The sequence below is a fragment of the Enhydra lutris genome, unplaced genomic scaffold, assembly GCF_002288905.1.
Source record: "Enhydra lutris kenyoni isolate GAN:26980312 unplaced genomic scaffold, ASM228890v2 scaffoldscaffold24, whole genome shotgun sequence".
In the NCBI taxonomy this organism is placed as follows: domain Eukaryota; kingdom Metazoa; phylum Chordata; class Mammalia; order Carnivora; family Mustelidae; genus Enhydra; species Enhydra lutris.
The window spans coordinates 1850038-1907021 of record NW_019154108.1 but is presented as its reverse complement, the minus strand read 5'-3'; the positions used below and the strand labels follow the sequence as shown (position 1 = coordinate 1907021).

Here is a 56984-nt window from a genome sequence, read left to right as displayed (position 1 = left end):
TAAACGAGAAACAAATAGTTCAACTTGCAGAGATCACATCCTGCAAGACAGAGTCTCCCTTGGTTTACAGATGTCCTAGAGATCTACAAAGAAGTTACCTTATCAATAGCACAATTTCCAGAGGCCAATAACTCAGTTCCTCAAGCCCTAAATAAAGTTAAATTTCTTCTAAACCCAAATCTCACTAACAAAGACGCTTAATAGCAGAAATGTGATTGGCTTGCCAAAAGACAACATTGATCAAGCCGCAAGGCCTCCTGTATCCCGGCACCATGTAGGCCCTCTTTAGCATATGAAAGTTCCATTGAAACCTCCCTTCCCCTCCCCTTCCCCCAACCTCAAGGTACATAACCTGCCATCCCTCACATCCCGGGGCAGCAGCTCTTCCTGCCCACGGGTCCTGTCCCTGTGCTTTAATAAACCACCAGTTTGCATCAAAGATGTCTCAAGAATTCTTTCTTGGTCATCAGCTCCGGACCTCAGCCCACTGAACCTCACCTAGGTTCTAGAACTTTATCAGTACCGTATTGAATAAAAGTGGAAAGAGCAGGATGTGATCTTACCCATGACCTTAAAGGGAATGCTTACAGTGTTTCACCACCAAGTATAACCCATGCTATAGGTTTACTCTGCAAACACCACTTATCACATGGAAGTTCCCGTCATTCTAATTTTTTAAATGAACGAATGCTGAATTTCATTCAGTTTTTCGTGTATGAGGATGATATTTTAATCTGTTAATATGGAGAACTATATTTTCTAATGTTAGACCAATTTTGCATTCCTGGAGTAAATCCCAATTGGTCATGGAGGATTCTGGAACCTCTATTATTTCCATAGCTCACGTAGGGAAAACCGAACTCAGAGAAGTTGAGGCATTTGCCCAAGGCGATGTGGCCCATGTTTTTTGTGTTTTGTTTTTTGTTTTTTTAAAGCAGATTACAAAAACTTTGAAGTTCTGAACAATTTAAACTGGAAGAAATGGGTTGAGACTAGAAGGTGTTTAGAGGTTACCAGCAGACTGCTCCATTCAGAAAGAGCCACTGTCCCTTGGGTAAGGCACGTCGAACTAAGCTTCCTGGCAGCACAGCTCTCTGGGACCCGAAAGTTCCATTCATGGCCACACAGGATCCCCATCACCTCCTTTTTTTAGAGATTTATTTATTTATTTATTTAAGAGAGAAAGAGAGGGGGAGGGAGAGAGAGTACACGGGCAGGGGGAGGGGCAGAGGGAGACAGACTCCCCACTGAGCAGGGAGCCCAACACAGGGCTCAATTCCAGGACCCTAAGACCATGACCTGAGCTGAAATCAAGAATCAGGTGCTTAACCGACTGAGCCACCCTGGCCCACCCCCATCGCCTCTTAAGCAAATCCTCAGGGAGGCGATTAAAACTCTGGGTAAGGGAATTCCCTCCTATTAGAAGCCAGGATCATAGAATTATTTGAAGATTAAAAAAATCAACCTTGAGGGCACCTGGGCGGCTTAGTCAGTTAAACATCTGCCTTTGGTTCAGTCAACAAAAGACAAAAGACAACCTACAGGATGGAAGAAGATATTTGCAAATGACTTATCAGATAAAGGACTAGTATCCAAGATCTATAAAGAACTTATCAAACTCAACAACCAAAAAACAAGTAAACCAGTCAAGAAATGTGCAGAAGACATGAACAGGTGTCCCACCCTCTAGTTTTTTTAAATAAAAGGTCAGTTATGGTAAGCAAACAAAAACAAATAACAGGGTTTTCATTGGTATGGGATATTTTAAGTCAGTTATGCTACATTATGAAATAGAATATTATGCAGCCCTTATAAAGGTTGATGTAGAACTATATTAACATGAAAAGATGTCTTTAGTATACGGTTTAGTTTTGAAAACTAATATAGAAAAATAAAGCTTAAATGTATTTCTGCCGAAGATTTATTTGTGAATATATGAATTTTAAAATGCTGAAAGTTGACCAACATGTTAACAGTGGTTGTCTTTGTGAAGAAGATGGATGGCTTTTACTTCTTTTTGCCTTGGATCTCTTATAAGAGAACATAGTACTTTTATGTTTTAACTTTAGCAAAAGACTATTTTCTTGTGGAAATTTGTTTTTATTAAATACGTTGACAGAAGAGCTACAAAATTTTAGTTTTATTGTCTTAACAAAGAGTGAAACAACAAACTAGCCATCAAAAGAGAACACTTATTAGGTGCAGGTTGAGTACAAAAACCAGTCACCCAAATCACAGGCTCAAGTTACGTCTTTTCCTGTCTCTTAATTGTTAAAAGGAAAGCAAATCCCTGAGCGGCTATTACACTTTTTGGTAAGACAATTCCCTTTTATCAGCAGCCAGAATCACGGAATTAAATGAGGATTAAAACTTTGGATTTGATTTGATTACTTCCAGCCAAGTCACCTTACACAGCTGTTATTTTTCCGATTCTTTATTTTATTCTGATCTATTGTTTCATGTCGTAGCTGGAATTCACATGTGTTTCAATAAAGTACCCATTTTGATAATGAAAATATTTACAAGAAAAGGAAGTAATTTGTAGATACAGACATCAGTTCTGAAACAGTTCAAAATTACCCACACGCTTGCGGGACTCGGGCCCCGAGAGGAGCACTGACAGCTACCCTTGCTGTGCTCAGGCCTGGAGAAATCTCCACCTCGGGGAGGCAGCCACCAGGTCAGATCGCACAAGCAACCTTCTCGGGCCCACCTGCAGGACAGAGACCTGCTCGGGAAACCATTCCAAAAATACACCTGCTAATCTACCTGGAAAAAAAAAAAATCTCGTATTTCTTCAGTTCTATCGTACTTTTGTTTAAACAGAAAGCTGTGTAGTGGGTAAGCCAGTGTGCGTCTGGAGGGGACTGGCTCAGATGCAGGGAGTCTGATGTGACTTGCATTGATTTTTAGCGAGTCCATAGAGAGTCAGAGGACACGGAGACAACTGAGGCATGGTTCCTGCACTGGAGAACTTTACTGCCACTGAGGGAGACCGAGGTCCAGGCTCAACCAACAGAGGCAGTGGCTTAGGGCGCCCAGGGAACCCAGGAGACAAAGGGACAGAGCCTGGGGCTGCCTATCCATGCCTTCTCTCACGAGACAGTCTCCTGCCTGCAGAGAATAGTTTCTCTTCCACACAGCAGCCCTTCAAGGACTCTAAGAGTCCCCACCCCAAACCCTTTGCTACGTTCTCCTTTCAGAATGAAGTAGATGAGGTCAGCCTGGGTGGCTCAGTGGGTTAAGCCTCTGCCTTCAGCTCAGGTCATGATCTCAGAGTCCTGGGATCTAGCATCGCATTGGGCTCTCTGCTCAGCAGGGAGCCTGTTTCTCTCTCTCTCTCTCTACCCCTCTCATTCTACCCCTCCCCTCTGCTTGTGCTCTCTCTCTCTCTCTCAAATAAATAAATAAAATCAGAAAGAAAGAAGTAGATGGTGTTTGCCTTTTCTGATATTCATCCTGACCCTTCTAGGGCTTAAACCAGGCCAACTGAGAAAGAGTATGGGCTACTCTCCGGTGTCCCAGCCTGTCCTCCCGCTGTCCCTTGGCCTCCTCTCCCTTTCAAAGACCCTCCTCTCTTACTCTTTGCCTTGATATTGTCTGTGGCCTCAGGATTTTGACTCTCAGACCTCCTTAAGATCCAGACCTGCCTAATTCCTCCCAAGACCTCCCTCATTTGGTTCCTCGAGATTCTGCCCTAATCTTTAACTGGCCCAGACCCTGCCAGCATAGTTCCATAGAACTCCGACTCTTCCTGCCAGTATGGCGAGGGTCTCAAAGGAGGTCGTACATTTTGACTCTGAATTTAGGAATTTAGGGGAAAACATCAAAAAAAAAAAAAAAAGGACAAAAACAGTTTTATGTTCACCAGACTCATAAGAAATTTATGATAATTGAAAACAATAATAAAAAAAAAGTATATGTGCAGTGTGTGTGCATGTGTGTGTGTGTGTTTTGGGAGGAATGGTAGAATGCATTTCTCCCCACAATACCTCTCTCTGCTTAATCTGAAACTGCTCAATTTCTTCCTTCCTTCCTTCCTTCCTTTCTTTCTTTCTTTTTCTTTTTTTTTTTCCTTGAGAGAGAGAGAGTGGGTATGAGCAGGGCAGAGGAGCAGAGGGAGAAGGGGAGAGAGAATCCCTACAGGCCCCACCCTCAGTGCTCAGCACTCAGTGTGGAGCCTGACTCGGGACTCAATCCCATGACCCCAAGATCATGACCTGAGCTGTAATTGAGAACTGGATACTTAACTGACTGAGCTACCCAGGCACCATGAAATCACTCAATTTCTAAAACCTAATAAATATTAGCATTTTCAGAAATCATAGGATTGGCTATCTAGGAAGGTTCACAGTTATATGGGATGTTGTGGGAAGCTGATGTCCTCTAGACTTGTGTTGTTGAGTCAGAAATCACAAGCGGCACCCCCTGTGTAGCCCAGCTTCTCAGCTACCTCGCTGTCTCGCTGCACGCTGGCCACCTCCTGGCCTGCGTTGGGGTGCATGGACTCGTGTCATCATCTCTCCTTTCTTTGCAGGTGGCTTCCATCTCCAACTAGGCCAACAGCTCCTACAGGCAGCATTCCGTGCAGATCAGCAAACTGACTTGCATATCTGTGTCAAGTCCAGGTTCTAGAACAATGCCCCACTCATAACAGCCAGTTAAGAGATTCTGCTGTTACATAGATGGACGCTTAACTGAGAGGTCTCACTGTATAATTCTCCTAGTTCTCAATGGAAAAAGAGTTAATTAACTGGAGGAGCACTTTTCTGAACTACAGGAGGGGTCTCTGAATGCCAAATTAGTATTGTAAATTCTGTATTTGGTTGTCCTGCCTCGAGAATGCTGTAGGTGTCAGTAACTGTGAGGTTGTTACTAGTTTCAATAGCAGTTTGGGTCATCAAACCAGCTTTGCTGGATAAAATTTTGTAATGAAAATGTGTTATGTATATTTCTCCCAGTTTGATATCTATTTGCTATTTCAGAGATGTATGCCCCCTCAGAATGAATGACTTCAGAGAGCAGACGTCATTGCCATTAGAGGTAACACTCCCCTGTGTGCATCAAAAGAAAGCAAATTATGTGATGCGAAGACCAACAGTTCTTTCATTTTTTATTGTACTTGATCTTGGGAAAGAGCAAAGCAGGATGACTAGGAACGTTGTGGGAAACTGTAAGAACTCTGAACTGCATAATCTTAGTCTTGATGATCGGACAAAGGGTCAGAAATCTGTCTGTTCCCCAGTGTTTCTAGCAGCAATGTCCACAATAGCCAAACTATGAAAAGAGCCCAGATGTCCACTGACAGGTGACTGGATAAAGAAGCTGTGGTATAGAGATATATATTGCAATGGACTATCACTCAGTCATTAAAAAGAATGAAGTATTGACATTTGCAATGATGTGTGTAGAACTAGAGGGTTTAGGCTAAGTGAAACAAATCAGTCTGAGAAACACAAATACCATATGATTTCACTCATATGAGGAATTTAAGAAACAAATGAACAAAGGGGAAGGGAAGGAAAAATAAAATACGATAAAAACAGAGAGAAAGGTAAACCATAGAGACTCTTAATCACAGGAACCTGGGCTGCTAGAGGGGAGGGGTGATGGGCATTAAGGAGGGCATGTGATGTGATGAGCACTGGGTGTTCTATGCGACTGATGAATCACTGAAGTCCACTGAAACTAACAATATATTATATGTTAATTACTTGAATTTAAACAAAAATTTTTTAAAATTAGCCTGTTCTATCTCCCACCCACTCTTGCCTTATTTCCTCTGGGTTGAACTGGAGCATTTTTATGTTTGCCTCATATTTCAGACTAAAAACACATTCCCCAGCAAACTGGCAACAACTTCCAACTGTGATCAAGGCAATTTTAACCCAGGCAGGCTCAGTAACAGCAGACCCTGACCTGAGACGTGACCTTGTGTCCTGACTCGGATGTGAGAAGTAGTTCGGTTCAGTCTCACTGTCGATCCACCTTTCGGTGCCAGAGCTCCTGAACATAGAATACCACAAGCCTGCCAAGAGACGGGGGTCAGAGGAACCTCTCCTTCCCTTGCCAGGAAGTGCTTTGTACTGAGTTTAATAGAACAAAAAACAACAAAAAAACAGAGTTTAGTGTAGTATTGTTTCACTCCTGGACTTGAATTTGAATCCTGTCCTTCTCGTTTGTCAGCTCCGTCATCTTGAGCAAGGCATTTAACCACCCCCAAGTCTCAATTTCCTTTTCAATAACGCCAATCATAATAATCTCTGAGTAGACAGACCCACTGCATGGCTGGGATCTGCCTCAAAAAGCCGCTGTGAGGATTAAGTGAGATACTGGTATTTAAATGCTTCTCATAAAGTCGTCCCAAGAATGAGTGCTCAGCAACTGTAGCTCACAAACCGAACAATGTCTCTGCCTCACTTCCTCGGTGACTTCGAAATAGTCTGCTCATGGTGTTCGTTTACAGACAGGTCACCGTTGGATTATGTTTCTAGTGTTCTAGTGTAGGTGACAACCTTTCTGTGGTTATCACAGCCTTCTGGTAGTCAAAGGGCCCCAGACACAATACGCTTTTGGAGGAGTAAAAAAATTTTAATGTGAAAAACCACTTCCTAACTCATCTGCTGAGCTTTGAGTAACTTCTGTGTGTACATATCCAACCATTGAGCTTGCACAGAAGAATCCCGCATCTTCCTCTCAGCCGAAGGGCCGTTGGCTCCCAGCACCTCTTCTAGCCACGCTCTGGGGCCCCCAGCAGGTGTTAGCAGTGCTCTGTGCAGTCTTGCGAGAGCGGGTCCGCTGGCTGGCTCCCCCCGCACTGTTGGAATGACCTGTCTATGGGTCTGTCTGTCCACCGGTCGTCGAGCTCCTGCAAGGCAGGGACCGTCTTGTTCCCGTAGTTGAGAGCCCAGCGCGTATCCTCATGGAAACGCAGAAGATGGATAAATGAACCCCGGGGTGGGGCTGCGAGGACATGAACACGGTCACGTGGACTCCGTCCCGAGAATCCAATTTCTATTTAAGGTTACGTGTGTGGACACGTTTATTGTCTGAGACCTTGGCCCAGATGATGGATTCCACTGCCTTTCCTTCCCTTTCAAAAACTGGAGAGCAAAGATAGAGAAAAGAAGTGCTTAATCACAACACCACAGACCAGTTTAATGGAGTTTCAACAGGAAGATTTAGAAGCTTGAGAACCTTGTGTGTGGTATCTTCGGGAAGCCGTCTGGGGAAGGTTCACATCTTGGTTCATGACTATGGGTCAGACGCTTCAGGCGAATAAGCCACAATAAGCTCCCTTGGTCTGGTGAGTTTTTTTCCTTCTCCCATTTCCCCCTTTCTGGGAAGTTTTTTTTTTTTTTTTTTTTTTTTTAAAGATTTTATTTATTTATTTGAGAGAGAGAGAGAATGAGAAAGAGAGAGAGAGGTCAGTGGGAGAAGCAGACTCCCTGCAGAGCAGGGAGCCCAATGCGGGACTCGATCCCGGGACTCCAGGATCATGACCCGAGCCGAAGGCAGTCGCCCAACCAACTAAGCCACCCAGGCGCCCCTCTGGGAAGTTTTGATATAAAGTCCATTCAAACCACGGGAAGAGTTAACTTTATCCTCCACTGTTCATCTTTATGTTGTATGTATAGCTCTACTTCCAGCTCCTTATATATTGGGGGTTTTTTAAATAATTTTTAAAATTTTTTTACAAACATATAATGTATTATTAGCCCCAGGGGTACGGGTCTGTGAATCGCCAGGTTTACATACTTCACAGCACTCACCATAGCACATACCCTCCCCAATGTCCATAACCCCACCCCCCTCTCCCTGCCCCCAGCCCCCCAGCAGCCCTCAGTTTGTTTTGTAACATTAAGAGTCTCTTATGATTTGTCTCTCTCTTGATCCCATCTTGTTTCATTTATTCTTTTCCTACATATTGGGGTTTTTTTTGGTTGTAACCACAGCAGAAATAGATTTTAAAGCATCACAAAGGTTTATGATATCTCACCAAACAAAACAAAACAAAAAAGCATTCTATCAAGTGTATGATGAGATTCTAATTCCATTTCAGTTCCACAGTAATAGGGGATATCTTTTTTCCTCTTCTTTGTGTTTTTCCGAATTTTCGTGTCTCTTTTTTTTTTTAAGATTTTATTTATTTATTTGACAGAGAGAGATCACAAGTAGACGGAGAGGCAGGCAGAGAGAGAGAGAGAGAGGGAAGCAGGCTTCTTGCTGAGCAGAGAGCCCGATGCGGGACTCGATTCCAGGACCCTGAGATCACGACCTGAGCCGAAGGCAGCAGCTTAACCCACTGAGCCACCCAGGCGCCCTTTTTTTTTTTTTTAAACAATGAACGTATTATATGAACAATAAGGGGGAAGAGCTATGTGTTCTTTTTTCCGAGTTCTAGCCTGTCATCCTACAGCCGGTTATGTGGAAACTTCCCTAGTGTTCTCCGAGGAGACGGACCAGCTATATTGGAGGAATTACCTGCCTTCTATTTCACATGATGACAGGTGGTACACAGGCCAACAGATAAAACGTGGCCTGAGACTGGGCACGGTGCAGGTGCTTCTTACCTGTCCAGCCTCCTTTACCACCTGCAGCCACTGTGGCTGTCCCGGGGCTCCCAGGCTGCTCTAGTCCGTGACTGGCCTAGAATGTTCTCCCCACCTGATGTGGTAATGCTTATTCAAAGTAAGTCCTCGCTCTGAAATCCCTGTCTCTGGGGAGACATCAAGCTTCCATCATATCCTTTCACTGCAACACATTTTTTTCTTTCTGCATTTATTCAGGTGATTTCTATTAATATCTAATGCCTCCTCCCTAAAAAAAAAAAAAAAAAAAAAAAAAAAAAAGAAGTGTGAGGTCTATTAGGGTTTTACTGAATCCCCAGTGCTAGCATGCTTTCTGGAGCCTTGAAGGAACGCCAGTATTTGTTGCATGTACGAATGCATCCATGTAAGAGGACATGTGGAAATCCACGTGGAGATGGGAAAACATTTTCACTACATCTGCCCAGAGTCATCAACCTGATTAATGAATCATAAGTATTTGCTGAGTGTCTGTGTGTCCTCTACTAGACACAGTAGGAGAGGAAGACTAACATAGGAGAGGAGCCCGTAAACTATGAAGAGATGAGAAAACATATGAAACACAGAAATCACACTACTAATTAAACTACTACTCTGGCATCATATTGTATTTTTAATGGCCACATAAATAGAAAAGACCTAAATTTTCTGTATAGACGATATCCATTCGAGCAAATGGTATTCATGTTTTCTGCCTGAACAGCCTTTCAACAAACTCAAGTGTTTTCCCACCATTCTTCTCCCCAGAAATCCTTCTCTACTTCCCTCAGACTCCCTAAAACTTAACATTATCCAACTTAAAACATATTAGCAATAGGGACCTATAGCCTACAGAGCACCTTCCCTCATACTCATCGGAGAAATTTTTTTAAAAGGAGGCAATGCTAAGAACATGGTCTGGAGAGTGAAAATAAGTCCAGAGGAAAAGGAGGCAAATCTCAGGGGAAAATAGCCCCCGTGCACACGTTCTGTGTGCGCAGGTGCGCTCCAATCCTTTCCTGTATAAACCCATTAGTGGTCCTATCACTTCCATGCATCGACTGTGATCCCTGCTTATTATGAAGCTAGCTGAAGGAACTGAGTCACAAGGAGGGTAGTAAGTTGCCCAAGACACACCACCAGTGGCTGGCAGAGCCCAGCAGTCTGGCTCCTGGGGCTGGACTCCCAGCCACTGCATCGTGACAGCTGCCCTGCCTCTCCCCTCTGAGTCCCAGGTTTCCCTCCCGTCATTCTTTCCTTGCCACCTCCTTCCCCAGGCTTTCTACCCTACATAATTAATGCCTTCCTCTTGGGCCCAAATTCCTCCATGCAAATGCAGCCCCAAGCTCCTTAAGTCATCGTTATCTTTGGACTTCCTTCCAGATCTTTCCATTTTTAATCTTATTCCATTTTTATTCTACCACGAGATGCCTTTTTATAAGCTGGGCCACTCATGGAGCAATGAAGAATGGCCTGTAGTACCGCACAAGTACGACCCCAGGAAAGCAAACGGGAGGTCGGGTTTCTGACTCGACACCAAGTGCGTGATCTGACGCCTCTGATAACAGCTCTGAGAGCAGCCACCCCGGCCCCCTTTGCTTGAGTTCTGACTGTGGGCCAGTTAGTGTTTCCAGCGCTCTCCCGTATTAACTCACTCAGCCGCACAACCACCTGTGAGGTGAGGCCTGGCACTGTCCTTCTGCTTCACCATTGGAGAAAAGAGGCACAGAGAGTTTAGGTCATTTGCCAAAAGGTGGGACAGACGTGCAGCCGACACGGGTCTCCGGGAACTCGCCACGGAGCCCCGGCCTTCAGCGCTGAGCCCACAGCCTCCTACTCCCACCCACGAAACTTCCAGTTTTACATCTTTTTCTTTCTGATACAAGAAGCAGAAGCTCTTTTCTAATAATGACCCATGTCTGTTATATTTCATTTCAAGACCATTCCCAGCAATCACCCTGCCCCCCATTGCCAGGATTTTCTCAGTGGCTTTTTCCTTTCCTACCTTATTATTTTGTGTTATTATTTTTGATCCCTTGTCTCAGAAGGCTCCTGGAATTGTTAACATTCACTGCGATTTCACAATAACTGGAAAATTTACACGGGGACGTTATGATTAAGACAGAGCATATTTTCCAAACGTATGACCTTAAATTGGGGATCGTATCATAATAAGAGGAAATTCGACTCCCAGGCGTGTGGGCACTATTCCTGCACTGCTCAGCCCCGGATGTCCAGGAATGATTCACACATGCCCCTGTCTCCAGACCAGCCCCCCCATGGAAGTAGGTAACCTCCTGCCCCCACCCCACCCCCGCTGACCACCGCTGCTAAGTATTATCAACGGCTCCTGTATTATCAACATCTAATTTCATGGGAAGGGCTGTGGTGAGTTTCTGGAACTTGAATAGGAAGTTGCTTTTCTAAACAGCTTGACACTGAGGGGAGGCAGCGAGACTATAAGAAGTCCGGGCAGGGCGGGCGGCCGAGAGGAAGCCCAGGCGCAGAGGAGATGGTAAGTTCATTTCTCTGTATCTGGGACGGGGGTGAGACGCGGCCTGGAGGCTGAGGCAGGTGGGTGGGGAAGGGCAGTAGTTATGGTGCTTTGGGGAGAACAGTCCATTAGAGTATGAGCATCTCCAAACCTGCTGTCCACTTTGGACCCTCTAGCATTCTTGGGGGTTGAGGCTGCTCTTTCCATGCTATGAGTGAAGCCGCCGAGCCTCACGGAAACCAGGAGTTTCAAGCACGGCCGCACTGCTAGGCTCGACAGTGCCGGGATCTGCACTTCTGTCCTCTGGTTCCACGCTGCTGTTTTTCCTCTTAGAGCTTCCAGAAACTCTCATGGCACAGATTTTGGTAAAGCCTTGATCACCTTCTCCAGGACTGCTCTTCTCTCTGGCTTGAAGGCAAGGCAGAGCAGGTGCCCTGGGACGACCTGAAATTGGATGTGTTCTCATCCCAGCCCTCCCAGTTCCCTCTCTGAGCCCTAGGAGTGTGCCGGGACTTACGTGGAGACTCCGAATGGTTTCCATTTCTGCCTTAAGTTTCCATGCTGTTAGTGACTCAGTTTCTCCATCTGTAAAATAGATAAAATTCCAGCACTCTATAGCGTCCTGGGGAAGTTTAAATAAGAGTGCACTGAAAAGCATTTAAATCTGAGGCTGGCACATGGTAACTGATTAGGAAATGCCAGCTAGTATTGTGAAAATGAAAATATGTGCAGTGGGGATTTTCTGTGCTGGGGATAATAGAGAAGGAGACTGTGAAGAAAGCAGGGATGGGTTTGAGTCTGTCCTGAGTTTGAACTCCAATGACATGAGAACGTGAATCGCCTTTGTCTCATCTCCTGCATATCACACATTCTCTGTGCTGGTCGACTTACACGAACAAGGAGTAAGTCATCTCCTCCTACTCAGTCTGGGATCCTCCTCTATTTCAGAAGTATGTGGACACATTGGATCGTGGGGTTCCTTGGGGTTCTAGCAAAAATACAACTCTTCATCCCAGATGAAAATGCAAACGTCCTCATAAACACAAGCTTTCTGGACAAGGACAGTGGGTTCCCCGACCCACACATGGGTCTTAGGTTAAGAGCCCTACTCTATTGCCTCCTGTGCTTCAGGCTTAGAAGCAACTCCCTTAGCGTCTTGAAACTGGGCTGGAACTCTGCAATCTAGAGCTGTTTTCCATATTCTAAAAGTAAGCCCTCTTCCTTTGGCCCTGGGCACATTTGGCTCTTGGGATTCAGGAACCTCAACCCTCTGTGTGTGAATTTGGCTTCAAGTTCAGAGTGACCTCAGTGAACCTCTAGGACCTGAGGAAGGAGGCTCAGGTTTATCTGGTGGAGGGTTCTCAATCGGAGGAATCGGGGTGTTCTCAATCAGAGGAGTTGGGGTGTTCTCAATTGGATAAGTCTTGGAGAGGGGAGATTGGGAACTCGCAGTTAAATTGTGCTGATGTTAGAGTTTTTGTGGGCTAAGGAACAGTTCTAGAGTCTCTTCCATTTATATACCTCAACCATCTGAGGTCTGTGGCTTTTAGTTCTTTCTCTTCTATTACCTCTTTTTCAAAATGTAGCTATGGGGTTCACCTTCTCCTGGGCTGGCCACCAGCTCTTAGAATAGGTAGCTTCAGAATTAAGTAAGTGGAAACTTAATCAAATCTCCAAAAGTCAAAATGACCTACTGCTTAATGGGCAAGACTGAGAAAAGACCCTGGAAATTAGGCTCATGGTGGTTTCATGAATGACATTTATTACATTATCTTCTAGGTGTCTCACTTCTTTGATTGAAAAGCAGACAGAAACTTTATACAGTCAAATACAAAATGATTCCTTCGTACTTGTAGGGATATAGCTCTGTCATGCTCTAATGGACTTTTAAAAATTAGGTATGCTACTTTATTTTTAATGCTAGTAATTCAACCTAAATAATGGTGATTGGTAGTCAAATTTAAAATACACGCTTGGATTCTTGGTGTTAATGTCCTGGGCTTCTTCCTGTTTTTATTTCTAATTTGCTGTTGGCCTAGAGACCTCTTTTTATTTTTTTCACTGTGCTTCATTTTCTACCTTTAAGCTGCTGGGGCTACTAACATCTGGGCTACGCCAGCACCACTGTGTAGCGTCGGAAACTTCAGGGAAGTATTTTGGCAGTTGTGATGCCTTGTGAAACCTGGACTTTGCCACCAGCAATGTGTATAGCTCTGCCCCCTCCACAACTTTCACATCTACCTCCCTGCTTTGCATTCCCATTGGCCCTGGCCCCAGCCAGACCCCCTTTCCCTCCCACTGGGACTAATACAGTAGCTTCCCCTTTGCGAGGCCCAGCCTCTCTGTGGCTAATTCATCAAATTCATTAAAACCACTATACTCTGGGGCGCCTGGGTGGCTCAGCGGGTTAAAGCCTCTGCTTTCAGCTCAGGTCATGCTCCCAGGGTCCTGGGATCGAGCCCTGCATCAGGATCTCTGCTCAGCGGGGAGCCTGCTTCCCTTCCTCTCTCTCTGCCTGCTTCTCTGCCTGCTTGTGATCTGTCAAATAAATAGGAAAAAAAATTAAAATAAAAAAAAATACACTATACTCAAGTCCCTCTGCTGAGGACGCTTCTCCATTCAGAGTCCTGGCAATTAGGTCCCTTCTGGGCTATTACATCAGACTCACGAGACCTGGCCCCAACCTGATGTGGTTTGGAGGGGGTTGGGGGGGGGGTTGGAGCCAGCAGCCAGGAAAGAATTCTTGAGATGTTTTCAGTGCAAAAAGAAGGTTTTTATTATAGCATGGGGACAGGACCCTTGGGCAGAAAGACCTGCACTGGGACTGTGAGGAGTGACTGCTGATAGAAGCTTTTCTGTCCTATGGAAGGAAGGGTGATGTTAGGGTTCCAGGAAATTGAGTCTACAGTTTTCTGAAGAACTTTTTTTATTGCAAATCATTAAAACACTTGCAAATGGATGGAGACCCCGATCCTGCTGACTGTGATCTTTATCAGTTAACCCTTTGTTTCCCCTTTCCTTTGACCTTGGGTGCCAGGAGTGCCTGAGGAATGTCGCACACAGCCCCCCTGGCAAAGAGGTGGGTTCCAGGGTGTTAGCTTGTGCTGTGCCCTCAGTTCCCTTTCCTCACCCTCATCAAAATTCCCTTTTCAATTAATCTCCAGGCTTTCCCAGTTTTCGACAGCAATCAGACGACATCATAGCCTCTATTAAAATCCACACCTCCCTCCCCAGGCCTCTGACTGCTCTTTGCATGTAGAACAAAATCTTACCCCCTTGTTTTAGTTCCCAAAGGCCCAGAATGATCTGTCACCAGCTTCCTGTCGTCCTCTCTTCCCACTGCTCATTCTGTTCCAGCTACGCGGATAATGCAGTGTACGCTCTGCACTTCGCTGCCACTCAAAGCCTTCACACCAGCTTTTCGTTCAATCTTTAATTCCATTCTTCCTGCTTCTCCCTGCCTGGCTTCTTCTGGCCCTTCTGCTTTCAGTTAAAAATGACCTCCTTAGGGGCTCCTGGGTGGCTCAGTGGTTAAGCATCTGCCCTCAGCTCCGCATCGAGCTCCCTGCTCAGCGAGAAGCCTGCTTCCCCCTCTCCCACTCCCCCTGCTTGTGTTCCCCTCTCTTGCTGTGTCTATCTCTGTCAAACAAATAAAATCCTTAAAAAAAAAAAAAGACCTCCTTAGAGAGATCTGCCCAAGGTAACCACCCAGTCCCTCTACCTCACTTTAATTCTCAACCTAGCGCTTACCACTAGCTTCCAGGTTTCACCTTTATCTGTTACGAACTGTTCTGTATTTATTGGCATGTCATTGTCCGTCTTCCTCAATACACTGTATATTCCACGAGGACAGGAATGATGTCCGTTTCTACCATTTTAGTGCCAGTGCCTCAAAGAGTACCTGACACATTGTAGGCCTTTGATAAATTAATAGCTACTGAAATAAGCAATGGGAAAGAACAGGGAATAACAGGGAGCACCTGTCTTAGTGGGGGCGGCAACTCTGGTGATAGAAAAGGCTCCTTTCAGGAGATTTTTGGATTTATAGCGCTAGGCACATGGAGAAGGAGAGGGTGCTCTGGGCAATTAGGAGAACAGAGGGCACATATAGTACATTCTGGAAACTACAAGATGTTTGTATAAATGCATAGTAGAATTGTGTGGATGGTGAGTAAACTGAAAGTTAATGGCAGGAGAGGAGACTAGACAAAAGGAAGAGGCCATGTTTTGAAGGGTCTTACCTGCGTCACCTTGAAGAGTTTGTATTTGTTGCTCAAGGAATGGGAACAACTGATGGACTTTAGGTAGTAAAGTGATACAATCAGGTTTGTGTGTTAGGAATATGATTCTGACTTCATTATAGAGAAAGAATTGAAGATGGGTAACTTGAAGATAATAACTTGAGGCAAGACCAGATAGAAGATGTGCAAGAAGGAAAGAATTATGTCTGCACTAGTACCTTAGCGGAAATGGGAAATCTGGAGAAAGCCCAGATATCTGGTCCGAAGGTAAGGTCAGTAGGATTTGATGACAGGTTGATGTGAAAGGTTTGGCAAAGGAGAGAGAGCCTTCATCTTCCCTCTATGGCCCAAAGGACTTCAGGGTCATGGGGTTCAGGTCAGGGAGACTGACTGCTAGTAAGAACCTATGTCTCTTTGAGTCATAGGAGCCCCTTTGAGTACTAAAGTCTTCCTGAGAGCCACACTCACTCCAGAGGGTTGGGTGGAAATTTGCTTTCTCATCCCCAACTTCTATTTATTTAGATTTTTTAAATATTTTATCTATTTATTTGACAGAGATCACAAGTAGGCAGAGAGGCAGGCAGAGAGAGAAGGGGAAGCAGGCTCCCCACTGAGCAGAGAGCCCGATGTGGGGCTCGATCCCAGGACCCTGAGATCATGACCCGAGCCGAAGGCAGAGGCCCAACACACTGAGCCACCCAGGCGCCCCTCTCGTCCCCAACTTCTAAGAGCTGCTGCTATTTGACGCCCTTCCTGGCTTTCCTGAAACACACCACCCACTCTGTCACAATCGCAGGTTTCCCCACTTCTCCACACATCCTTCTGTCTTACCTGTACAGTGTTAAGAGAGTGAGTCCTGCTCATTGTTCCCTTACACAGGATGTGAGCCATCATGCCCCTTGCTTCTCTCACACCCAAATAGAGTGAGACAAAGTACTAAGATCACTTTTTTTTTTTGCACAGCTTTCTTGGGCTCTTCTGCCTCATCATAATATACTTTTAAATTTGATACAACCACTGCTGTAGCCTTTCGATACTGAGTTATAATCATCACATATTCTTTTCAGTGTTTTCTTACTCAGCACCCACTTCTGTCTTACCTTCAGTCATTCCCCTGCCTTTGTTCTTCGATTTATTTGCTCAATTATTCATAAAATATTTATTAAGCACTAAGCGTCTGCTCTCTACTATCGCTGAGAGTCAGACCTAAGTCATCTTGGCCTTGAGAAGTGTCTGTCAGCAGCACCTTCTGACTGTGCACACACAGGCTTGCTTTGTGCTTGGACTGCCGATGTCACGCTCAGGAGGGAAGTCAGGGGTGGAGATGCTGCCTGTGGGCCATCTGGCACACGGATGACCAGAAGAAGACCTCAGGAAAGCAGAGGAGTGATAAGAGAATAGGGTCATGGAAGCAGGAACCTAGGGAAGTCTCTATCTCTACAAGGGCAAGCAGTGGGCTACATACATTCAGAGAAAGACGCATCAAAATTGCTCAAGATGTCAGATAAGAGGCAAGAGAAACAACGGAAGCATTTTCAATAAAAGGAAGTATTCAGTAGTATTTATTGGTGCAGAAAGGTCAAGGAAGATACGAAGGGAGAGTGTTCACTGGGTTTGGTAATTAGGGTTTCAGTGGTAAAGTTAGCAGGAGCAGTTTCAAGGGCTGGTGGTTGGAGGAGGCTGGAGAATAAAGGGAAAGTAGAAAGTCCAAGAACCTCAACCATAGAGGAAGGAGAGAGATCAGGATTGGGGCAAAAGGCAAACAGTCCCGGCAGGGGCGGGGGGGGCGGGTGGGCATTGTCGATTCTGCCTTTAAAAGTGCAAAGCTGTGGTCTACAATGTAGACAGGGGAATAGAATTCCTTCCCATGGCACCATTTCTGCCCACTTTGTACACCACCCTGCACGTTGGCAGCCATGGGACTCCTGCTGGCATCCAATACCTCTTCCTAAGCAAAGTGAGGACAAGGAAAAAAACACTTGGTCTGGCGCTTTGTCCCTGCCCCTCTCCTCATTCCATTTTTTCAGTTCTTAGGAAAAGTAAAATTAAAGAGAACTATAGTGTAAAGCAGCTTTAATAAAGGTTTGCAAAGGCACAGGATATGCTTCTAATGACCTAGTCACAGACTGTTTCCCAGTGACTTCCAGTTTGAAGCCGACAGCCAGAGAACATTACAGATTAGCAGACTCGTGTCCATTTCTCTTAGAGACATTTGCTCTTGTTTCAACACTTAACTGGCTCAGTAACACATGGAAACAGCCCTTAAATCTCCAGGATCTTAGAGCTGAAGATGACAGTGCAGACCAGGAACAGAGGTGAGAAAGCCTGCCCGCCCCAGAGAAATTTCAGAGGAAAATGACCAGTCAAAGGAAGATTCTCAGGCATCATCTGTTCTCTGCGCTCACACACAAAACCCTGTCCGTTGCTGGCGACTTACTCTGTAGCCTTAAAGTTCACAGAGATTTGAACTCGCAGTCCACTAAACGTGGACATGAACTGTCCATGAACTGTCTGAAATTGTCTAAAAACAAATTACAGCTGTGCATTTTTTGAAGAATCCTGACCAGCGCTCTTATCAGTCTTTCAAAGGAATTCAAATGTTCTGCAAGAATAAGAATCACTGTGTTAACCCAACATCCACCTTGAAAACCTTAAAATGTTTAAAAACTCTCTTTCTCTCTCAGTTCTGTTTAAACCATATTTCAACGTTTAAACAAGCTAGTTAAAATGTGAAACAGCTCTTTTTGGGATAGTGGCTGGAGTCGGGCATGGACAGTGAAGCAGCAGCCTCCCCTGATCAGCCTCCCACACACTCTCTTGAACGTTCCCTAAAGTCAGAGGACCCTCTAGAAATGCTCGACAGAGAAATGTACAGGGAAACAAACACTTCCAATGGGCCCATGGGGAGGACCACTAGATCACAAATACTATACTAGTCCAGTCTACTGGAGAAGGAACCCAGTGCATGTTCAAAGGCGAATACAGGGGGAACCCAGCACATGTTCAAAGGTGAATACTGGGGTCCCCTTCATGAAATGTGCATGATGGTGTTCTTCAGCAGTAATGCTTTTGCTGCTCGTGCCTCTGAAAGAATTTTGGAAAGTTGTGTAAATTCTCACACCTTTTTAAGTAGAAAGCTAACTTCTTTGGTCATTAAGTTTTAAAACTAATAACAGAGGGGATGTCTAATATATTGTAAAGATTAGTCTTTTATAATAAATAGATGTCACATCATTTCTTAATATTCATTTCAGTGGAAGTAAATACTGTAGTGATCTAATAACCCTCATCACTTAAAAAAAACATAAATAAGTTCCAGATAGTAAGAAATTTTATATTATTTCTTTTCTCTCCTCTCATAGCTATTTGTATTCCACTTTCTTTGCAGAATTTTAACCTAATAAAATACAATTTTAAGCTTAAAGTCTTTACTTGATCACTACGTCTTACTTCTTTTCTTTTCCATTATCTCATTTAATTTTTTCCAATTAACATATAATGTATTTTTTGTTTCAGGGGTACAGGTCTGTGATTCATCAGTCTTACACAATTCACAGCACTCACCATAGCACATACCCTCCCCAGTATCCATCGCCCAGTTACTCTATCCCTCCCACCACCCTCCCCTCCAGCAACCCTCAGTTCATTTCCTGAAATTGAGAGTCTCATATGGATTGTCTCCCTCTCTAGTTTCATCTTGTTTCATTTTTCCCCCCTTTCCCCTATGATCCTCTGTCTTGTTTCTCAAATTACTCCTTTAAAAATTTTTTAATTTTTTAAACATATAATGTATTATTAGACACAGGGGTACAGGTCTGTGGATCGCCAGGTTTATACACTTCACAGCACTCACCACAGAATACACCCTCCCCAATGTCCATCACTCAGCTGCCCTATCCCTACCCCACTTCCCCCAGACCCCCTCAGTTTGTTTTGTGACATTAAGAGTCTCTTATGGTTTCTCAAATCACCTTATCAGTGAGATCATATAATTGTTTTTCTCTGATTGACTTATTTCACTCAACAAAATACCCTCTAGTTCCATCCACGTAGTTGCAAAAGGCAAGATTTCATTTCTTTTGATGGCTGCATAGTATTCCATTGTGTATATATACCACATCTTCTTTATCCACTCATCTGTTGATGGACATCTAGGTTCTTTCCATAGCTTGGCTATTGTGGACACTGCTGCTATAAACATTTGGGTGCACGTGGCCCTTCTGATCACTATATCCGTATCTTTAGGGTAAATACCCAGTAGTGCAATTGGTGGGTCGTAGGGTAGCTCTATTTTCAACTTTTTGAGAAACCTCCATGCTGCTTTCCAGAGGGCCTGCACCAGCTTGCATTCCCACCAACAGTGTAGGAGGGTTTCCCTTTCTCCACATCCTCACCAACACCTGTTGTTTCCTGACTTGCTAATTTTAGCCATTCTGACTGGTGTGAGGTGGTATCTCACTGTGGTTTTGATTTGTATTTCCCTGATGCTGAGTGATGTGGAGCACTTTTTCATGTGTTTGTTAGCCATCTGGATGTCTTCTTTGCAGAAATGTTTGTTCATGTCTTCTGCCCATTTCTTGACTGGATTATTTGTCCTTTGGGTGTTGAGTTTGATAAGTTCTTTATAGATTTTGGATACTAGCCCTTTATCTGATATGTCATTTGCACATATCTTCTCTCATTCTGTCGGTTGTCTTTTGGTTTTGTTGACTCTTTCCTTTGCTGTGCAAAAGCTTTTTATCTTGAAGTCCCAATAATTCATTTTGGTACCAGTTGAGACCTGATTTGTGACCCAGGATGTGATCTATTCTGGAGAATGTTCCATGTGCTCTAGGGAAGAATGTGTATTCTGTTGCTTTAGGATGGAATGTTCTGAATGGATCTGTGATGTCCATCTGGTTCAGTGTGTCATTTAAGGCCTTTATTTCCTTGATGATCTTTTGCTTGGATGATCTGTCCATTTCAGTGAGGGGAGTGTTAAAGTCCCCTACTATTATTGTATTATTGTCGATGTGTTTCTTTGATTTTGTTATTAATTGGTTTATAAAATTGGCTGCTCCCATATTAGGGGCATAGATATTTAAAATTGTTAGATCTTCTTGTTGGACAGACCCTTTAAGTACGACATAGTGTCCTTCCTCATCTCTTCTTATAGTCTTGGCTTAAAATTGAATTTATCTGATTTAAAGATTGCCACCCCAGGTGCCTGGGTGGCTCAGTGGGTTAAAGCCTCTGCCTTAGGCTCGGGTCATGATCCCAGGGTCCTGGGATCAAGCCCCGCATCGGGCTCTCTGCTCAGCGGGGAGCCTGCTTCCCCCTCTCTCTCTGCCTGCTGCTCTGCCTACTTGTAATCTCTCTGTCAAATAAATAAATAAAATCTTAAAAAAAAAAAAAAGATTGCCGCCCCAGCTTTCTTTTGATGTCCATTAGCATGGTAAATTGTTTTCCACCTCCTCACTTTAAATCTGGAGGTGTCTTTGGGTCTAAAATGAGTTTCTTGCAGATAGCCTATCAATGGGTTTTTTTGTTTTTTTAATCTATTCTGATACCCTGTGTCTTTTGATTGGGGCATTTAGCCCATTTACATTCAGGGTAACTATTGAAAGATATGAATCTAGTGCCATTGTTATTGCCTGTAAGGTGACTGTTACTGTATATTGTCTCTATTCCTTTCTGATCTACTACTTTTAGGCTCTCTCTTTGTTTAGAGGACACTTTCAGTATTTCCTATAGGGCTGGTTTGGTGTTTGCAAATTCTTTTAGCTTTTGTTTGACCTGGAAGCTTTTTATCTCTCCTTCTATTTTCAGTGACAGCCTAGCTGGATATCGTATTCTTGGCTGCATGTTTTTCTCATTAAGTGCTAGGACTGTATCATGCCAGTCCTTTCTGGCCTGCCAGGTCTCTGTGGATAGGTCTCCTGTCAGTCTAATATTTTTACCATTGTATACTACAGACCTATTGTTCTGAGCTGCTCTTTGGTTAGGATTTTCATTCTGTCTCTGAGACTTGTAAGTTTTACTATTAGATGATGGGGTGTTGACCTATTTTTATTGATTTTGAAGGGGATTCTCTTTGTCCATATTGATTAGGTCTCAAGCATTAGGTACTGCCTCTTATTTTTTTTTTTGAGGTGAATTTTTCCACTTTGTCATTTTGTCCAGAGAAGAATAGATGAATGAGAGAACAAAATGTTAAAAGGGTAAGATCAACCCCAGAAAAATATATACTAGACAAATCAGAAAAGACTCAAAACTGTGTGAAAAGAAAGGGAAAAAAATATATATGTGTGTATGTGTGTGTGTGTGTGTGTGTGTGTGTGTCTGTCTGTCTCAGGCTGGTGAATAGAACAGAGGCACACAGCTGATTGTGGGTATATTTTTGTCTGTTAGAAGAAACTGCCTCCCCAAATTTTAAAGAACTAAGAACTTATATATATACAAAAATAAAGGTAAACATGATGAAGGGATAGAATGGATAGAATATGACTGTAAAGGTGAAAATTTAAATATATTTTAAAAAAAGAATTGATGAGATAAGAAGTTGGTTGAAAAAAGAAAGAAAAAAATATATTAAAAAAAAAAAGGAGAGAATGTGATCAGGCGTGAGATAGAACAAAGCCATACACTAGATTTTGGTCTCTAAGAAGCTGTATCCCAAAATTTTAAGGAAAGAAATACACTCACACGTTTCATGTTGCCGTGATTCTCAAATATCTTTGCCGGAGGTAGAACCGCACCGCCCTTGCCAGGGGCCGGGCTAAGCAATCTGCTCAGGTTCGCGCTGGGAGCTTTTGTTCCCTGAGCGCTTTCCGTACCACTTTGGAGGACCGGAATGAAGATAGCGGCCGCCCAGTCTCCGGCCGGAGGAGCCGAGAGCTCCAGACCCCGCTCCTCAGTGCGCCCTGAGAAAAGCCATCAGTCCCTCCCCTCTCCCTGGTCTCCGGCGGCGCTGCGAGCTCTCCCGGCCTGTGACCGAACATCTCTATCTCTGGTGCATGGCCCTATTTGGAGTCTCCAAACCTGGCAGATTCCTGCCGCGCTCCCCCGCCACTTCTCCCAGAAAAGAAAGGGGGGGGGGGTCTCCCTGGATCTACCATTTATGAGGTCTCTGCTCGAAGACCAGTGGCCTGACTGTGCCTCAAGTCAGGGTTTATGGCAACCCCGAGTTGAGAGCTCCTTCCTCGGCTCTGTCTCTGACCCCGGCTTCCCTGCTCCTATAACTGGGAGCTCTGCTGCACTCGGACACGCTGGGTCTTCCTGTAACCCTGAGGGACCTGAGACCACACTGTCCCCACGAGGGTTCTACCCCCCGCTTAGCCTCTGGAGCGATGTCCCTCTGTGGAGCAGACTTCTAAATGTTCTAATATCAGGCCCCGCTGCTCTCTCACCTGCCGGTAAGTGGCTGACGGAGGCCCCTCCCCCCGTGGTCTGTCTTCCCATATATCTCCTCGGGTTCACTTCTCCACACGTCCGATCTTCCAGAAAGTGGTCGTTTTTCTGTTCATGGAATTGCTGCTGCTCTTCTCATCAATCTCCCGTTGAGTTCGTAGGTGTTCAGGATGGTTTGGTAACTGTCTAGCTGAACTCCTGGGACCAGATGAAATGTAGGTCTCCAATTCCTCCGCCATCTTGCTCCTCCCCTTGCCTAAAAACATTTTGAAAATGTTAACAGATCTGATGAAATCCCAACAGAAGGGAACTCATTAGAAATAACACTTGCTATTGATCCAAAGGGAGTAAGTTTATTATATGTATAAAATATATGTTATGCATATATATTACATATTGAATAATACTGTGGACATAGGCTGAAATTGACAAGCGAGAAGATAAAACATAGATCAATAACACAGAGTAGATGGCATAGCACAGGATAATTCACCGCTGCCCCAGGTATCAAAGCACATGTCAGTCAGGGAGTCTGTGTGCAACTTCCTAGTACTTTGGGGTGTGGCATACTAGTTCTTAAAGGGAGGTTATTGCATAATAACAATGACAATCTTTTTCTTATGTGAATATTACAGAATGTTCCATAAACAAAAAATATTAGTTGCACAGAGTAGTTACTTGACAAATATCTTGAATGAAAGAAGAAACAAGTTCTGTCCTCGGCTATGGTGCAAGGTACAACTCGGAAGCAGAGCAGTGAGAAACAAGGAGGCAAAGGGCTTGAACCTCCACCCTCACTGGAAACAGGGAGGATTATAACTCAATATACTGATTATGGACAAGAATTTTTTTGGCTTCATTGGTTTCACATCGATGCTATAAAGTTTTCTTTTCTTGTTTCAGGCCAGCTGCCTAAAAGACATCTGGAACCGGAGATTTCACAGAGTGGTCCTCAGAACGGCCCAGCTCCTTTGGTTCAGTGCCCTAATCTTTGGTAAACTTTATGTTAACCCTTCACCTAGCCCTGAGTAAGGAGGGGACCTTCTCCAAGTAGGAGAAGTTAAGGATGGTAGCCAGTTGTTGTGAGGCATGGGAATACTCTTCTCACCAAATGCCTGGGGGAAAAATGTACCCAGCACCATCACACTGCTGGAAAAACTCTGGAAAAACTGAAATGGACATCTCCAGGACCAATTATCCATTAGGCCCAGCAGGCACTGGTCCACAGCACCGTTAGGGACTCACAAAAATGTCTTAGTATACAGTATTCATAGATGTATTTACTTATACCACTGCAACTGTAAAACATAGTTTTGAATATGTTATTATGGAAGAAGGGGCTGATTGAGGTAAAACTGCCTAAACTCCATGGAGGTCAATATTGCAGCCGTGGTGACACCAGAATAAAGTTTTAGGGAAAAGCACTGCAATAGAGGAGTCAGTGAGGGAGAGACCAGCATGACCATCATGCCAAAAGCAGAGGACAGGGTTAAGTAGGAACGAGCCTCTATAAACAGGAAAGACGGCCACTTCCCGGGCTGATTGCCTGCCCTGTACACTTCTTCACATGGGATCTGGCCTCTTCTGGCCCCGGTGAGTTCCCACTGGCTACAAAAACATTATCTTCCCTCAGAGTGCCCCTTACACTTTTGAAGGGCACACCCCTTATTTCATTTAATATCACGAACATGTCTTAAAAGGCTTGTTTTCACACGTGAGTGAGCGGAAATGGACACAGCATAATTTATCAGAGAGAAACAGTCAAGAGCGGCGGAATGAGTGAGACTGCAGATCAGGAGACTTGACTTGTGACCTGCCTGGGCCCAAAACTCGTTGTGTTTCACTCAGCAAGTATTTCCGGGATACCTGTGAGGTGCCACGCTCTGTGCTTGGTGTGAGGGACCCAGAGATGAAAACAGAGCTCTACCAGGATTCCTGATCTTGCCGTCACAGGAAGAGACATTCCCACACCCAGTGATAAGGGCGGTAGAGGCAGAGATGAGGTGCGGCAGGAGCCTGGAGGAAGGGGCAGCGAGCCTACCTGGGCGAGTCCTGGAAAGTATGGGGAGGCCCATTCTGCAGGCACACGTGGGGAGGGCAGCCAGAATAGCAGGAAGAGCACTGCAAAGGCACAGAGTGGGAGTCTATCTGCTAAGAAGGTAAATATGGTGGGTGATGAGGCTGGGCCAGCAGACAGGCTCCAGGTCATACAACATCTTATTTTCCAGGTGGGGAGGTAGAACGTGCAGAACAAAAGCAGCCACCGAGACGTTTTGTGTGTCACTTAAATTGGGCAAATTACTTAATATGTCTGCCCCACTTATAAAAGGAGGAGACAATTAGACGGCCCAAGTCTGTTATCATTGTGATTACAAATTTCTAATCCTAAGGATCCTCAGAATACAATTTCCTATTCTGACTTCATGGGTATATGTTTAGATGAAAGATGGAAACTCCTGTTCTTCCTTAGAACAACTAGGTTAGACAGGGAAGAGTCCTGTTTTAGGTCTTGCGGTCAGAAGCTCCTCGGGACTACGTGGAATTGTCTTTACGCTCAGGAACTGTGCTGGGTAGCGGCGCTAACCTGGCAATCCCTCTCTTTGCTCAGACTTAATACAGCAGGAAGAAGTGGCGGCGTGGACCTACCACTACAGCACGAAAGCGTATTCCTGGAACTACTCCCGGGTGTTCTGCCAGAAGCACTACACGGACTTAGTGGCCATCCAGAATAAAAAGGAAATTGCTCACCTCAATGAGGTCATACCCTACTCCAGCTCGTACTACTGGATCGGGATCCGGAAGATCGGTGATACATGGACGTGGGTGGGAACCAAACAGCCCCTCACCGACGAGGCGGAGAACTGGGCTGACCACGAGCCCAACAACAAGAAGAACAACCAGGACTGCGTGGAGATCTACATCAAGAGCGCCTCGGCCCCCGGCAAGTGGAACGACGAGCCGTGCGGGAAGCGGAAGCGGGCGCTGTGCTACGCAGGTGAGAGCCCTCCGCCCGGCTCGCTCGCGGCAGGCGTCCCGCGGGTCGGTGACGTGGGGTCGTGGAGTCGCGGCTGTGAGAGCAGAGAACGAGCCACAGCAGGCCCGGCACTGAGCGGCCTGAGGAACGGATGATGGGGAGGAGAGAGACCGGGTTTTTGAGACTCGAATTTTGCGGTCGTTTCAGGGTCACTCGACCCACTGCCTCATTTTGCAGCTGGTGCTCAGGCGGTTTCGTCTCCCCAAACCGATGTCCAGAGCGTTCTTGCCCCTCGCTGCCCGAGTAGACGCGGAGAGGCGGCTGGGCCACCGCCCGGAGCCGCGGCTGCACGCCCGCCGGCCCATCGGTGCGGCGCGGGCCCTGCGGTCGGTTCGGGGCTCGGCCGTCCGCCTCGTCCAGTCCTGGGGAGAACCTCGTCAGCCGGACCCTCTGGTTCCCTCATGTCGCTGACGAGACAAAGGCTCGGGCTAGTGAGGAGCGGGCGCGGGGTTCCGAGCACAGGCGGCGGAGCCGGTTCCAAACTCTTGATCGAAATAGGGTGTTGTGTAGCCACAAGTGCCACTGTCCCCTCCGCTCCCCGTTCTCACGAGACGACACGAGGCCGTGACCGAGAACCACAGTGTGTTACGGCTTCCCTTCAGCAGCAGCGGCGTCCAGGGTGCTGGACGCTGGCGCGGGGCGGGGCGGCGCGGGAAGGGGTGACTGGGAGTGTGTCTGCTTCCGGGTGCAGCTCGGCCTTCCTAGTCGTCCTCACAGACGAGCCCTGCGGCCTCACGCGCCTCACCAGCGCTGCGGCTGCGCAGAGACCACGGCCCCGGGCAGCACGGCCCGGAGCCCTCTGAGGCTGCTTCTTGCAAAATAGCCGCACTCCGCGGTGTACGTTCTAAAATCGACACGGACGGGACCGGAGGGGTTAGGCTGAGTGAAGTAAGTCACGCAGAGAAACAATTACCACGTGGTTTCACTCCGGCGTGGAATGTGAGGAATGGCGCGGAGGACCGCGGGGGGCGGGGGGGCGGGGGGACCTGAATGGGAGGAAATCACAGAGGGAGACGAACCATGAGAGGTTCTGGGCTCCGGGAACCGAACTGAGGGTTGCAGAGGGGAGAGGGGGTGGGGGGATGGGGGCGTCGGGGGATGGGTTTTAAGGAGGGCACGTGTGGCGATGAGCACGGGCTATTACGGCAGCTAATGAGTCGTTGAACACTACATCAAGAGCTAATGATGTATTACATGTTGGCTAATTGAACTTAAACAACAAAACAAAGTAATAAATATATAAATTCTGGGAATCATAAACACCTCCCCTCAGAACTCCTCCTCCGTTCTCCTCTACTTTTTCTCTCTTCTCATGTCAATCTCCCATCCGAGGGAAAACATATCCATAAATGCATTGCCATGTAGTCGGGTCTCATTTTATAAATAATTTATCGACAAATTATCAAATTTATGAATTTAAACAATCATGACCTGTTCATTGTAGGCCAGGACGAACAGGACCAGAATCTCAGTGCATCCTGCTGCCTCCCGGTCAGCTCCCTACACTCCCTGGGTCATGTCTCCCTGGAATGGTCCCTGTAAGGTTCTCTTGTTGCCAGTAGATGTTTCCAGTTCGCCACTGCCTCCCCTCCCTGCCCAACCTTCAACATCCGTCACTCCAAGATCGCCTTCCCCAGTAAACTGCAAAAAAATCACAAGGAAGGAAAGCGATTAAAAGCTACGGGCATGGGTGATACCTCTCCTCTAACCTTCAGGAATGGGGGACATGGCTAATGGTTGCAGTTTTGCTGCACATCAAGTTTCTGTCTCCACCAAACAACACTCTAGGCAGCCACTATCCTGAGTGACATGTTTTTGCCATCCAAGCTGGAAAGGGTGTAGGGAACCATCAGCTCTCTGTAGGAAACAGATGAGAAACAGACATGTCATCTGCAACAAGAAATTATGTTGGACCACTTCTCTAAATGTCAGGATTTGTTACATCTCAGAACAGCTTAGCAGGAGGAAAAAAAAAAAAGATTCATTCAGTTAATCATCATTATGTCCTTTCCTGAGGATTCAAAGATATAGACAATTACTAACCTGCCTGATTCCCTGAAGTGGAGTAGAGGACAGACCTGGGACTGTTTTCTCATGTATAACATTCTGAGGTCCTGAGGAAGCTACAATTGGAACAGAATGTGCGTGCACTAAGAGCACAGGACAGACAGGTATTGCTGCCGGAAGACGGGTGAGGTCGCAGCAATAGGAGAGAAGATGTGGACCAAACATCTGTCCAGTATCTAGCAGCTGTTGCTTCCCCTGCATCTGCCCGTTCCTTGGAACCCTTTCTAGTGCCCCCGTGCAGCTTCACCACACTTGCCGGCTGCCTCGGGGACGTTCTCCTGTGGAATCTGCATGAATTCTAGAATTTTCGCATCTCAGAGTTGTGAGGGAATGTAGAGGTCATCTAGTATGACCCTCTATGTGACGTATGAATTTTCTCTTGTAATGGACCCCAAAGTGGACCACATATGGCCACAGCTCGGTGCAGAGGAAACACCACCAGAAAATAGTCTAGTCTCAGACCTTGTCCCCACCTGTGACCTCATCAGTAAAAACATCCTCCGTGCTTTCAGAGTACTGATTCTAATGCCAACCCTCCATCAGGTGCCTAGTGCAGAGTGCATATGTCCATCCCCAAGAGCCCCTTGCAGGAAAGAAACTCCAGCCCCTCTCCGCTCAGACTTACTGAGATGGGCCTGGCTGGCCAGTCATGCTCTCCACACCTAAGCCTGGCATACTGGGACCTGGGAAACACCTCTTCACGAGACTGTCCTGTGCCACAAGGAGGTCTTAGCGTCTCATTTGTTCCTCTGCTCCTCCGCCATGTGATGCTGGCTGCAGATTTGAAAGGAACAAAAGGCTGGAAGGGCTTTGGCCCTGATCTTGGGCAGGTTGGCCTCAGAGAAGTAACTAGTCTGAGTCCCTTAATAGTAGGTGGCAGAGCCAGGATTCTGATCACGTGTGTGTGGCCGCCCACATCTGCTTCCTAACCTTTACGCTGCGCTGTCACGGGGGCTTCTGTAATACAACTCTAAGAATATTCTTGGTTAAAAACCACAACCTATTTCATACCACATAGAGGAGTGTCTCTGTCTACGCATCTATCGGTGGCTCTTTGTCTCTCTGCCCCACATAGCCATCCCTCCTTAGGAAACACTTAGCTCAGCCTAAAATGGAAGCCAGGCAATGCTCTGGTGGGTTCCTACAACGTCCCTCACAGGGGCCAGGCTGGCCCACCAGAGGACACAGTCATTTTCTATTGTTTGGTCAGCTCAGTCTTACCCGAGAGGGGCTGAGTCTGTGGCCTGGGGAATAACCCCGCTTTTCTTCATGCCTCCTGGGAATGCCCATGATTCTGGTCCTTCTGAATCCATGCAGCCTCCTGCCAGGACATGTCGTGTAGCGAGCAAGGAGAGTGCATTGAGACCATCGGGAACTACACCTGCTCCTGCTTCCCCGGATTCTATGGGCCAGAATGTGAATATGGTGAGGCCACTCTTTTGTTGATATTATTGTGGTCGTTGGTCTTGTGCTGGAGGTGGTTGCCAGGGAAAGAATCATGTTGGAGACTCACCAGTGAGTAAAGGCTAGCCCTGGCCCCCTCCATGGTCTGTGAGTCTGCCCCACTCCAACTGTCCCAAGACATACACTCTGGGTAAAACATTTCCTTCTTGGAACATTGGCTCATAAAATCCTAAAGGGTAAAAGAGAAACATAAAGGAAGCAAAGCAAAGGCTGATACTGCTCATTTGATAAAAACTGGTGAAAGATTGATTATTTCCCAAGATGCAGCCAATACCAAAGCACCAAGTAAAGATGACCAGGTTGGGTTAGAAGCCCAGAGAGATGGGGTTCGGAGGGTTATACAAACAGCTTTCAATGTCTAGCAAACCTGACATTATCTTTAAACCTGCAGTGAAAAAGAAAATCAATATTTTGTCCCCACAGTCAGAGAGTGTGGGGATCTCGATCTCCCTCGGCAAGCATTCATGAACTGCAGCCACCCTCTGGGAAACTTCTCCTTCACTTCAGAGTGCAGGTTCCACTGCGCGGAAGGGTACGAACTGAATGGGCCCAGCAAGCTGGAATGCTTGGCTTCTGGAGCCTGGACGAGTGAGCCACCGCAGTGTGTTGGTATGTGGACCCTATTCTTTCCATCCTCACTGACCACTAGAATTTCAGAGGAGGAAAACAAGCTTTCTCCGTTAAAAAAAATATGAGAAATCATCAGGATCCACATTAGATGGGGAATTCTGATTTTTGCTATTGCCCGTCAATGAGAGTAACACTAATTTTGATTTTCATGATGCTTTGTATCGGTAGAGTGAGGTAATCGACATAATTCTTGATTCTCAGGCAAAAGCATCACAAAGAGAGACAGGCTCTGTCTTTGTCAGTTGCAAAGCAAATAGAGTATAATAATGAGGTCTTAGGGCTGAGTATTATTAATTTGGTAATTTTACCTTGCTTCTTTAAAAAGTAAATGAACTGTGAGGATGTTTGGGTCTTTCAAAACCATTGCTGAAAGTTTTTTTTTTTTAAGATTTTATTTATTTATTTGACAGAGATCACAAGTAGGCAGAGAGGCAGGCAGAGAGAGGGGGGAAAGCAGGCTCCCCACTGAGCAGGGAGCCCGATGCGGGGCTCGATCCCAGGACCCTGGGATCATGAACTGAGCCGAAGGCAGACACTTTAGCCCACTGAGCCACCCAGGCACCCCTGAAAGTACCTTTGAACCAACCAGGTCTATCACCTCACCCGTCACTGAGGGAAGGTTTCGATAGCCGCTGTAGCATCCCGAGCTTTCCCTGGCACTGGGCATAACCCAAGGGCTCACACCATTGCTCTGGGGTTGTTTGTAGCTGCCCAGTGCCCGCCCCTGAAGACTCCTGAGCGAGGAAGCATGACCTGTCCACACTTGGCCGAGGCCTTCCTGTACGGGACCAGCTGCCACTTTAGCTGTGAAGAGGGATTTGCGTTAGTTGGATCGGAGGTGGTGCAGTGCGCGGCCTCAGGGGTGTGGACAGCCGCAGCCCCAGTGTGTGAAGGTGAGTTTCTGGGGATTGGATTTAGATAATGTCCACCGTGCCCTGTTCTTGCTGCGAGTACAGATGGCAGTGGCCAGCTATGGAGACGTTGGCCTGAACTGCCACAACCTGACCCTCCTTCCACCCACCACTCAGGAGTCCTCCCTTCTCCCAAACCCACAGCTCCCGAACAGTTTTAGAACGGGACCCATTCATAAATTTCACACAAGATCTGGTAGAAGATCTACCAGGACAGGTTCTTAGAGGTAAAGGGAATGGAGGACATTAGGAAGAGCTTGGAGGACTCCTTTTGTGTTTTAAGACTGAGGTCACTCTGTGGACTGGTCCCCAAGTCTGGACAAACATCGTGAGGGTCTCTGACCCTCACAGATTCCTAGCTGCACCTGGATTTCCTGAGGTAGTTTGATCATTGTCTTCCAGCTGTGGGCCTGGTTTTTCCTTTCTTAGGATCTCTCTCTCTCTCTCTTTCTCTCCTTGGTGCTTCTCTCCAGTTGTGCAGTGTCCACTCCTGGAAGCCCCTGGCAAAGGAACCATGGACTGTGTCCACCCCCTCTCTGCATTTGCATATGGCTCCAGCTGCAAATTTGAATGCGAACCTGGCTACCAGGTGAGGGGCTGGGCCTCTCTCCGCTGCATGGGCTCTGGCCAGTGGACCGCACCCTCGCCAGCTTGTGAAGGTAGGAGTTTCCTTCAGTTGCCCCCTTCCACCCAGGAAGGTCATGGCACAGTGGCAAGATCAAGGGCTCTTCACCTCAGGAAAGCCTCCTCTAGGCTCTGACAGTGGAACAGGTGTTTCAACCTCCAGGAGGCATGGTTTCTTCACCCATGAAATGACCTAAGAGTTCCCGGGTGCTTTGTGAGGAGGATGTAAAAGTAAAGAAGGATGTAAAAAGTACACAATGAAATAGCATCGGTGAAGTAGCTAGCATTAGACCAGTCACTCAATTTCTATATCTTTTTTCCCCTTCCTGCCTCGCTGGCAATACAGCTGTGGGACAAGTCCTCTGCTTGAGAGAAAGTCAGAACGTGGCTATTAGGACAAAGAGGGGGATTCCCTGTTGAAGTTTTTGGAGGTGACTTTGATACTGGAGGGAGGCAGGCTGTCCTGGCTGAGGATGTGACACAACCTTTTACCTTTGCACAAGAGCACAAGGCTGAATTCCGTGCAGTTGCCTCATACCCTCAGCTCATTAGGCAGAAAGAGGGATAGGGCAGCAGGAAATTGAAGATTGGACGAGCGAGTGCCCAGGAGACTTGATTACAAGCCTACCTTGGCTACTGTCCAGATAGCAGAACTTGGAAGTAACTTAACATTTCCGAACCTCGCTTTTCTCATCCGTAAAGGAAGAGCGAAGAAGCACTAGAGGATCTTGAGTTCTTAGAGCCCCTGATTCTGTAAAAACCAGAGGTCTAAGCCCAGGGTTGATGGGAGCTTTTGTCTGAAAACAAAAAACAAAACAAAAAACCAACCAGGAATAGCTTGGAGTCAAAATGCTTTATCAAGGAAGTGCATAAAGAAATCCAACTTCATCAGAACTGGGGTCACTCGGGGATTAATTTCATGCAGGAACTCTCCTTGGGCTGCGCTCACTTGGCATTCGAAGTCTGATGAAGATGACATCCTGTGGTTCAGAGATATGACCCACTCAGGATCATTTTATAAGCCCGGGTAATAGTGTATCAACAATGGGCTCTATTATCCCAGCTTTTTCCTTAAAAGTCCAGCCTGTTCCATGTCAACTCTTTCCAGATCCAATTCCACAAATACCACCAGTAAATATTTAAAGAGTACCTTTGATCTGCTAGTCACTGCCAGGCCCTGGGATCCAGCTCAGAATGACTGAGCCCAGCCTCAAGGAGCCTGTGGTCCAAGGGGTAGTGCTCGGACAGTGTCTGCGGGTGCAGGGGGCATGGGGAGCGCACTAAAGGAGTCATTACTCCGAGCTGGGGTGGGCAGGGAAGGTTCCCTAAGGAGAGTGCAGTCTAAGCTGAAATCAAAGGGCAGTGAGTGACCCAGGCAAAGAGGACATAGGAAGGTGTTCTAGGCAGTTTCCATTTTGGAAAAGGGAGGATTCAGGGCTCTGAACATGTGGGTAATTTTGGTAGGAAAGATGCATCTCTTGAGAGGTCTTCCTGAGAAGGAACTGAGCCCTTCCACGACCCAGTTTCAACGACAACTTTCTCCATTTAGCCATTGCCTGCGGGCCACTGGAGAGTCCTCTTCATGGCAGCATGGATTGCTCCCCATCCTCAGGAGCATTCCAGGACAACACCAGCTGTAGCTTCCATTGTGCCGAGGGTTTCAAGCTGGAAGGAGCTGACCTAGTCCAGTGTACTGAGTTGGGACAGTGGACAGCGCCAGCCCCGGTGTGTCAAGGTACTGTGACATTGGAACGTTCCTTCTGTGTCTCTCAGTTGATTAGGCATCACACCTGCATTTGAAGTAAGGCATTTATGCATCAAACATTCACCAAGAACCACTAGTGCCAGACCCTTTGTGTCGGCTCTAGGGAGGAAACGGTGAGCAAAGCGTGTGTCCATTACAGCATATTGGAGCTCAAGACGAGAGTTGCCCTGACTGATGGAATGTGTTGGCATGACGGAAAGGAGACAGAGGTTGGGAGGAAGGAATGATGCACAAGGAACAACGTAGGACCGTAGAAGACTAATGCACAAGGCATTTAGTCTAGTTCCATCATTTCCTGGCAACAAGATTTTGGTCTCTCTGAAGTTTGGTATTTCCTGTAAAATGGAAGTATTATTATCTGCCTTACCTACGTGCCTCATTCATGGTTGTGAATTAATGCGTGCAAAGAGAGCTTAAAACTGCTGAGTTTACAAATGTATGTCAAATAACAACATTACCTGATAAATCCTACATCTGCAGTCTGATTTTACAAAGTACTCTTCCTTCAATAGTTCATGTTTTCCATATTTTGCTCTTGCAGGAGAGCAGAGGCATAAGGAAGTCACGAGGATTATGATTTTTGCGAGGGGTGCCCCCCACAGAAGTCATGCCCCAGAAATGCAACATTGGCATTTCGTGTTGCTCTTTACTGGGATCCTTGGGCAATTCATGTGACACCCCCTGGATCTAAGTATGTCCTGATTTAAAAATGAGGCAGGCATTGGAAAACAGGGTTGCAAACAGAAAAAAAGGCTTGTTCACTCAAGTCCATAGCAGCATTATTCATAATAACTAAAACGTGGAAGCAACCCAAGTTTTCATGAATGGATGAGTGGAGAAGACAACTGTGGTTGAGATATTACAATGAAATATTATTTAGCCTTAAAAAGAAAGGACATTCTGACATATGCTATACCATGGATGAAACGAGGGAAATTGTGCTTAGTGACATAAGAAGACAGATGAGGATAAGGGATGAGTGCCCTCATACAAGGTCCCTGGAGTAGTTCAAATCATAGACAGAAAGCAGAATGGTGGTTGCCAGGGGCTGAGAGGAGGGGGACTGAGGGGTTCCTGTTTAATGAGTATGGAGGTTCAGTGCATGATAAGGACAGGTGCTCTGTCGCTGGTTGGTGGTGATGGCTACCCAATGAGATGAGTGTACTTTGTATCGGTGAACTGTGCACTTAAAAGTAGTTAAGTGGTAAATTTTATACCATGTGTATCCTACCACGATAAAAAAAATGGAAAAATGAACCCAAAAATGAGGCAGTGAGGGACTAGATGACCATACACCATGAGGGCGAGGGCAATGGGATGTGTCGTGAATGTGTCTGAGAGACAGACACAAAAGGGAGCTTTGCTGTGCTTAAAAGGGAGGGAGAGATCTTAAGAGAATCCCTCTGGGGCCATTCTTGTCTTCAGGCACGTAAATGTCTTATCACACCCCAAGATAGTTGGCTGCTCTCTTTAGCTCCCTGAGATGCGGTCTCGATAACTCCGCGGCCAGGCTTCCCAGGTGTTTTCTGCAGAGATGGTCAGGGTCCGCTTCCAGTGGTGTTACTGCCGTCTGTCAGCACGAGCTGCTGCTGCTTGCTGATACCCCCGGTGATATCTGTCGACCACAGATAATATTTATTGAGCACTTTATAGTCTCCGTAAGGTAGTTACAATTATTGTTCACATTTTTACAATGAGAAAAGACTTAGCATATTACAGTGCACCTGTTCTCTCTGACCGTCTATTTTACATGATTGAGATCATAGCATATATGTAATTTTTATTCGCTTTTCACTGAACATTGTACATTGAGGTACCTCCCATATCTTTCCAAGATGAAATATATCATTTTTAGCGATCTTTAGTACTCCTTTCGTTGATTCACCATAATTTATTATCAGCCTCTGATCAGTGGCATTTCCGTTTATTTTCAGTATTTTGCTCTGACAAGTAATGTCTTCATTCAAAAAAAAATCTCTGAATTGATTTTTTGATATGCATCTTGATTACATTCTTAGCATACATTCTTGAGTCTAAAGATATGATCTTTTGAAAATTGTTCATGCATATTGCCAAAATGCTTAACAACGACTTAGAGTTTTCCGTATAAATTCCTCCATGTGCCATTGTGATGGAGGCTTTTCTCATCCTCCAGTTTAAACAATCCCCACTCAGAAACCCCCGTTCTTGGCACTAGAAAGGATTAAGCGGTCAAAATTAATATGTACTCGTGTATTACTCTGTCCTCACTCCCTCACTTCCTTACTCGCAGCTCTGCAGTGCCAGGATCTTGCCGCTCCAAACAAGGGGCAGGTGAACTGCTCCCACCCACTTGGTGCCTTTAGGTACGAATCAACCTGCCGCTTCACGTGCAATGAAGGCTCACACCTGGTGGGAGCAAGCGTGCTTCGGTGCTTGGGTTCTGGGAACTGGAGCTCTCCTCCTCCAGAATGCCACGGTAAGGTGAATTCTCCTCACCTTCTCAGAAATCCACTGTAGGCTGTATTTTAAAAGGCTGTATTTTAGCGGTGGTGACTGTCTAGGGGCCAGAAGTTTGAAATGGACTGGAAAATTAATAAACACTTTCATCCGTAACCCATTGATTCCAAATGCAGTCAGTCGCCTTCAAGGCCCAGGCAGATAACATGAATAGCAGGATGTTTGGCAGTAGGAGATAGGGAAGGCTCCTATCAGCCCCTGACCAGGATCTAGAGGCTTCTGTCATGAACCAGGTACACTGTTCTCCTGGCTAAAAACAATGCCTTGAAAGAAGGCCACAAGGGAAAAAATAGCTTCAGGATGGTTGCCCCAAGGCTGACTGGCATTTTGCTCCTAGGAACCAGGTGGAAGGCGGGCGCCCTATGGGTATCATGATGCGATGGGAGGGGCACTTGGGGTACTTGGCCGAAAAGAGAGCCGGGGTAGTCTGCCAATATTTTATGAAATAGAATGGGTTCTAATCCTTTGTGTTTGGGAACTGAAGCACAGATATATGCTTTTTATACCCTCCCCCCGTTCCTTTTGCCCACTCGATGTATCCAGTTCTTTGGTTATATTTAGGAAAATATCACTTTTACAAAGCAAGATTCTTATTTGTAAAACTACAGGAAAATAAGAACATAAAGAAACAAAAAAATCCTCTTAAATACTCCCAGCCTGAAATAGGCATTGTTAGCTTTCTTATATGAAATCTTCCAATATTTTCCTCATTCACTTTCCCTCTATGCAATTAGTATTTTTATGATGCATATATAATTTTAATAATAAAATCAAATAGTAAAATAATAGATAATCCTGAATTGTTTGCCTTTGCCTTTCACTTTGTACAGACTTTTAACATCTGAGTGAAAGTAGGCAGACACAGGTTTTTAATGAAGAGGAAACCACTTGCTATTCAGGTCACACACGTACACACACACGCGCGCGCGTCAGGTCAACAGCGAATAAATGAATGGTTGAATGAATGAATGAATGAACTCAACAGAATTGGACATCCTTCATTTCCAGGCACCAGAGCATGGCAAGCCCCTGGTGCTGGGGTTGAGAGTAGCTTCCAAGCAGGGTCTAGAAAGACCAGAATGAGGCTTCTGACCTTGCCTTCTCAGCTTTAATTCTGGCCACACTGGAGTCTGGGTATATTACAAAATCCATGAAGTTCTTGGGAAGAACTCAGAGTCCCTGAGGAGCGCTGTCCCAGGGACTGGGATCCTTCCCCAGAATTCTATCACAGTCATCAGAGTTACCGTTCATTGCCCCATACTGTGCTGCCTGTGGGTGTTTCACTGCAGGGAGGTTGACACTCACCATGGCTTCCTGTGACCTGCTAGTTCCCTCCTGCTTTTAGCTCTTTGTTGACTCTGACTGAACTTTCTCCTGTTGTTGTTGGGTGAGCTTCAAGTGAAATACCCAAATGTGGGCTGGGCAGGAAGGGACCAGACGGCTTGCAACCCGCTCGCTGTTATAAGACTCCTGACAGTGTTATCAGACAATTTCCCTTTTCTAGGTCCCCTTTGCCCTGTTGCCTTCTGACACGCAGCTCTCAGAGCCCCCGCTATCAGAAGGCAAGGCCATAAAAGAGCTTGATATGGATTCCATGGCACCAAGACCCTCCCAGTTGGTCCTTCCAGGTTACAGCCTTCTTGACGTGTCTCCTCTCCTCTCTCCCACCACCCACACGTGCACACTGAAGACAGGAAGATGTTTCAAGTGGCAGAAAATGACTAGGTCTTTGGAGAAGTTGATCAGGTTGAGGGGGATATAGCTGGAGAGGGGAGGCGGGAAAGGGAAGAGAAAGGTATAAAAAATACTTTTGGAACTTCAAGCAGTTCAAGTCATTGGCTGAAGAGTGGCAATGGGTTCAGACCTCCTGTCACTGACTCTGGTCTGAAGCCGTACGCTACTCAGTCAAACCAAATAGTGAAGCAGAAAGCCCTAAACCGCACATTCTCTTAGTCTTCATTTTTTAATGTGGACATGTTGAATCTGGACATTATCGCTTCACTAACTGGCAGAGGGACCTCTCAACAGCTACTGACATTTACTTAAGAGTGTTTTTTTGCTTTGACCCTTTTAAAAATTTTGGGAGCTAGGCAGTGCCATTTTCCTCATTTTAGAAGTGAAGATACTGAGGCTCAGAGAGGTTTAAGTGATTTGCCCCATCCCTCAGAGCATGATCTCCAACCCAAGTCAGTCCCCCAGCATCTCCAGCTTTGTGTGTATGAACTGTGATAGAGAACCACGAGCTGTAATTTACCTTTTCTGTAAGTGGACAAGTCAGTCACTGGGGCTGGTCACCGTATAGGATGACATTGGTGGGAAGAGCATCTGCAGATGGCCAGTTCCATTACGTGCTTACCATGTGTCTGTGATCTTTAAGATATTTTTAAATTTAATTTTTTACATCTGATTTAATTTATTATTCTCTATAACTGAGGGCCCCTGCAAGGCGGGGAGTATCATTTTTCCCATTTCACAGATGAAGCAACTGAAGTTTGGAAAGGTCTAGAGACACTGTGCTGGTAAGGACACAACAAGGATTTGGACCCAGATTTTTTCTACCCGTTGGCTGGGGAAAGGAGCTTTTGTGGGAGGAGAAAGTATTTTACTTTGTTTTCCTGTTTCCTATCATTAGTCAGTGTGTTCTGGCAAGGTCAATAGTTCTTTATTATTTTTTTAAGATTTTATTTATTTATCTGACAGAGATCACAAGTAGGCAGAGAGACAGGCAGAGAGAGAGGGGGAAGCGGGCTCCCCGCTGAGCAGAGAGCCCGATGCGGGACTCGATCCCAGGACCCTGAGATCATGACCCGAGCCAAAGGCAGCGGCTTTAACCCACTGAGCCACCCAGTCACCCTGAGGCCAATAGTTCTGTTTCTAAAGGTGGCAAAGCCACTTCCATGCCTGTCCAGGGACACTTGAAGCTATCTTCCCAAACCACCAGCTCCCTTTTTAAATGACGTCTAAAGCTCTTGATGGAGGGGTTTCAGGATGCCGAGCAGCCGTTAGCTGCTGCTGTTCTCCACTTGCCTGACCTCTAAGTGGTGAGGAAGCAGCATGAAGTTCAAACGATCGTTCCAGCCAAATGCTGGGGGTGGATGAAGGGCGCGTGCACAGGCTGATTTCAGGTTGCTGTGTTCTAACGACCGTGCTCTGCTCTCTCTGCCCGTGGTAGCCAGTACATGCGCAGCTCTGGGAAGCCCTCGCAACGGGACAATGACCTGCGTCCAGCCTCTGGGGGATTCCAGTTACAGGGCCACGTGCCGATTCGCCTGTGATGAAGGATTCTCTCTATCCGGACCGCAAGTACTAGATTGCACTCCATCTGGACATTGGACAGACTCTGCACCAACTTGCGAAGGTAAGATTGTGGCTCTGTCCTTTTGTATGGCTTCTCAGATAAGAGGCCAGAAGGAAGAATCACCAGGGATTCATGTAAAACTGTTCCTGATCTAAAGCGAACCCCATCTCCGCAGAGCACGGTCACTCTGTCTTGCTCTCTGCATTTCCCTGTACCTTTAAACACTTCACAGCCTGGTAAAGTGCTTTAGTATCACTGTGAGTTTCGACGTCTTCCCTGTTCTGAAATAGTGGGAAGGGCGGTGTCATCTCCGTTTCCCAACCGAGGAAGCAGAGGCTCGGGGGGGCTAAGTGACCGGTTGCGATTCACACCCCGAGTAAGAGTCGAAGCGCGGCTGTGCCACCGGACTTTCACTTCCTTACGGAGTGTGTTTCCACTGGCGGCTCATCGCTTCCTACACCGCCTTCACCGAGCCCTGCTAAGCCCCGCACTGAGCCGACGCAGCGATGGATGTGATGTCATCCCTGCCCCCCCAGGACCTCGCAGGCCACTCAGCCCCTCTCTGCGGGCTCTGCCTCCACGTGGACTGAGAGGTCCTCCGCGGCAGGACCCAGGCCTCCTTCAGCTCTGTCTCCCCTGTGGCGGCGAGGAAGGCCCCGTGTGGCAAACACTCGCCAGCTGCCGCTTTTCATTCACTGTTGAGTTTACTCAAGCACGAGCCCTGTGGACAGTGAACTGTCCCTTCAAAACGGGAGCCGGAGCCCGTCTGTCTTCGTCTCCCCCGAGCCTCTGGCTAATGGAGCACAGGCCCTCACGGCTGCAATGCTCTAGAATAGAGGCTCCCCGAGGCCACTCTCCGTAGCTCACCCTTACTCTCCAAGGGCGTCACGGGCCTAGGCCCTTTTCAGGGTGCTCAGTCATGACGAGACCGGCACCAACAGCCGATGTTTACTGCCTACGGGACAAGGACCAGCTCTGTCACAGACAGAATCCAATCCGACCTGCACACAACCATGAGCATGGTTGTTCTGATCCCTTGTAAAGACGAGGAAATGGGGGCTTGGAGAGGATCCCTAGATGGCAAAGGCCAAGGAGCTGGACTCCAGCCAGGTCCGGCTGTGCTGTCGTCGTGACACTGTACTGCCCCCCAGTGGCGGTGTCCCTAAACCCTCGGTCTCTCTCGCGCGTGCTCTCTGTTGGCCGGCGGCCAGGCTGCCGCTCTACCGGCTGCCGTGAACTTCAGAGATGGCAATGCCTGCTGATCAGACGACACGCTGTGTTGGTAGAAATCTATTAGTGTTGCATGAAAGAGAAAAAAGCTGAGACATTGTTTATTCCTTCTTGAGGCGTGAGCGCTAGATTAATACCAGAAGACCTGCGCTGCTCTTCCCAAGCCCTGCGCCGTCTAAGGCCCATGACAGCCCGTGGAGGGGGAGGGCAGGGCAGTTTCCTAGATTCCGAAAGGAGAGGAGTAGCCACGCCGATGACTTCTGGTCAAGAAGTCTGAGGTTGAGGACATAGAAGGCTGCCATTTGCTGTGAGAGCTATACTGCAGGCACCGGAGGAATCTAGAACACTCCGGGGATAACACTAAGGGCTCAGGCTTCCCCACTCATTTTTCATTCACTCAGTCATTTATTCCACCGACATTTATCATAAGCTGTTTTCCCACATTCTGCATTAAGGCTAAGGAATAAAAAATGCCTAAGAATGATCTCACTAAAATTTTAGATCATATATGCCACCAATGTGGTTGTTACAGCTGTAATCTCCAAAGCCCCTGTTTCCCCTTGTGCCCGCCAGCCCCCTCTTCTCTGGGAGAGGAGGCATTTGCCTCCCACGGTGCAGGACAGCCCTGCCCAGCGCCTGGAACTGGTCCTGCCGTGGCCGGCAGCTTCGGCCAGCTGTGGGCCTCAGAACCAGCCGTCTGAGCCTGATCTTCAGCTCTGGTTGTTGGGTCTGTGTTTTCACCTCACCCTCCAAATTTATCCTCTGGATTTAGGCAAATCATTCCTCTTCTTCTCCTACATGCTTGAATCTATAACGTTTTAACCTTCAGCATTGATCCAGAACCCTAATTTTTGCATAGAGTTTTGTGGAATCTAGGCTCTGTATCAAAAGGGCTTGAGGACCACTGAGTTAGCCGGACGGGGTGGCCAGTGGCGCACTCGGTCTCCCACTTCAGAGTGCAATGCGAGATCTCATTTTCCAGTGGCTCTGCAGATATTTAATTCCTTTTTAGTCAGAACACCAGTCCCTTGGCCCTTCGCGACTTGGGTGCTGCCGTATATCCCAGGCTCCTCGCTGCCTTCCTCCCCCAGGACCTGAAGTCCTTTCCCGAATTGCTTATCTCTGGTTGCTATGACCTTTATGTCCCCAACTGCTGGGCCTTTATCTTCACTGATTTTACCGCTCTCCTAATCACTTTGTCACTGACCCTCTGGAGACCACATTTGGCCACTGGACCCAACTCCTAGTGACCATTCCCAGTCCCGTCTCTGCTCCGCCAGGTCCCTGCTCATCCAAGTCCTATAACATAGCACCCCGCTGCCCTCTGAACCCTGGCCCGGCTCACGTCTCTGTTGTTTTCTCCACCCTCCAACGTTTCTCTGACTCCCCAGAGGGACGCAGTCTTTATCTCTAAGTATGAATTTAGGAATTTATTATTTATACTGTATCTTCCTTCCAAGAATTTCTTGACAAAAATTATATCTAACTCAAGTAAAAAGAGATAATACAAAGATATAGGGGAGAATTTACTAAATCTATTTAAGATAATATAAGCCAATCTGCTGTCAGTTAATGACAGAGGGCCAGTGAACTCAACGGTTCATGGATTTACATACAATTGCATACACCTGCTTCGTGGGTTCCAGAAAACATCAGTGAAGGTCATTGTGACAGCACTGCTCGGAAGCCCACAGAGATAGAGCACTAAGCCCGTGACAAAAACAATTCTTATCAGTTCTCTATTCTCGTAATTAATTACTCCTCCTCTCTTTTGGCCCTAGGCCCCTCCCCCGGCGGCATCCGTGGCCACTTCACACGTGTAATTCAGCCACATCTGCTGGGCGCCCACCATTTACCAGACGGGGGTTAGGCCTCTGTGTATCTCATCAAAGCTGCCTCTCAGGCAGGAGAATGTCTTCCTTACTTGATTTGAAGTCAAAGCCTTAAAGTCACATAGACTAGGCCTTTGTTTGGACAAGGTTAATTCTTACCTAAGAGGATTCAGAGACTTTCATATACAAAACAACAACAACACCCCCAAAAGCAAAAACCTGTAGCTACAATCTTGGCAGAACAAGACTGACAAAACTGAGATCAAAGCCATGGCCCCCAGAGTATTTAACGCTGTCGTAACTCTCGTTGTATACTGACGGTCACGTGAATCAATTTTTCAAAGAGTAACTCCAGTTTCTTTTCAGACGTAAACACACTCGCTAGCATGCATCCAAGTTACATACATCCAAGTTACATCCATTTGACAAACATTTTAGAAACCCTACTAGGTGCCAGGCCCTATCCCCTATCCCAACCCTGGGACTTAGGGTTGAAAAGAACTGCAAGGTCCCCGCTGTCCTGCAGCTGACATTATACACTTTCTTTTTTTTTTTTTTTTTTTTAAATATTTTATTTATTTATTTGACAGACAGAGATCACAAGTAGGCAGAGAGGCAGGCAGAGAGAGAGGAGGAAGCAGGCTCCCCGCTGAGCAGAGAGCCGGATGCGGGGCTCGATCCCAGAACCCCGGGATCATGACCCGAGCCGAAGGCAGAGGCCTTAACCCACTGAGCCACCCAGGCGCCCCCATTATACATTTTCTTGGGCTTAAATATAAAATCCTGAGAGATTCTAAAAAAGTCATTTTAGTGAAACTGTTCACAGGTGATTTAATGTCTATGATTTACACTAATAGACATATTTAATAAATGTTTAGTAAATGAAATTGATCTGCCAGCCATGGATTTACCAATTACTCAAAAATTTGAGCATTCTAAACTGAAATTCAGTATGTTACTTTGTTTGAATGGATTCATGACATGAGGATCCACAGTCTTTTGGCAAATCGCCTGTCACTGAAAAACACTTGGGGTGCTGTGTAAAGGCCAGAAATACCACTTTTCTGTGAGGTGCCACATAAGACTTCAAGAGGTTTTGTTTTGTTTTGTTTTTGAGGCAAAAGAGCTAAGCAAAATGAGCCTGACTTGACCAAGGCATTGCGTTCAAATAGCTTGGATTTAAAGAAAGAATAGTCACTGAGTTTGTCGAATATTTGATGATAAATGATAGTCTTATGTCAGAGAATTTAATGGACATAAAGACATGGTCCTTACAGAAATAAATAACTGCAGTAATTTCTAAAAGTTTTTTGAGGTAAATGGCTGATTAAACTAAAAATTCGTTTATTCGCCCACTTAGCAAATGATTGCCGAGTACCAGCTCTTGAGACCCGGCAGTGTGAACTGTGAAACACACAAAGTTTTGTGATTCTTGGGATTTTTTTTTTTAATTTTTTCTTTTTTTGAGTAATCCCTATACCCAGTGTGGGGCTCGAACTCATGACACCAGGATCACGAGCCACATGGTCTTCCAGCTGAGCCAGCCCAGCACCCCTGGCTCTTGGATTTTACAAGTTTTCCATCCAGTAGGTGAGGGAAGCTCCAGCAGGGGTATTACGACATGTAAGCCCAAACAGAAAACTGATGTGTTCAGAAGAGAAGTCCAGGCTGCAGAGATCAGCAAAGTCTCTACAGAGGCTGTGGTCAGTTGTTTCCTATGGGAGGGGTAGGATTTTTTTCAGTGAAAAGAGAAAGACATTCAGAGCAGCATGACCAAGAACCAGAGGCAAGTACACATAAGTCAGTTCAGGGAATTTCCAGGGACTAATCTAGCTTGACCAGGAGGTTTTCAGCTTTCCTGTGCTAGGGGACTGTGGTATTAAAAAAAGAGCCTGGGGATCCAAACGGAGGAAATAGTTTAGAACAGAAGATCATCCTTGCCTTTTTAGATACGTTGGGTTTGAGGAGTTGGAGGAAAGGCGGACGTGGAATTGGGGACCGCACCCGTCCAGACAGGACAGCGAGAGCCGTGGGAGGCAGGGTCTCCGAAGCAGAGGGGCATAGAGAAGGAGATGAAATTGTGGGTTCTTACGTGTGACTGCTTAAACCCTTGACTTCTTCGTTTCTGTAACTTCTCCCTACACCTTCAGCTGTGAGCCTGCCATCCCTTCCCCACCACTGCATTAAACGATCTGTCCTATTACTTGTGGAGTACCGGCTGCCTAGCGAAACACCTGACCTAGTAGATGCTCAGTAAATATTTGTTAGAGACATGAATGAATGAATTCGGTGCGTACCTGGCTTCTGAATAAACTTGAAGATTGTGACATAATTCGTTTGACTCTCCAGCCATCAAGTGCCCAGAATTACTTGCTCCAGAGCGGGGAAGCCTGGCTTGTGCTGACACGCATGAGGAGCTCAGGGTTGGCTCCACCTGCCGTTTCTCCTGTAACAAGGGCTTGAAGCTGGAAGGATCCAGTAATGTTGAGTGCACAGCTTCTGGAAAATGGACGGCACCTCCACCGACCTGCGAAGGTAAAATACTATACACTCACTGAGACAGCTCTTCTCCCGGAAATTTTCTTCAAAAATAACAAACACTTATAAAAGCTCTTACTATGTGACAGATACACGTTATAATACTATTGCTGTGAAAGCTCTTTTTCTTAGTCTAAAATGGGTCATCTACTGGAATCGAAGAAACACAGCCCATGGATTTAAAAGTTTGTAAGGAGTGACAGGACTTCTTATTTCTGTGATTAAAAAATATATGGATTCTTTGAAGATTTGCACTTATTTATGAAAGAGAGAGAGAGAGAGACAGTGCACAAGTGGGGGGAGGGGCAGAGAGAGGGGGAGAAGCAGGCTCCCCCCTGAGCAGGGAGCCTGATGTGGGGCTCGATCCCAGTACCCCGGGATCATGACCTGACCTGAAGGCAGATGCTGACTGAGCCACCCAGGTGCCCCAAGATCTATGGATTCTTAAGCAGAAATTTTCTTTCATAATGTTGGCCTCTTTTTCTCAGAGACCTTTACTGAGTTGATTGAATGGTCTCCTTCGCTTCATCACCAGGAGGGTCTGAGGGATGGAGTCACTGGTCCCATTTCTCAAATCAAGGAACTGAGGTTTTAGGTCAACGAGCATCCTCCTGCTACATAGAAAATCAGTGACAAAGCCGGTGATGTCACGCACACCTCACATTTCATGTGGACCTTCAGCCACCAGACGATGCCACCTCCCAACAAAGCAGCAAGGGCAGACAGTTAGCTTATGTATATCTGGTTTACGGCTGAATTTTTTACATTTCTGCACCAACTCTTCAATTTTTGTTTTGTTTTATTTTATTTTTAAATGTTGGTAACATTGACATCATGTCCCACCTTCCATTCTTCCTCTGGTCTAGAGAATTATCTATCCAAGGATAGATAGATAGATGATAGATATTTTTTTTGTTTTTTTTTTAATATTTTATTTATTTGTTTGACAGACAGAAATCACAAGCAGGCAGAGAGGCAGGCAGAGAGAGAGGAGGAAGCAGGCTCCCCGTGGAGCAGAGAACCCAATGTGGGGCTTGATCCCAGGATGCTGGGATCATGATCTGAGCCGAAGGCAGAGGCTTTAACCCACTGAGCCACCCAGGCGCCCCCTCCAAGGATATTTTTAGGTACTTTTTTTCTCATCTGGTTTTCCATACCTGAGATGAACAATTCCCCTTAACTTCCTTGAGGAGCTATTGCTAGAGCCTCCCTTGCTACCAGGGTGGAAGCCAGTTACTCCGTGTCAGTCTTAACTCCATTATGCTCCTTTGAATGGGAGCTCTTTAAAGAGAAACATGTTTTCACGCAGGCACAGTAATGGCTCGTACTTCAGAGGTCCGATGCCCAGCCCTCATCACGCCAGAGCAAGGAACCATGTCCTGTAGGCACCATCTGGGAAACTTTGGCTTGAACACCACTTGTTACTTTGGATGCAAAGCTGGATTCACACTCATGGGAGACAGTGCTCGCAGATGCAGACCTTCAGGACAGTGGACAGGAGGAACTCCGGCATGCAGAGGTAACAGGAAAGGGGCATGCAGCTCTGCTGCTGCCTTCCGGCTGGTGGCCACACTCGTCGTCGCACTGCCTGTTGAAATCCCATCCAGCCCAACGACCACTCCACATGTCAGCTCCCCCATGAAAGCTACACTAATCCCACTTGGTGGTAATGTGCCACAGGCATGTCACCTCTCCCCTTGCTATGTCATAAGTAAATGCCCTGGTCTCAAAGACATAAAGGAGGAAATGTTTGCAAATGTCCCAATGTATGAAAGCAACAAGCACGCCCAACACAAAACGAACTACAAAAATCATGAAATGACAAGTTGCAATTCCATGAATGAGCTGATAGTGTAAACATCCCATACTTTCCTAACCGGAACCTAGCGAAAAGGACGAGCCACGCGCGATGTCCCTGGAAAGGCTGTCACCCCGTACAGAAGTACTGGGTCTCTTCCGTCTTTGGGTTCCCCATGAGGACCCGGATGATGCTTTGGGAATGTTGCTCTTGCTCAGTAATGCTGGAGTTGATTTCCCGAGCTTTAGTTTCCATCCACGAGTTAAGGACAATAACCCGAAGTTCCCTGAAGGAAAGGTTAGAGAAGGCGACAGTCTCTACTTCCTTCGAGCTTCTGGAGGCAGCTGTGTTGAACAAGTATTAAATACTTTAATTAACACGTGCTGACATGCCGGCTAATTACCAGTGGTGCTGATCCAGTTAGAAGAGTAGTATTTTTGAGAAGTGAAATTCTGAGAATGGTATTTTTGTAGGTAAGATTGATGGAGCCATTAGTGGGTATTCGGTGAACGCTCCTCGGCGCCCATCCTGGCTCTCGGGCTGCTGTTCTCCGAGCGGACATCGCAGCACACGTGGTGCTGGAGGAGTTGGTGTGACTGTCAAAGTGGCCGTCGCCTTTCGGACCTGCTGGCAATGCTCGCAGGTCACAGAGGAGACTGTAAGCTCTGCTACCTTCATTCACGTGTTTGTTTTCCCTGCAGCTGTCAGATGCTCTGAGCTGCACGTGATTGAACCCGGCGGCATGAACTGCTCCAACCCCTGGGGCAGTTTCAGCTACGGATCAGCCTGTACCTTCTACTGTCCGGAGGGCCGGGTACTTAACGGCTCAGCGAGAACAGCATGCCAACAGAACGGCCGGTGGTCAGCTCCCATGCCAGCCTGCCAAGGTATACTTCCCACAGGGGTTAGGAAGTCACTTTGATAAGGAACGTAACAAAATCAGTGTTTCTTTTCTGTGTATTTCTGACAGTGGTCTCCCTTTCCATCACTGGGTTTCCCTGTGTGGATGAATGTTTCATGACAAATGGAGCAGAATCTCCTTGCCTTCCGCAGAGCAGTGGGAATTAAATTCAGTGACTCTGTGTAGACAGTCACCACTCCTTTCTCCGAGCTCAGATGTGCCAAACGAATCCTCTCATTTCGTTATAATCTGTGTGTAAGACATCCTGAAGTTTCGGAATGTTTTTAACCAGAGCTTACTTCATGCAGATTGCTACTTTACTATCTCAGAGAGTTTGGTTTTCCACACACCTCTGAAAACACATAGATCTTTTTAAATTTAGCTTCATGTCTTTGTAGGTTTATTCCGTACACCTTCTACGTTTTCATTTATTTCTCCACAGCTTGTCGCAACTACATTTTGTCATATACTGAATCTTTGGCCCCCAGAATTAACCATGGTTTATTTTACATGCTTAAACTTCCACTTCTTTCATCATTTTGTTCACTTTATTTTTTTTTTTTAACTTATTTGACAGAGAGAGAGAGAGACATCACAAGTAGGCAGAGAGGCAGGCAGAGCGGGAGGGGGAAGTAGGCTCCCCGCAGAGCAGAGAGCCCGATGTGGGGCTCGATCCCAGGACCCTGAGATCAGGACCTGAGCCGAAGGCAGAGGCTTTAACGCACTGAGCCACCCAGGCGCCCCCATTTTGTTCACTTTATTAAGTCCTTCCGCTGACGCCTTTGGACATTGTGTTGATATTTAAGCATTGGGAATAAAATAAAATGCTCCCCACACTGTTGGTGTAGTTTTATGTCTTCTAGATCTCTCCTGCCGGGAGCTTTGATAATCGTGTGTGGTCTCACAACTCACAGTCCTTGGGGCCCTCCTGGAAGAATGATGGTCCTTGGTACGACGCGCTTCTTACGCCTGCTTGTGTGTCTGTCCCGCAGCAGGGCCGTTGACAATCCAGCAAGCCCTGACTTACTTCGGTGGAGCAGTGGCTTCTACAATAGGTTTGGTGACGTGTGGGACACTCCTGGCTCTGCTAAGAAAGCGCCTCAGACAAAAAGGTAAATAGGAAAGTGTCTTCTTCTTTTCTTCTTTCTTGTCATTTGGGGAGGGGCCGTCAAACCACGACGTCAGTAGTCCATGTTTGAAAAACATTTTCCCTTAAAGAAAACAAGCCCAGGAGAAGTCATCTTGAGAGCTGACTGCCCATCACAATCACCTTTGCAAATGCAGAGGTCCTCATGTAGGGAGAGCTAGAGGCTGGCCTGGAAATCTGAATTTCTCAACAGCCCTCCCCTCTGAACTCTGATGAGGCCAGTTGACTCACTGGCATTGGAGGATCTCTGGTCTAGGTAGCCTTAGTTATCACCAGGACTAACTGGCAAGTGTCATGCTCTCCTCTTTCATCATTCTCTTATGTGACGGTCATTTGTTGACCCAGGGTGTTAGGTAGTTAGTGCTTCTGAATCAAAATCAAGTGCTTCTGGAGGAAGGGAGAAATGAAGCCAGAGGTGTAAGGAACGGCTGCTCAGTCATGACTGGTGTGACACACTGGGACATCTGTACGTTCCCATGAAAATGCCTGGAGCTAACACAGGACTGAAGCAGGGACGTGACCCCGTGGAGGAAGACCGTCTGTAAGGGAGATGTGTTTCCCAGGTTGTTCATCAGAGAAGGAGGTCTGGCCTAGGAGTACAAGAAGGGAACCATCCCTTAAGGGTTAAAGCAGTCTTTGTCTGTCTGCCCCAAATGTTCAGCCATCAGTTCAGAAACCTCTTTTCGTAGCTAACGTGTCTCTCCATCATTTCTCATGGAAGGGAACTAGGGGCATCTGAGGCGTCAGGAAGGCTCAGCTCAGATGCCCCAGTACAGGTAATGGCCACTTCTGACAGCAGCACCAGCTCCTCCAACATCACACATACTGCGATGTCAGAGAACAAAGGATGGGCGCTAGGATGTGCCCAAAGAACTAGGACGGGCACAGAGGAGCATTCAGTAAATACATACTAATGGCTCCATCAATCTTACCTATAGAAATACCATTTTCAAATGGTAAGGCTGTTGTAGCTGACGGGGTTCTCGCGGAACTGACGACTTGAGAACTGTTCTTAACTGCTCCACGGCAGAACCACTTGCTCTGTCATCTGAAGTTCTCTCCATGCACAGAGCCACATTGCACTGAGGCTGGTTTTCTAAAGTTCCTTCACACTCCTGGGAAGGGGTGTGGAGCACAAAGGACAAAGTGTGGTGCTCTGACGCTCTGCTTGACGACCAGAGAGCCACAACCAGTCCTTCGGTGGACCATTTGTGTTTATTTAACCAAACCCGGAGGGTTGCAGAAGGGGCTCCTAGTCTCCTAGATCCTACTCTCCATAACCATGTCGGAATCACACTATTCCTGCCTTTCCCCCAAGTTCTTTCTTCAGTCTGGGGACATTGCTAGAGAACCCTCCAGACCATGAAGAGGAACCAGCAGCCACCCATCCTCCAACATCTTTAATAATGAATAAACTCATTTGTGAGGATGGGGGATTTTTCCTTGACCTGTCCCAAGCTGATTTTAGCCTTTTTAAGATCCTGTGGTCAAATAATAGTAAAATGCTGCATACATTCCCTCTAAATTCAAAGTGCATAGTCCCTGTCACCTTGAAGGCTCAATAATGCCCTGTAATGAATATACTTGTTATCTTCATTTGATCTAATATTTTTAAAATTTATTTAGCCATGAGGTGATTTTCCCCTCTTATCTCTCCATGGGAGGTTGACAGGCCTGCTGCCATGTTAAAGCTTCCACTGTCAGCATCATTGTTTGGGTTAAGATGGGAGGCCCTGTTCACCTGTGTCACCAGAGAAGGCAGACAGCCCCTGTTAGGTTGGCGTGGATTTGTGTGATTAGCTGGGGGTGTGACATAGGTTGCAGTGATCGGGGGCCTCAAGGATCAGAGTAGTGGGTGTCAAGAACCGATGATCTCAACATCAACAACAACAACGACAAATAGCCAAGACGCTGAAGGCAGGAGCCGGAGGAAAAAGAAGACGTTGTCACTGAATGGGAAGAGAAGAAAGGGGAGAAGACTCTGGGTTACATACTGTCAAGTGTTTAATTTAGCCTAACAGAGGTCCTACCTCTCAGAGAGAGCTTGTTCTCAGTATACGCCTGATGATGGGCCCATCTGAAAATCAGGACACCGACTTTCCCAGCCCCTCCTACCACTGATGACCTTTCTCCTCCTCCTCCTGGTTTTTTTGTTTCTTTTCAACTGATTTGTGTCTTCTTGCTTATTCTAGATGATGGAGAAAGCCCCTTGAACCCTCAAAGGTAAGACAGACCTGTTTCAAGATTGAGTAAATGTGTCTAGTTTGGCTTTTTAATTCACTGTAATATGTCAGAATGATTACATGTAATGCCCCCTTTCTGCAACAGAGTTTTTGCCCTGTCCCCTTTATTAATTCTAAAGTAAAATACACAGATAACATATCCTAACCACACATAGTGTTTTTTAAGATCAGTAAGTGCCCTAATTATAAAGTAAAGGAGAAATGAAAGGGAAAGTGACAAATAATGGAAATAAAACGCTAGAGCCGAGGCACTATTTGGCCGGTTGCAGTGAGCACCTTTGGGTCAACAACCGTAAAGTCCAACAGTCAGGACGCTGTCTCAGACAGCGTCAGAGCCGTTGCCAACACCAGCCTGACTTTTTCAAGTGATGAATGACTCTGGTAGAGGGTTGGAAAACCTGTCATAATCTTCCTCAATTCATGTGGCAATTGTATTCTAAAAGATGCCAAAAAATATTATTTATATGTAAAGCAATTAAATTCTAGGCTCAGGGGTTATTCACCTACAGGAATATTGAATAGATATTCTAAAATTATGAGGAATGCCGGATAATTCTTTTGTGCTCTGTGCCTACTGCAGTATCCACCGCCCCTGGCCCTTTCCCACTATGTGTGGGTAAAATTCTTGATCCCTATGAAAATTTAAAAAACACCTGTAGGGGGCAGCACTACCATTCTTTGAAAACTGTTGCCAGAGGATCAAACATCAAGCCTGGGTATTTTCTAAGGATTCCTTCTCACCAAGAAGAGGCGTAGCAGGTACTCGGGTACCTAGAGCATCAACAATAACTTTGCATGGGTGTAAGTGCTGTGCCAATCACCCAGAGCTCCTAAGTGGGATCTCAGAAAGCTCTTGGGCATTTATTTTTGTTTCCCTTTTAAAGCAGAATTCCAGGGTGGGGTGGTACTCTGAGGTCTCCACAGGAATCATGTGCTGGACTATAGGCAGGGACCAGCACTGCGTAGTGGGTCATTTTTGTATTTCTCTTCCTTAGCCACCTGGGAACATACGGAGTTTTTACAAATGCTGCATTTGACCCGAGCCCTTAAGGTAAGTTACCTCTGAAGATATTTTTGAAGGAAATGGAACAGTAGGGGAAAGAGAAAGAATGTTAAACCTTGATGTTTCATTATATAATTAAACTATAGGTTTATAATATAATATATATATAATAAATATAATATAATATATAGTAAAATAGTTCAATTTTAAGTATGTATTAAGCTTTTAAGACTTGAAGGAAATTGTTTTGGCAGCTGGGGATAAGATATGTCACTAGAGTGACAATAGAAAGTTAAGTTTATATGAGGGTTCCCATTTCCTCCAGGCTAGAAATGTTCTAACAAGATATAACTATTTTCAGGATGTGTGACATTCCCATTAATGGCTGCTTGGAGGTATTAACAACCCCATGGCCTTGCCTGATGGCCAGAAGTCATGCTATTAGAAAAATTTTACTGACTTTTTTTTTTTTGAGATTTTATTTATTGGACAGACAGAGATCACAAATAGGCAGAGAGGCAGGCAGAGAGAGAGGGAGGGAAGCAGGCTCCCTGCTGAGCAGAGAGCCCAATGTGGGGCTCGATCCAAGGACCCTGACATCATGACCTGAGCCGAAGGCAGAGGCTTAACCCACTGAGCCACCCAGGCTCCCCTTACCAACTTTTATGGAGCCAATTCCCTCTGTGACTTGCTGGGACAACAAAAATAATCTGACACTCTCTTTCTTCCCAAAAGCTCCGTGAGTAGTGGAGTTTCCTAAGGAAAGTCTCCCAGATGGCAAAATGTCTGGAATCCAGAAAGAGACTACGTGGATCTTTAGGGGACAGATATGCTGAGCGCTCGCTGTCTTGCTTACAAGCTTGCTTGCTTTCTTTTAAGGAAAATCGATTTAGTTTAATTACTTCTGTCTCGTTTTCAGAGACTGTCCTGCTGGTCTCTTCACTCAACCTCCACAGGATCCTATTTTTGAGCATCCGGCTTCCTGCCAGGCTTGACTTCAGCTGCAGCATGTTTGCTGCGGTTTTCTGGAAATACTTGTTGTAAAAGGACATGGGGTTTCCTGCAGATTAGTTCTGGATGAGAGCAGAAGGATTGTGCCACAAGCCCAGACTCTCCAGCCACCACTCCTTCCTGCTCCGCCTCTTCCTTAAGCCCCGGAAGCCGGGGCTGGAGATCTGCCGTGGTCTGTGGGTTTTGCTGTCCCTTTCTTGACAGACTCAATAACCAGAGACCGAAGCATCTGGCTTACCAGAAGACCGGACTGTGGAAAAATAGAAATGCCTCTTTATTTTTGGACTGGAGGAAGGCGTACACTACTGGTTGGAAGGCAGCTGGTGTCTGTGACTTGAGGGCATTTCTGTAAGACCTTCTGGGGTCTCCAGTGATTGCTGTTTATGCAGCCCTATTACACCTGTGTCGCAAGGCTTCCAGAGAAGCCTCTGGAAGGCACCGGAGAGACCAGAATCAACATAGAGACCAGAATCAACATTGTGCCAGAAGACGGAGAATCAACATAGGAAGCCACGTGTCCCCTTCCCTTCACTGGTCACTCTCCTCAAAAGAACCTCAAGACCAAAATTCAAATGTGCAATTAAAAAGATTCTTCCCGAATGCCATGCTCTATTATTTGATGTTTTATTCAGTGGGATCTGTGTACATCATTTTGTTTACATCGATGTAAAGCACAATTACCGTTGTCCCAAGTACAGATTAACCTTTCAATCAGTCAGCAAATATATACCATATCACTGCCCACCACCCCCAGAATCAAAGAAGAAAAAATCAGAAAATTAGAGAAGCAGAAAAAATCCTCAACACTTGAACATCCTGTAAGGAAGAAGAGATGTTATTTATTAAATCACATGTTTAATATGTAGATTGTTGAAAGTTACATAGTAATCTGGAACTGATGTGAAAAGTAGAGAGCCAAACAATACAGTTATCTTGTCTCTGTGAAATGTGAGGCAATAAACGTATCATGCACAATGAACGACTCATGGGCCAATATGCAAATAAAATTGTGAAAGAGTCTAAAGGTTACAATAATTTTGCAAGAACTTTAGCAGTAAACTTGGGATTGAGGGACACACTGCTTTTTAAAGTTTCTCTCATATACTGTTGATAACACCTCTGCTTATCTTATGCCAATCACTAGGCTGGGTATCATGGGACAGTGGTTACCAGCCCTGTGTCAGAGTCAGAATCTACAATTTGTGGGGCGCCTGGGTGGCTCAGTGGTAAAGCCTCGGCCTTCGGCTCAGGTCATGATCCCAGGGTCCTGGGATCGAGCCCCGAATCCGGTTCTCTGCTCAGCAGGGAGCCTGCTTCCCTCCCTCTCTCTCTGCCTGCCTCTCTGCTTACTTGTGATCTCTGTCTGTCAAATAAATAAACAAAATCTTAAAAAAAAAAAAAAGAATCTACAATTTGTGAAAGCTACCCAGGGAATTCTGATGGTTGTCAGCTTCTATGGCTCTCACAGATACAGAAGAGTAAGACACTGTTGCGCTCTTGAACAGTTTATAATCTAGTCGGGAAACAATAGTTACCCACACAAATAGAGGGCATTTGATATGACTATCATATGTGAATATCGTGGTAGTTCATTAAATGGAAAAGGTCGGTTTCAGTCCAGAATTAAGGAGAGAGGGAGGACTCTGAACAGACACTGTTCCGCAACGAGGGAGGGGTGGGTATTCTAAGCGGACAGGGTATATCAGCAAAGGAGCAGACGGGACTGTGTGGAGGAGGAGTGAAGTGTGGAGAAGCCGGACATCATGGAGACCTCATGTGAGGTGCCAGGTTACAATGTAGCAGATCTATTGAGACAAACTGTAATTACGACAGAAGCTGGGAGCATGCCTGTGTGGCTCAGCCCATAAAGCCTCTGCCTTCGGCTCAGGTCATGATCCCAGGGTCCTGGGGTTGAGTCCCTTATCAGGCTCCTTGCTCAGCGGGGAGCCTGCTTTTCCCTCTGCTAGTCTCTCTCTCTCTCTGGCAAATAAATAAATAAAATCTTTTTTTTTTTTTTTTAAAAGACAAACTTGGAGGAATGCAGATTCAAGGAATCTCAGTTATAATAATGCTCAGGTTTCTCAGGTTTTCTATCAATAGCAAAATAAGATCTGATTTTTTAATTATTATGTTACGGTAGTCACCATACAGTACATCATTAGTTTTTGATGTAGCATTCCATGATTCACTGTTTTTGTGAAACACCAGTGCTCCGTGCAATATGTGCCCTCCTTGATATCCATCACCAGGCCAGCCCATCCCCCTACCCCCTCTCCTCTAAAACCCGCAGTTTGTTTCTTGGAGTCCACAGTTTCTCATGGTTCATCTCCCCCTCCGATCCCCCCCCCTTCATTTTTCCCTGCCTTTTAATGTCCTCCATACTATTCCTTATGTTCCACAAATAGGTGAAACCATATGATAATTGCCTTTCTCTGCTTGACTTATTTTACTCAGCATAATTTCCTACAGTTCTGTCCAGGTTGAGGGAAAAGTTGAGTGTTCATCCTTTCTGGTGGCTGAGTGATATTCCATTGTGTATACATGGACCACATCTTTATCCATTCGTCCACTGAAGGGCATCTCTGCTCCTTCCACAGTTTGGCGACTGTGGCCATTGCTGCTATGAACACTGGGATACAGGTGGCCCTTCTTTTCACTACATCTGTATCTTCCAGGTAAATACCCAGTAGTGCAATTGCTTAAGGCAGTGTGAAACAGCCAGATCCTCCAAGAAACCCAAGGAGCCCCTGAGGCAGGAAAACCCCAGTCACAGTAAACAGGTGTGCTGCACGCTCCGCTGCTAGGAATCAGAGCCCTCACAGTATCTTTCTCTCGTCCCAACAGGTGTCTCTGGAAAAGATTATCACCCTCTTGCTCAGATGTCAAAACTGAGCTCTAAAGACGTCGCGCCCCTGCCCACGCCGGCACAGCTAGTAAGTGGGACCGAGTCTGCTCTGCTGCCTCCGTGGCCGCGGCCGCGGCCGAACTGCACAAGGGTGGGAACCGGTGAGCGGTCCAGGCCCACAGACCCGCTCTGGGCCGTTACGGACCCGTGTACTCATCCCCTTGCTTCCTCACCGAAATGACGGTGGTTCGGTGCCCCTAACGAGGCATTACCCTTCCCCCAGATCCCAGGGAAACTGAGGCAGTAGAGGGCATGGGGTGAGGGTCTGGCAAACGTCAACTTGGCCCTGGCAGTTCACGGCGGGAGGTGAGGGAGGGGCCGCCGCCCTGGGGGCCCCAGCAGGTGCAGGCGCGGCCACGGTTCTTCCTGCGCCTCGCGAGTCCGCGGAGCCGGCGGGCTCTGCCCTGCCTCCACCTGCTCCCGCGCGCCGGCTCCGCCCCGAGCCTCGCGTCCCGGGGGCGCCGCGCCTGGCCCAGCCCGCGCCTGGGAGGGCGCTCGCCCGGAGGACCGCCCCGCTGCCGCAGCCCCGGCCCCGCACCAGCCGACGGCGGGAGGACACCGCCTCCCGCAGCCGCCCGGAGTGCACGCGCGCCCGGCCGCGTCCCCGAGCAGGGCAGCCATGGTCCCGCGCGGCCCGCGCCTCGGCGTCCTGGGCGTCCTGGCGGTCCTGGGCGCCTGCTGCGGGGCGGCGGCCGCGCGGCTGTGGCAGTTCTACGTGGCGGCCCAGGGCGTGGACTGGAGCTACCGGCCCGAGACCCCCGAACCCAGGTGAGGCGCGGACGGGCTGCGGGGAGGGACGGCGATCGCGCGCGGGGACGTGCCTCCCGCAGCTCCACCGCTTAAAACAAAAACAAACAAAAAACAAAACAGAAAAACCCCAACAACTTATTGCTCATTTTTAACCAAAATTGCTATTTTGCTTCTGACCGTAGAGTGCACCGGAGGCTCCGCGCGGTCGTCTGCGCGCGGCTAGAAGGGTTGGTTGATGGGGGTTTGTTGCTGGGGTCATGGGCTTGATCTGCGCGTTGGTTCAGAAGCTCCTGGCACGACCCCCTCGCGAGCCCCCCTGTAGAGTCCCTTCCCGAGTCCGAGGCGCCCGGGACTTTACGGACCCCCGGGCCGGAGCAGTGACCGGGTCCCCCGCAGCCTCCCGACAGCTGGAGACGCGCGCACCGTCCGCGGTCGAAGTGGGCTGTTCAGTGGCACTGGTCGAGCGGCCGTGGTTTTCGATTCTGGGGCTTTCCAGCGCCCACCGGGCCATAGACATGCCGCATTTTTGGTTTTTCACCTTTTCTTCCACTTCGTGGGACTCTTCGCTTCTGTCACATTCTTAGTCCCTGGGATCCCGTCTGCCCTGGCCAGTGTGGAAGGTCGCCGTGTAAGGAAACAGTGG

The 56984-nt window shown here is 46.7% G+C and overlaps 1 protein-coding gene across 4 annotated transcripts; it reads left to right on the top strand.

Annotated features, from left to right (window-relative positions):
* The first annotated feature begins 10710 nt into the window (after positions 1-10710).
* LOC111150760 (selectin P) lies at positions 10711-53286 on the top strand. Of its 4 annotated transcripts, XM_022508350.1 has the most exons (18): positions 10711-10852; positions 10979-11082; positions 23595-23685; positions 25300-25686; positions 29110-29217; positions 29680-29865; positions 30594-30779; positions 31271-31456; positions 32971-33156; positions 35459-35644; positions 38858-39043; positions 44395-44580; positions 45893-46102; positions 47083-47268; positions 48275-48394; positions 50622-50652; positions 51668-51723; positions 52595-53286. In XM_022508350.1, exons 1-17 carry the CDS (start codon positions 10711-10713, stop codon positions 51720-51722), a joined length of 2736 nt encoding a protein of 911 aa, XP_022364058.1. In that variant the 3' UTR covers position 51723; positions 52595-53286. The 4 variants fall into 4 exon arrangements, with proteins under 4 accessions (XP_022364058.1, XP_022364060.1, XP_022364059.1 ...); XM_022508352.1 differs by having other exon boundaries at positions 10831-11082; positions 48278-48394; XM_022508351.1 differs by having other exon boundaries at positions 10831-11082.
* Positions 53287-56984: the final 3698 nt, after the last annotated feature.

Coding starts and splice junctions, on each gene's coding strand:
- LOC111150760 (XM_022508350.1), top strand. CDS start 10,711: ATGACCTTAAATTGGGGATCGTATCATAATAAGAGGAAATTCGACTCC. Junction 29,218..29,679: donor TGGGCCAGAATGTGAATATG/GTGAGGCCACTC, acceptor TTGTCCCCACAG/TCAGAGAGTGTGGGGATCTC. Junction 44,581..45,892: donor ACCTCCACCGACCTGCGAAG/GTAAAATACTAT, acceptor GTTTTCACGCAG/GCACAGTAATGGCTCGTACT.